Source organism: Pipra filicauda, unplaced genomic scaffold (genome assembly GCF_003945595.2).
Source record: "Pipra filicauda isolate LSUMZ 115617 unplaced genomic scaffold, ASM394559v2 scaffold54_size4384275_pilon, whole genome shotgun sequence".
Taxonomy (NCBI): domain Eukaryota; kingdom Metazoa; phylum Chordata; class Aves; order Passeriformes; family Pipridae; genus Pipra; species Pipra filicauda.
Genome location: NW_024104698.1, coordinates 194,031 through 266,119, shown reverse-complemented (window position 1 = coordinate 266,119; position 72,089 = coordinate 194,031). Strand labels below are relative to the sequence as shown.

Genomic DNA, 72,089 nt, shown 5'->3' with positions numbered 1-72,089 from the left:
CTAACCAAACTTTTCGCAGTTTTTTCCTCAGTTGTATAAGAAAACTCCATTGGATTCTATGCAGTTACTCAATTTACATGAGATGAGAATTTAAGCAATAATTTCCACATTAGTATAAAACCAGAAATTTCTCTCTTTAAGGGTATTTTGAGACACTATTAGATAAATGTCTGTCTTTTAACATTAACGTGGACAACAGTCAGATAAATGTCAGTGTATTAACTGTCTAACCAGTGCCATTTCTTCAGAGTGGTTCATCTATCATTTCAGATACCTGCATTGACCACCAGTGTCTAGTCTGTGGTTAACATTAACGAAAATATGCAAATTTAACTCACTGCTAATTTTGTTGACTTGGAGGTAGAAGTTTTCGAGGTTCTCACTGACAGTTGGAATGCTCTTCAGCTGATTGAAGGAGAGATCCAACTCAACCAATGATGTGATATTGAAGACATTTCCAGGTATTCCAGAATCTGTTAATTTATTGTGGGATAAACGTAAATATTGCAGGGTTTTGAAACCTTGGAAGTACTCATCAGGAACATTGGAAATCTGGTTATTATCAAAATACAGCATGAGTAAGGAGTGAGGCAGTCCTGTCGGTAGCTTTGTAAGTTGATTGAAGCTTAAGTCAAGATACAAAAGTGAATTCAGGCCTTTAAAAGCCCCAGAAATGGAATCTGCTTTCAGCTGGTTGTTCTGGAGGTGAATGACAGTCAGATTCATCAGCCCCTCAAGTGCACCAGGATTGACTTTTGTGATCTTGTTGTGACTTAACTGCAGGTCATCTAGAGTTTTGGGGAGTGGTCCAACAGCTTCAGTCAAATTGTTGTAGTTAATGTGAAGTTTCTTCAGATTCTTTAGTTTAGAGAAGACTCTTCCCTTAATTTTTGAATTTTCCAAATGGTTGTGATCTAGGATCAGCCACTGTAGGTCTGTTACATTATCAAACGCATTCTCTTCAATTCCCTCAATCATATTGTTTCGAAGATAAAGATATTTTATTCCACTTGGTACAATCGGAATGGTTTTCAGCTTAAGATTGTCACAATACATGGCAGTAGGGTAGCTTAAAGGACAGTTACATTCTGGGGCACAGACTGCTGCGGATGGCCCAAAAGGATCATAACCGTAATCATCTCCAGGACCATAGTCATACTGGCAAAAAATGCCACTGATCAGTAACAGCAAGACAGGTAGGGAGTCTAAAGTCATCTTTCTAATATGTCTTGTCCCTGTATGGTGAAAGGGAATAAAAAAGTTATAACTTTAATTTTTTGTCTCTTTTGGCAATATGCAAAAGTTTACCGCACAAATTATAATTTTAATATTATAATTAAAATATAATTATATTTAAAATTATTATAATTAAAAACTAATTATAATTTTAAAATAATTAGGCTTCCTGTTTAAAGTTATTAATTAAGGAAAAAATAGTGGTTTGTTAGTGTTACATTGTTGCTACTATAAACTTACTGCCCATCTTGTTATAATCTGCCTTTGTAATGCAAAACTACAGGCCATTCTGTTGTTGTAAATTCTTTATATCTTTCTGCATTCATTAAGTCTCAAGAAAGTTGATAAAGCCCAAGGTTTTTAAACTTGACAAAGAAGAATTTTCAGTTTTGCTGAAGGCTGTGCTCTGAGTCACTTCCGCCATTCAAATTCTTTTGAGCATCCTAATGTACTGAATTGCCTCATATCTAAACATGTGGTTATTTGACTTAAGTTTGAAAGAGGCAGGGAAGTTACAAACTGACAGTAATGATCTGCTGCATTGTGTGTTTTTAAGACATGTATAGCTTGAAATATCTTTTTCTCATGGATCATGTGCAGTAAAGCATGGTCCACTAAGTTTCATATTCACCTAGAGGACAAACTAATAGAAATAAATAGCATAATATCTTGGACATGCCAAACAACCCATATTACATATGTGTGCAGAAGGATACTCTATCAAATATGAATCTACAGTGGATCTGAAACAACTGATTTTCAGATAGTGAAAATGTCCTTAAAAATTCTCTGTATAACAAATGTGTTGATTACATTGTGTGTCCATTCTAAATCAATCAAACAATGAAACACTGGCTTCACAGAGATTTCCAGTTCACACAGAGCAAAGTATGTGAAAAAATTCAATGTCCTTGGGGATATTTTGCTGAGATTCAATATGAGTGGTCTCACCTTACTTTTTAAAAGCATATATTTCTCATCAAATACTCCACAAGTTGCTGATTAATCTGTGCAGATTAGTATCTTGCTTATATTTCTTACTACTCTAGATATTTTGCTGGTAAAGTAGGTCTAGCATCAGTAAAGTCAGTGAGCTTGCTTTGATTGTCACCAGTAAAAGATAAGGTTCCAGGTACTCAGCTGCTGTTCAGAGAGTGAGAGGATTAAGAAAATCCTTAAAACTTTTTGTTCCCAAGTAATTTCAGAAAGTATGTGAAGCCTACAAACAAACCACTAGATACTGACTTCAGATCTGGGCAATCTTCCACAGAGTAAGTTAGTCCCTGAATAAGGAATATGATTGCATATTTTTTCCATGGTATTGGTCCCATCACATTTAACCAATAACAAATCCTAGGATAATCACTGAAATATTAGTTATCAGTGTAACTTCCTTTGTCTGTTCTTCATTACTGCATAAGAACATGCAAACTCAACCTTCAGTCCCCTGTTGGTATAAACAAGTACAGCTGGTATGAAAGCAAATAATGCAGTAACACAATTCAGCTCATAATTTGGTCCTATTCTGGTACTAAACATTAAGGAAGGGACACCAAGGGCTTCTGTATTCAAAGTATAAAAGAGAGTATAGTGAACCCCTAGGACTACATTCTTTGGGTGGTATTTTTTACACATCTATGTAATTTTATAGCCTTAAAGATAAAATAACAGACATTATTAATTCAAATTCTATTGCTTTTCTAGTTTCAAATTTTATTTGTAGTGTTAAGTCTCATTATTAATATCATAGACTGACAGTCCTTTAAATAGTGTACAAAGTTTAACTTCTCTGAAGATCCCTGGAAGTAATTAAAATAACAAGTGTTTTGAATTAATTTATCAACAACATTTTAGAATGTATGTTACAATTCTGTGGTTCAAGGACATATGGGCATGCATGTGGTATAAAATAACAAAGTACATATATAGTGTTTTTAATTTGTTTTATTAATGAATTTCTCATTCAGGTATCTAAAAATCTGTCTCTCAGAAGTGTAAAAGGTTAATAGATTATGTACATATGCTTGTTTGTTGCACTGAATTACATGAATCCAAAAGATAAAATCAGAATACATTCTTAGACAGTTATCTTACAACATAAGTGTGTTTGAAATAATTGCCTGTGTTTGCTCTAAGCAGTTATATTGTAAAATACCTGTGAAAATATTTGTGAAGTAGCTCAGGAAACTTGTCAAATCATACTAAATGTAAATCCATGATTCTGGAAAAATGTTCACTAAATTGGAGTAGACATCCTATTCAAACTATTTTTGATCTTTTCTATACTACCTTAATTGTAAAGTTGTTGTGGAAAAAAAAGAAATATAAAATTATAAGTAAATCAACCTTAATTCTGTAGCACAACTTCTTACACAGTTTGAAAAAGATTATATTTTTAAAAGTTTCAACAGTAAAGTTAAAATGTACCTTAAAATTAACTAAAAAATTCAAAATATCTATAGTTTTCCTCTCATTGTTTATGTGACTAATTATTTAAATATCAGGATACCTTGCTTCTTTGTAGAATGAAGCAGAATGATTTAACAAATGGAGTTTATGGAGCTCTTACTAACAGATTATGAATGAAAAAATACACAATGAGTACTCTTACAAATTTCTTTGTACTGTATATCAACTCTTGTTCTGAAATAGAATGAAACAGACTGTAAAAAGATGCAACATTGATCTACAAAATATGTGAAGCTGTTTTAAGGAAACTGAGAAAGCAAATCCACTAAGCAACTGCTGATTTGTGCTCAGTTTACAAATTGGCAAACTTATCCTGTCATGTTTTCATGTTCCCACTGCAGCTACATTTAAATAGCTGAACATTACAGTAAAAACATGCAGCAGCACTTACCTTACTGCCTTGAAGCTGCTTTCCTTAATTCCCAGAGCAGATGCAATAAGAGACTGTATCGACCAATATATGCTCTTAACAGTGTCAGGAGATAAAAGTCTGCCAGATCCTCTGTGTTACAAGAGGGGAAAAGAAAAAAAAAGCCCTAGTCACGCTGTTCTCTGAAGCTGCTATGTCATCATGGTGATCTTGTGGTGTCGCATGTACAAAAATGCAGCTCTCTAATGAAGTGCAGGTGGATACCATATTTCATACAAGGACAACCCATCTGTTATTCCTGTAGGATGACCGAATGATATTTCACAAACCTGAGAAAATTTATAAACCATAGGCTTGTACAGTAATTTTTGTATTTTAGAGGGAAAACATTTTAGATTGTAAAACAAATTGCGAACAGGCTTTTGTTTTCCAACTTATTTTATACTGCTAGACATGAGCTAACACATAGCACTCAGACCTCAATGCTGCTGGGCTTCTTCAGCCAAGTGACTCATTCATTTTTCTGCCTTTTTCTTTAACTATCTTATGACCACAGTAAAATATCCTTAATAGAAGCTTTAGTTTAAGGATCAGATCCAAAAGATTCAGCATTGTCTTCCAATCATAACCTTTTCCACTTTACATACTGAATTCAAAGATTCTTCTGCAAATCATTGGAATTGATTTGGTCTGGAGATTTTCGTTGGTGGTTGAATGTGTGTTTGTTTAATAAAAACACATCCCAGGAATGGTTTTTCAGCAGTTACTGTAAACTCCCTTCATACATTTGTTCATTTTTGCACTTACAGCTTTCTCCTGCTTTTCAGAATCTGGAACTACTCAGCTTTATGTTGTCTGTTTCTTATTCCATGGATGTAGTTCAAGAATTCCTCTTAAGGCTTGGATATGTTATTTTCACGAGGCAGTGTCGAAAAATAATGCATTAAGACAGCAACTATTTAAAGTGGGCTTAAAAACTTCCATAAGAACATTCCCGTATCTCTAAAAGGTGTACATCTTCCCTTTTAGTGGGAGGCATCTTTTCTAAAAAAACATTGGATGGGGGCAAATGTCAAACATGCATATGTTTGCACACGTTTGTGCGTGTTTAAAATGCACAAGCCATTTTAAAGTGACTTGCATGTTTAATTGCATTTGATTGTAATTGTTGGGTGTAGAAGTTAGGGGGGTTTCGTCCATTATCAACCCACAATCTTTATGAAAATTTATGGTACAGAATGTGGCTGGGCTGAGAACTCTAGCAGCTTTCTGAAGAAGAGGAACCTTGGCGTGGGCGTCCCCCAAAATCTGCCGTTGATGCATTTCACTCTCCACACCAGTGAAGGTTTCTGGGAGCAGAGAAAGGCCAGTGCCTTTCCCTGAGAACAGGAAAGACACCAAACAATTACAGACCTCTGTACTTCTGCAATACTGCAATTAGCAAACAAATTTGCTCAAGACAGAGTGCCAAGTACCAGTGCAGCTTACAGGGAGTGAATGTGGTGCTTTTGGTGTTCTGACATAATGCCTGTCTCCCTGGTGTGGGAGAACCATTTACACATTGGGAAACATGTTGGTGACAGATCATAACTACAGTACTATTTGAATGGTGCAAATAAGTGAATGTGAAGAAGTGGTATTACAACAGTGAATTAATCTAAGTAAGTGAAAATTTGTGCATGGTATCAGAACTAGAAATGTAGAATTGGACAAAGCTGCTGTTGTTCTGTGTGTGGACAAACAGAGACCAGATGGAGTTTCTCACGCACAGAACAATATTTATTTGAACAGTACTCCATTAGTTTTAGTTGACCAAGGAAAACCTAAACTGTAGACTGGACTGAAAATTTGGCAACAAGCAGAAGCATTCAGCAAAAGATCAGCTGGAATAAGGAAAATAATTTTAACACAGAAAGAGACCTTTCAAGGCAATACTGAAGTTTTCTCTGTGAAAGAAAGTACATCAAGCTGAGCAATGAATGGAGCATAATATTTGTAAAGAGAATTTTTAAAATCACGGGAAAGGCACTAGTTGAGTTTTTTACATTTATGGATTTGTTTTGAAGGAAAAGCTCAATATTATGATAAATTAATGCATATTTTGAACTTTCAGTAATAGATGTAATTTTGCATTCGCAGTACAAATAGAATTGTACATTGTCTGCAAGTACAGGATAGTCTAGGCTTAATATGTTTTTGACACAGCTGTATTTATGCACCAGTTTTTTGTTACATTGATTTCTGTACATCCAGTATATATCCTTCTTCTCATTCTATTAACAGAAACACAAAACATGCATATCTTTGTAACTTGTATAAAAAATCTTCTTAAGCAAATGTGATGGTATTTTGCAATTAACATATGATAAAAGCTTGAGTCACATAAAGTTCAGCTGAGACATATTCATTCATATAGCTCCTGTCTTACTGACTGTTTTAAATTAGCTATAGAAATTGCAGTCAAGATGAATAATCACATGCCTCCCAAGGTTAAGATATAAACCAATAGATTTTCCCTTTTCTTTAAAAAAAATTTTACCATCTCTCCACTGTTATTTAATACTTTCCATTCAGCATAATTTTTATGCTTTTCTAATCTTATTGTTCTGATTCATGATGCTCTCTCCTCATAAACCTCTTTTCAGGAGAACAGGTAGGTATGAAAGCCCAGCAAATGGAGGTAGGGCTTCTTCTGCAACAAAGGGGTAGAGTGTGGGTGGGTGATTTCTTTTTTTCTGTCTCTGTTTTCTGTTTTGGGTTACAATTTTTTTGATAACTCTCAGAAGTCATGTGACAGTCTGTGAACATAGTCTAGCTAATTTTCAAGGAATACGCAAAATAATGCGTAAATTCATCTATGACATCCAAGTTGCAAACTGGTTATGAATACACTTCACACCTGATCATGTCAGGACATATTGATATTTCCCCTTTACAAATCCTTTGCTGTAGTTTGTTTTCTTTGAAATTAATTTTCTTCTTATTCCTCATTTATTCATTTTTCTTTGGTAGGACATATGATCAAGACGTATTCTCCTCTGATTTTCTTTGGCTTGTGATACCTGAACAGAAATATTTCTTTTCTGTGATACAAAGCTCCTTTTTATAATTCATAGTTTTGTGTCTGGAGATGGTCAAGAAGTCTAGTAGGTTGTAGCAAAAGAATCTGAAAGGAAAACTCACTGCAAGTGTATTAATTTGCAGTGGGCAAGATCTATCCTTCAAATATTGTCAGGTTACAGTGTCACTGTTTTGTCTCTTTGCTCATCAGTGATATGCTCTCCACCTTTTCTCTCTTGTAAAACTGTCTTCTTTATAACTTCTGTGTACTTCTGCCTACTTCTGCATAAATGGAAGTGCCTCCCAATCTATTTGCTTTTAATCCCCTTTTTCCCAAAAAACTGAAGTTAGCAAAACCTAATAGATATTTCGTTACCAAAACCTAATAGATATTATCTAATCCAACTGCTTTGTTTTCATCTTAAACCTGTGCACACATCTGGTACTCAGAACCAAGAGATTCGTGTGCCGAACATTAAGAGTAGGGTCATATAGCCCCAGAAAAATCCTTGTGGAAGTTCTCACATTGCCACATAAAAAAAGTAGTGAGGTTTTTCCACTGATCTCTCAAAATTTAAATTAGATGTTCCTCTCAAGATGAAATGAAGGTTAGTTCATTTACCTGTAGAAGAAGGTAAAGAATAGGCTGTTCCATGGACACCACGCAGTAAGACACTTAATTATGAAGAGGTAGCATATAAACAAAAATATGATGTTGACTCAAATCTCCAGTAACAATTAGTTAAATGTTTTTGTAAAGTTCTGTAGCATTTTGAAAATATTACTGAAGGCTGACTCACATCAAATGAGTTCCACTAAAAACAATTCAGTTCCAGATTCTGGAGCCTGTAGGTGCTTATTTTTTCATCTGAAAACTTCCTTTCCTGCTAATTGAAATTTTATTTTTTCAGGCTCTACACTGCACTTTCATGTCAAATGGAAAGTGTCAGACCACATACTATAAGCATTACAAAATTTGTGGCAATCTAAATCCTTCTTTCCTTTCTCCTAAAAAGGAAATACCAGCTCTCAAAATTTACAGAAATGGTAATAGTATTACAACTTACTAGCAGACCGCAACAGATATTTTAGTTGAGCATGAATGCTTGTTTTTCTCCTTCTGAAAAACTGCTCACTGTTTTGTTTCAAACTTGACTGTGTCTATACTCTAGTTCTGTTATACTCCTCTCCATTTCTTTTCAGACTGTTTTGGTACTACACGGTACTTAATTTGATTCAAATCGTCAACAGCAAAATTCCTTTGAGTTAATTCAAAGGTTGATCAAAGCTTTTTTATGATAAGGACTACGCAGATGAAGGCGAGAGTCTGTTTTTAAAACAAATTCCTTTATATATACTGTATGTTTTGACATAGCATTCAAAATTTGCTAATCCATGCATAAAAGAAAATCAGGTGGCCCTGGAGCATGAAACAATTCAAATGATTCCATAAAGAATCCAAGAGGATCGCAAGAAGTTGTTGAATTTGTGAGAAAGTTGTGGTTATAGGTAAAAATTATAACATCTCTGTATTTTAAACAGTACAGATAATTTATAGGAAAAGAAAGAGTTGGACTTGGCAAACCTGGCTCTAGTTCACTGCTTGTGGTTTGTATATACTAATGCTGTATCAATATAGACCTCCTTTGAAAATCACTGGGTTCTTAACACCTTCCCCTAATCTAAGCACTAGCAATGTTTGTCTGCATTCACATCACACTAGAAGACATTTTACATCATCTATATTCTGCTGTATGAGCAGAATGTAGTATTTGACCTTGTGTTAATTGATGTGACCCTGTATTAAAACAGATCCACTTGGTGATAAATTGTCTTTGCCATGGAAATGGGAGACTTTGGGAGGCACTTAATGTGCAGCTTTTAAAAATACTGCTCAAATCTGGACAAATCTACTCCTACTATGGAAGTCACTGCTATCTACCGAGTTTATAACCTCACAAGCAAATAAAGGTTCCTAGATAATATTTATTATATCATTGACCATCTATTAATATCTATTCTGACACTAGTTGTCACTTAATTCATTACCAACTGAATGCTGTATGAGATTTTCTCGCTACTCTCCCTGGGACTGGTGGCATGTCAATATGCTTGAGGTGTTGCTTCTACCTACTTGTCCATGAACAGTAACAACACACTGGTGTTCTGGTATTCTCAGACTCATGACAATGGGCTGCAAATGAACCAAGGAACTCTTAGGTGGCTTCCTAAGACATTTAAGTACAAATTATTATGACAACCAAATTTAGAAGTATTTATCACTAACAAATATTATTTTCCCCTTTAGAAAGAACATGGTAGTCTTCATATGATAAAAGTATATCAGTCTGAAGAAAGTACATCTTCTACTCCTCTCCAGATGCAGAGAAACAGTGTTTATTGATTTTTTTTCTTATTTAATTTCCAGCCATTGTCTTGTCTGTTTAGTTGTGCTGGAATTTAATTTCCTCATCATAAACTTCATCTTACAACTATCTTCAGCCATGCTATCTCTGAATCTGTCACTGATATCTTCAGTGCAACTGTTTTATTTTTGCCTAATATGGACAGACACACTATTATACATACTAAAAATTTCTTCTTTCTTCATGTCTCATGCTTTTTTTTCACTTTTAATAACATTTTACTTTTCCACTGAAACAAAGTTATGGCTCAAATTGACCTTTTTGGGTGTAATATCAAGAGGGAAGAGGTATTTGAGGACAATCTCCTAAATTCTTCTAAAGTATTCTTATTTTTTCCTACAACTTTTTCCTCCCAGACAAATTTGCTCATTCATCCTTTTCCTGTTTGGAGACATTGAGCTCCTCTGCAAGACTGGCTGGAAATATGCTTTTGGTCATATTAAATGTCCAGCTTTGGTAACCACAGATTCCAATCCAGTGATTAAATTGTCTTTGTTCTTTATAAAGAGGTCCAGAATGGATTAAACTCATGTTGTAAGCAATACCTTTTGTCTTAGGAATTGTGAAGTGTTGAGAAACTCAATGCTTTAGTATAGGCACTGTAGTACACTTTAGTACTTGGCACTACTAACATGTCAAAAAATCAAATTTCCCATTAGAAAAGCTACTTGTTTCTTAAGTTACTCCACCTTATACCTCACTAAGATTGCCTCCACTTCTCTGTGAGATGCAGACCATCTATTATTATAAATGGTCTCAGGTGCTGTATCTCACATTTTGGTCCTGAGAGACAGCAAACATATGTGTCTACATGTGTTCTAGGAGTTCAAGCACTCCTTAAGGTCAATGGGATGTAGTAAACAATTATGGAATCTAGGGTATGATTCAGTTCTCAAAAACAGACATCATAACAGTATTCAGTTGCCTAGGTAGACATCTAATAATATCTGAAAGGCTCTAAGTTATCCAGTTCATCTGTATAGATTATGAGAAAGGACTTTAACACTTGTGCCCTTTTCAAATGGTAGCTGATGACAAAGCAAAGAACTCCACAGTGCTTAATAACAAGGCATCTGCATTCAGGCAATTGCCTGTTGTCAAGGGTTTCAGTCAGGTAATACAAGGGCATCTAACTGCTGTCTGACATATCCAGGGCTGTATAGCACATCCAAGTGGGTCTGGCTACTGTGACTCAGGATTCTAAGATATATCCTATCCTGAAGTAGTAGCAGGAGGCCAGGCACATATAAGCAACCTGGAATGACATTAGACACTTTTCTTTTGGAACCTTAATTGTGCCCTTGGAGCTCCTGTCCAGGAGACAGCCAGTTTCCTAAGTAATATCCTCACTTTGTGTAAACTGTCTGAACAGTATTTTCACCAACAATTTTCTCTACAAGCTTCTCTTAGCTGAGTATTCATCAGAATGTCTGCAAAGAAATGCCACAGAAATTCATCCAAGCAAAATGAGATGTACAAGCCTGGAGACAGTCAAGACTATCCCCCCCCAGGTATTTTCCATTTTCCTACCACCTCTAAAAAAATAATAATAAAAAAGGCAAAACTGGGAATTTTTTGAAAGGTCGAATAAAAATTCAGAAGACAGTTCCCCGATTCTTTTAGACCGTTTCCTGAGGCCTCAAAAAAACTGAACAGGGTTTTTTTCTTCAGTTGAGGAAAGCTTTTCAATTGATTTCAAATATAATTGTATAAGTTATATACATGAGAAGGACAGAAACTATTTAAGACATTTTCTGTCACAAGCACTCATAAGCTTTTTTTTGAATGGATGCAAAAGTGCTCAAGGTCTAATTTGATATGCATCCAAGCCAAGAATAGGCCAGCTGCACCAACATTTCCCTCATCCTGGAATGTCTTAAGGAGAATACACTACTTCCCAATTAAATTTGTTAACTGCCAATAGATTTTACACCTCTGTCTACTTAACCTCTTTTTATTTTATCTCTTTTTATATTTTTTGAACTTCAGTAAGCACCTAGCAATTGTATTTGGATAATTCTGAATCTGTATATTTATACATAGGTGTATCTGTTTGTTAAATGGTAATCTAGTTTGGACCAAAAACTGGAATGAAAATCTATCCCTTTAGCTTCCCAATAGACTTTTTAATGTTTTCGTAATATTTTAAATTACCTTTCTTATATAGATACATTATGCTATGCAACAGAATATCATTTTGAAAGATGCTGTACCTTTTTGGAATAGTAATATGAAACTAACTCAGAGGGAATGTCTTCCCTTCTCTCTTCAAACACTGGGTTGTAATGTCTTTTGGATTGTGGGTATGGAAGGTAAAGCATTGCAATCAAATGCTGTGACTCTTCCAAACTCTCAGTTGGATCAGAACTCCATAGTATCAGCTGTTCAAAGATTAAAAAAAAAAAACAACAGAAAACTCAGAGATAAACTTTACTGTGAAGGGCTGAAGAAAACATTAGAATTGACTGAGAAGAAAACATAAGGAAAACACTCAGATAGCAAGCAGGTTAACCACATTTTCAATATTTGGGTAGATCAATGTAAAATATTAATGTTACAAGACAAAATTATCTTATAAAAGCAAATTGATGACTTACCTCCCCTTTAGGCTTTACCTACACCAGTAAACCTCATAATGTCTCTGACACTGTCAGGTTATTCTTTATAGTATTAATTTATTAGAATGGGCTTTTGTGTGATTATAGCCTGAACTGAACGATTCCTAGCCAGGATTTGAGACTTACCACTCTCAACAGAGAGTTTAAATGAAGCCACCCTGTTTCATTGGGTAAGAAAACCTTACAACAGAGATGGGACTAAATCATGTTCCAGAGGTGGAAAATGGCATGATTTCACTTAATAGTACAAATGCAGCTTCAGATCCTGGAGTATAAACTAATCCATCAATAAGCAAGTAGACACTGAGGTCGTAAGGTCTGCTGACATGCCCTGATGCATGATTGTATTATTATCAAAATATAATTTCACGGTTTTCACCATTATCCAAAATTTATGTGTTTCCATGTATATGTGTGCGCATATATCACTCTTGCTTTACACTGAAGTTTTGAAGATGGTACATGGATTATTTTTACTTTTCAATAGAGAAACAGATATATTCCAGAAAAAACATCTGATTCCAAGATTTAGCAGAGTAATAATATTTAAGTGGAAAAACTGGTTTCACATTGGACTGCTGACACAAACTTAGCTACAGCAGTACCGGTGAACAACACTATAATTTAAGTAATTTTCTTATCCCATAGATAACTTCAATAATATGGGTAGCCAGCTGTGGTATAGAAAATCCATTGCTGCTGTTCAATCTCACAAAAATAGAATAAGACCCTGTTTCCAGAGCTGAGGATCACACATTTCTAATAATATTGCTCATGAAGGGAAGGGTTTTGCACTGTGTTTTAGCTGTTAAATCTCTGCAATTATTATGGAACTTTTAGCACAACAATAATTGAATAACCCTGAGACACATCAGATTTGTTTTGTCTCAGATCAGTGACTTTTCTAGGGAACCCACGTGAAGGTTATTCTTTCAGGCAGGTGGGGAATAGATGTGCAGGTGATAGCCCACATTTTCATTCAAACCTCAGTGAAGGGAAGAAGGTGTTTGCTTTATCAATTAGCACAAAATCCTTTTTCTGAAAGTCACCACTAATGACTTGTCACATATTCATGTAAAATATTTTTGAAATGTGTCTCTTAAGGTCTTGGAAAACAATGTTTGGGGTCCTAATTAACTCAGGTGATAATGAACATTTTACTCCATGCTTACCCATTGGCCAGCAGCTGTATTCAAAATGAACCCCAGTCCAAGTTGTAGGTAAACTGTGCCTAGCTTTGTACCTGGCATTATATTACTCACATGATATCTGAGTTTGACCCTAAACCCGCCTCCTCAGCGGAAATCTGTTGCTGGATGGTTGAGCAGACTTAGTTACAGTCACCAAACCAGCTTTGCTCCGCTTCAGTAGGTGCTGTGGGATCGTGCATCTTACTCTGAGGCATCTTGCTACCCTGCCTTGTGTAACTGCTGGCTCCTAGCTTGCCTTCACTTGCACAGCTGTCCTCTCTTGCTGAACCCCAGCAATAAGCTCAGGGAAAGGACAAGGAATTGAGCTTAAACGTAGCTCCTGGACAATGAGCTGTAGATGTCTAGGTGGACAAAGGTTCTGTAAGATGGTCATGGCAGCAAGAGCCTACCAGTGTACTCAGGGACCTGATACTGCATATGGAATCACAGAATGGTTTGAGTTGGAAGGGACACTTAAAGATCGTCTAGTTCAAGCTCCCTTCAATAAGCAGGGACACCTTCCATGAGACCAGGTTGCTCAAAGCCTGGTCCTACCTAGTTTTGAACACTTCCAGTGATGAGACATCCACAGTTTCTCTGGGCAACCTGTTCCAGTGTATCACCACCCTTTATTTAAAGAATATCTTCCTTCTATCCAACCTAATTCTACACTCTTTCAGATTAAAACCATTGTGCCTTGTCCTGTCACTACAGACCACAGTAAGAAGACTCTGCCTTTCTTATAAGCCTTCTTTATATAATGAAAGACTGCAATAATATCTCTCTGTTACCTTCTTTTCTCCAGAACAATTTCAATTCTCTTAGCCTGTGTTTGCAGGAGGTGTCCCAGCCCTCTGACCATTCTTATGGTTCTCCTCTAGACTCACTCTAACAGCTCTTTCTTCTGCTGGGGACCCCAGCACTGTGTAAACAACTGCTGATGGGTGTTTCATGAAAGTGGAGTAGAGGAACAAAATCACTCCCCTTGGCCTGCAGGTCATGCTGCTTTTGATGCAGCCCAGGATACATTTGACTTTCTAGGCTACAAGTGCACATTGCTTTTTCATATCCAATTTTTCATCCACCAGTATCCCAAAGCCCTTTTCTGCAGGACTGATCTCAATCTATTTATAACTGAGTATGTACTGATATTGAGATTACCTCAATCTTCATGAGGTTCACATATGTTCATATACTACCTCATACACTCTCATACTAGCTCAGAAACTGTCCATGAGCTAACCAAGAGGCTAGAATACTCTTTTATATTCTCTTTCTCACTTGAATTGTGAGGGAGGATAGAGAGGGACTGGAGGCATCCTTGGCTTCATCTGCTGTAGGTCAGAGCTCTTCTCCAGTTCTTATTCCTGCTATTTCTTTCTCAGTTCTGCAGAATAATCTAAAATCATTGTGCATTTGCATTGTTTTTCATAGTATGAGCACACTCCCTCTGTCTAAGATATAGGGAACAAAACAATCCTGTATGTCAGAATTCTAACAAGGAAGTTCAAAGGGAATATTACCACTTCACTGTAATTTAGTCCTTTGACAGGAGTAAAGAGCCTATCTATTTAACTTTTTCCATAACAATCCAATTATCTGTATCTGTTAAAGAGAATTTCGTACAGTCTTCTTTATCTCCTGTAATCTACACATGCATTGCCTCCTCTCTATATAAAAAAAAATGCTTTATTTCAAGACTTCATTGCAATGTATCCACTTTTTCCTTCAAGGTTAGAATGATGTGTAGGGACAAACCTCTGAGGTTTATTCTCAGAAGTGAGTAAGCCTTTTGAAACATTTCAGTTGTCTAGAATTTCTAGCATAGTCAAGCAATGTTTAGAATTACTCCGTCTTTCATGTCAAGATTATTTTATGCATTTTGAAATTTCTTTTATTTTTTTCTACTCTCTGGAATTTGGTTTATTCTTCATAAGCTTTTGATTCCTGCAAAAATTCAATACCTTAAAATTATAAGATTAAAGGATTCAGCAGCAGAATAATTCATGATTAGCTTTAATTGTTTCTAAGTTTTTCTGTTGAAAGGGCTTTCTCACATCCATTTAGTAGCAGACATATGGTCCCTGTTTTCCATGCCTTTATATTGGGATTTGAACACTTTCAAAAATTACTCTGTAGAGGAGAACTAGCCTAATTTATCTCAATTAAAGTCTTCATCTGGAAACAATAATGTAACTTGTACAAGCCCAAAGTTTGCAAAAAAAGAAGCCAAATCCTTAAGGTTTTTTTAATCAAATATAATATGTACTTTAATATATTAGTTGAAAATGAATAAGAAGTGTAAGTAGGATTTATCATAAATTATATACTTCAATCCTATTGAGACAATAACATAAAGAGTTGAAAAAATTTTACTCGATTTTACATTAGATATGAATATAGAACATTTAGCAGATTATAACCATTTGTACGGAATCACAGAATCGTTTGGGTTGGAAGGGGCCTCTGGAGATCATCTAGGCCAACACCCCTGCCAAAGTAACTTAGAGCAGGTTACACAGGAACGCATCCAAGTGAGTTTTGAATGTCTGCAGACAGGGAAACTCCACAATCTCCCTGGGCAGCCTGTTCCAGGGCTCAATGTAAAAAAATCCTTCCTCATGATGAGGTGGAACTTCTTGTGTTTTAGTTTATGGCCATTGTTCCTCATCCTGTCTCTGGACACCACTGAAAAGAGTCCAAACCATCTTTTTGACACCCGCCTTTGAGATATTTGTACACATTCATGAGATCCCCTCTGACCCTTCTCTTCTCCAGACTAAACAGGCCAAACTCCCTCAGTCTCTCCTCATAAGATAGATGCTCCAGACCCCTAATCATTTTTGTGACCCTTCACTGGACCCTCTCTTGGTTTTGTTGTACTGAGAAGCCTAGAATGGGACACAGTGCTCCAGATGTGACCTCTCTAGGTCAAGTAGAGGGGTAGGATCACCTCCCTCAGGTTGCTGGTCACGTTCTTCCTGATGCACCCGAGGATACCATTGGCCCTCCTGGCTGCAAGGGCATACTGCTGCCTCATGGTCAACGTGTCATCCACCAAAACTCCCAGGTTCTTCTCTGCAAAGCTGCTCTCTAGTAGGCCAGACCCCAACCTCTACTGGTACTTGAGGTTATTCCTCCCCAAGTACAGGATTCTACACTTGTTGAACCTCATTAGGTTTCTCTCATCCAGCTCTCCAGCCAAGCAAAGTCCCACTGAATGTCAGCACAGCCTTCAGGTGATTCAGCCACCCCCTCCAGTTGTATCATCAGCAAACTTGCTGATGGTACATTCTAACCCTTCATCCAGGAAGTATACAGAGTAAAGCATATACATTCTACTGTCTGTTCTGCCATGTTAGGAGCAACACAACCTACCAATTAATATTTGTACATCTAAACAAAATATTATGACATTTACCACCAGAAATCATAATTTTCAGTATTCGTCTTCTCTCCATCCAAAAACAGTACCTGGGACAATTCTTTGGATGAAAATTTTCTGGAGGGATGTGATTTAGGCAGTTTTTTGTTTGTTTGTTTAAAAACAGATTTTTGTATTTAGACAATGGATGGCATCTTTTGTTTAATTTCCCTTCAAAACTGAGTGACGACCTGTAGCTTTCAATTCCTCTGACTGAAAATATTGGAATTATTTGTGTGGGTAAATTTTGAAAAATTTTGTTTTTCAAAAGCTTCTTCACTATGTTGCTTACTGCAGACATACATGTGGATATAAAAATACGACATCACTCTTTCTCATGACACTGCTATAATTTTACTATTAGTTCCCTGCTATCATATAAAAGGATGAGTGAATATATATATTATTAAGACAATACCATTTTTCATAGTTTTGTCCATTCTTTCCCTCACAGATTTATGTCCCAGTTCAAGCAGGCAGTAGAAGAGTATTAACGTTCTTCTGGTCTGCTGATTTAAGACACCCACATGGAGGTAGTCTCCAAAGCTTTCAAGCAGCATAATGTACACACTGAGTAAGGGAATTACCTGACAAAGCAGTTTTGAAGAAACCACATCTTTATATCTCAGAAAGAAAAGTGTGGAGTTTAACAGATAAGGTAAACGGCTTTCTGTTGTGCCTGTATCCAGACTGATCCTCAAGCACTTATGGCAGACTAACAGCCCTGAACTTCCAGAGCAGGAAGTAGAGCAGGAGGCCAAAGGCTTGTTTATGTCACTTAAAATGTAACCATTGAATTATCCTAGCTGTTTGAGTGTTTGTGTTGAGTGTAATGCAAACAGCTAAACAGTTTTTGTTGCTTGTCAGGTCATCCACAGATCCTTTATTCTTTTGCAGATGGAGCTGTTGGAGCGTTGTTAAGGTACTGTTTTATGCTAAAATTTATCAACTCTTTTTAGTTGCACTATTTCAGTTTGAAGATGATGCACTTAATATTGAACATGTATCTCACAGCCCATGTTTCTCCTTCAGTGCTGTGCAACTTGTCACTAACATGCTCTTTAATTTATTTTTCTTTTTATTGAATGAACTACTTTCAACTAAATTAGGCCACCTCTTTTGAGAAAAAAAATTTGACAGATGTAGACCAGTCTCTGAAGCAAAACTGATTTCAGAGCGATGTGTGCATTCAAAGAGGATAAGCGAAAATCCATTCTTGTTCAAAGAAAGAGTATTTAACTGAGGATATACAAAAGGGCTATTGATTTCACAGCTATGCACACCTGACTTAATATAAATATAAAACCGAAACAGTAGAGTATGTGAATTTGTGTACCTTCTTTTTCATAAAACCTCATAAACTTCTTTCCCCCTGGTTTTCACTAGAGAACAGTAACTTTGTTATTGTCTCTCAGTGACACTAGATGGCACTTCAGAGTAGTGGTGGGATCAGAAAGTCTGTAATCTCTAGTTATTTTGCATATGACATTAGAGACGCATTAAATTAATGTTTGCTCCAAATAAAAATAATTTCTCAGCTTTCTCTTTTTTTTTTTTACATATGACTATGGGGTAGAAAATTATATCTGTTTTTAGAAAAATAGCAAACATAAGCATAAATAGATTAAAACAGAGCAGTTCTATAGCAGCTCAAGAAACCCAACAACCAAGTTATGGGCCAAAGTTCTGTTTCCAGACCTTGGGCTTAGAGCATTTGAGTTTGTGGAGGCAACTGAAAGAAACCTATAGTCCTGGAAATTAGAGCAACACATTCATGTCAAGGATTTAAGGGGTGACTCTATCCTGGAAATGATATTAAATTTAATGTCACTTATACATCGGCAATCAAAAATACGATGATTGTCCGTAACCTGATGCACTATAGGAGAAATCAGCCCAAAATGGTCACAGCTTTGCCTTCAGTAAGGGACAAGATGCTTTTGGGCTTCACTAGGAAACAAGGGTATTATTCCTTATGTATTTGAGTCCTACAGTTGTGACCATTTACCTTTTTCATATTTTACAGAGAAATAGAGAATGCACTGTTGGGCCCAAAGGCTTTCTACTTCAGTTCTCTTATTTCTTTCCTCCCAACTGTTTTTAGATTTTGTTTGTTCTTTTTTTCTTTCTTTTATGTTTTTTCCTTTCCTTATTTTTTTTTTTTAAGTGGGAGAGCATCTGTTCTATATTTATATGAAAAGCAGTTTTAAAAGTATTTGGCTTCCCGCTTCTTTGAAGTCTCTGCAGATGCTGTGTGTGGATAGGATCCCATCAGTCGAACAATATTAGTGTGGCTGCACAATTTATGGAAAACCAACAGCGTGTTTACCTTTTGAATTTTTCAGAATCTTGCTTAGGTCTCTAGTTATAGGATGTGCTTATTCTGTTTCATTGAGCAAGACTGGGAATGAGGAAAGCCCTGCTATCTTTGCAGCCCTTGGTTATTAGCAGGGAATGTATTTTATGGGAGGGGAAAACTTGTGCTTTAGCAGCAAGCAGGGGTAAAGAACATATCATGGGTACTACGGACGACTAGACTCGGATATTTTCTTCTGGACTTAAAGTTCCTTCTAATTTGAAAGCAGAGCCTTACTATGGGAGATTTTAAAACTACAGATGGAGAAATGGAAAGCTTGTGAATATGTTTATATGAAGCTTTAAGTAACATGTAATTGTTTTTATTTATTGTGTGAATCTCTTCTGTAAATTGTATCTGTATCTGCTAATTTGAACCAGGTACATGCAAACCCTGTACTTACAATACCTTTGTTCTCTCTTGGAATACCAGTGTGCAGTTTTCTGCATGAAGTCTCTGTCTTCACAATAGCAAATATCCAACCAAGAACCAAAAGGGAAAAAACTCTAACAGATGACTTTCTGGAGGGTTTTCCTTTCAGTGACAGAAAGATATTATGTACCGTTTATTATATTTAAAAATAACACTCTGAAAATGTGAAACCCAGAAGAAAAAAACAGAGGCAAGTGGGAGAAATCATTGGCTATTATATGCAGAAGATAGCTAGCAAGAGTGCAAATATACTTTTTGAGTGTAATGGCTTTAGTGAGTCATAATTGTTTCCAATTATTTACTACTGAATAAATGACAGCTATAAAAAGGCTATATTTGTTTTCTACAAAAAAAAAAATAAATATGAGGTTTACACATGGAAAAAGTTCCTTGAGGCAAAAGATTTTCACACAACTTGCTTTTACTTTAGCTATCACCATGCTGAAGATGTTCAGTTTTCAAGACTTAATTTAGGTTCTGACACACCGTGTTATGCTATCAAAACAAAATGAAAGACAAACACTTTGGAGTTTGCCTGTATTACATTATTCTTTAATATAAATGACATAGAAGTTTTACAAATTAAAGAGATTGACTTTGGAGTATTAAGAGACTGCAGAAGATTCTTTCCAGGTGATGTTTTTGTTGAGTATAGGTTTAGCTTTGTAGATTGACAGTAGGAATGTGCAGCCTACCTTTGATGTGCTTGCTACTCATTGATATGGCTTGAAGAATCCCAATTTAAAGAGGGCTCAAAATCACTCTAAATAGATACTTCTACAAATGATGTCCCAGCAATGTCCATATTTGCACTTATTTCACTTCATATATTTCTATACTTATGATTTTGCTTACAATCTAAATTCCATGAATTCGTCAGATGGAGGATCCTGTGTATGTCTACTTAACAATTAAAAACTTTGTTTAAACAACAAAACCAGTAAAGGATGCTGAAAAATGTACAATGCAGAACAAGTGAACAGTGAATTGCTATTTTTTTTTTTTTGTTGTAGATACATACATGGATTGATATCATTTACTAAACCCTTATACCATACTCTGCAAGGCAGTAAAGTCATTAAAACCGCTCTTGTGACTAAGGTGAGAGGGATTTGCACTACAGAAATTTAGTCATCGAGCTCCAGGTATAGATTACACATTTTTTACTGCAGACTACTCAATACTTTGTTCAATAGGACGATGTTAGGCTAATTTTGAATAGGAAAATGGCAACCTTTAAAGAATTATGTATACAATAAGAATTTTTTTATTTTTCCGAAAATAATGATATCAGCAACCACTTTATTTGCCTCTGCTAAATAGATACATTCAGAATTATCTTAGAGTTATAGTGGATATTTTTAAACCTCCAGGGCTTGAAATAAATTTAAAGGAGGTAACTCTCACCTTCTCAAGTCTCAAGATGATTTGAGAGTTTTTTTTCCTCTACTATTTGTGTGTGTGTGTGTGGCTATAAAAACAACCTCACTCACTAATTTTTGTCTATATCATAGCTTAACAAATATTTACTCCAAATCTCATATACAGTGGAATCTGAAAACCTGCAGCATTCAGTGAACTGAAAAATGCCACAGAAAGCATGCTGGAAAAGAAGGTTGAAATAAGTCAGTTTAAAGCACAGTTGACAATTCTCTTTGATGTTATGCTTGCTCTTGTACATCTGTAATGTTTCATTTATTCTACATCAATGAATCATCTCCACTTTAAAGTGAAGTTTCTGGTATTTGGCGTTAATTGTTAGCAACGATTTTTTGAACAGGCCTGTAACAAGAGATACTTCAGCTGAAACACAACCGAACCCCATCTTTAGACACCTATTTGTAATTTCCGATCTGTACTGCAGAGCGTTCATGGATACATCGGAAAGCAGAGGGCTGGATTTCCCAGTACTGCACAGGATTGCTGAAAAGACTCACACCAGAATAGCTAGCCTTTTTGGTGTTGTAGCCAAGGGGGCAAAAGTCGTTGATACCAATGGAAGCAATTTTGTTGTTATGAAGATAGACCACCTGAAAAGCATGGAAGTACAGAAGTGAGAAATAGAGCTATCGTACAAATAAGATAAATTATTTAATATCATTTATCAAAATATATTATTTGATATCATTTATTAAATGCTTGCTATGTTTTTTGCAACATTATACAGAATAACAGCATATCTTTTCTCCCAAACACATCCTTGATTCAGCTTACATTTTGAAATACCTGCAGTACACTCAATACAATAATTTCTACAAAAAGTGCAGAAACTGTGCAAGGCAATCTAATAACATTACCGTCATTTGGTAATGGTAACCAAATAGGGAGTCAAAGATGTGTAATTATTAATAAAGTGCTGTGGCTCAGAAGCATGTGCTGTATATAGAGAATGCATTTGATGCTGATTAGTTTCTCTCCAGCTGTAATGCTTTCACACTCATGAGAGCAACAGTACAGGACTCAAGGCCAAAGTAGTCACTAACTAATGATTTAAAATAGGTGATGAATATTAGTTTGCTCCTGAGTCATAATTTCTAATTAATTTTCCCAAGCTACACACAAGGGGTGATTTACATTTGGGAGTCTTCATTCTTTGGGAGGTTTCTTTCCTGTAAAATCTTAGTCCAGGTGAAGATTTTAGTTGCTTCCAAGAGGCCATATTTCTAGATATCCAACCACAAGGACCCTAAAAATACTGCTGAAGTGAAATGCCTATTGTATCTCTTTGCCCTCCTGAAGGCACAGCTTTGTGAGATAACAAAGGAAAGGTTTTTGGGAAAGGTTGCAAAATGTCACTGAGTAGAAATGAAAAAAAAAATCAGCAAAAGAAATGTTCTTTGAAAGTATTTTTTGAGTAAAGAGGAAATCAAAGCACACAAAATAGCTCATATTTGTTGTGGTCCCTAAGACACACAGAGACAACAAGTGTACACCTCCAGATCTATATACCTCCATAGCCACTTCCACAAAAATCATAATAAGAGTTTTCCTGTTGTATGAAACCTTTCCACAACAATTCAAGAGTTTATGAAACTTGCATCAAGTTACCTTTTGCACAAATACTGTGTATGTTTCTGTTCAATACTGAATAAACACACAAACACCATTTGGAATCTTTCAACTATTGCTCTCTGAGGCAATATGATAAACTTTACCTGGATATATTTGTGATCACCCAGTCCACCGGGTACTCTGACAAGTTCATTGTTGTTCAAATGGAGCTCTCTCAGATGAGGTACATTGTTAAGAGAGCCATTCTCAACTGAAGAAATACTGTTGAAACTGAGACCCAATCTAGAAAATAAAAACAAACAAAAACAATAAAACAAAACAAACAAACAACCCTCCCCCACAACAAACCAACAATAAAAACATATTAAACTTGCCCTCATAACCACCTTCCTTGAGTTGATTTCTTCTCTACATTACTGTTGTAGAAGAGACCAGACTAATTTTCAGAATTATATCTGAGCTAGAGTCACCATGGAGTTTAAAGAAATATATTCAAATAAGCTTGGCATCTGATGTGAGCAATCATAATTATCATTATATCATTCAACTTTTGCTTATGGTACTGCATACTCTCTGAAAGGTCTTTGAAAGACTCGAGTAATTTTACAAGGAAAATGAACAAACAAAAAGGACAAACATTAGCCTCCTACTAGAACTCGAGAACTCAAAAGAGAATGAGCAGTAGACCTACACCAAGCTCTTTCATGGAACATTTTACAGTTTAAAATACTTTAACACAGTCAGAAAAAATGTCCTGTTTCTCAAAGTTTAACTGTGCTTTAGGGTGCCTATTAGACTGTTGAGCTTGAGTTGACATGATCCAGGTTATCTGATCCTGTCCTAATATCTCTAAAGACTTAGATGTGTAAATTAAGGCTGTTTTTGGTAGCTTGTTTCTGTGGCACAATGGGCATGCTGCCCTTAGATCATCCCATATGGTCTCCTGGAGCTCTCCCGTAGCTCCCTCCTTTGTTCATCTGTCTTCTCTGTTACATCCAATCCTTGTTGCTCCTTGTTCACCAATCTGTATTCTGCCTTACCTCTCAACTTTACAAAAGAGAACTTCTGATTGTGCTCGGGTTACTTGCTTAAGAACAGAGCAGAGAGTGGTTTATGACTTGGTGCCTGCTCTGAGCAGCTCCACATATCTACACCATGATCAACAGAATATCTTGTTTCTCCTTACAGAACAGCCACAATAGAAGCAGCCCAAGGTTAGACATTTTTATATTGGCACTTGCTGTTATCATACTGGTTTGGTTTTGGAAGTTTTCTTTATAATTTCTCTGAAGAATGTTACATTCTATACTAAACCTCTGTTATAAACAATAAGTGCCTCATAGTCCTCTATCCCATAATTATGGTATTTTTATTTTTTTCATTAAAATAAAGGAACAGACATTTTTTGAGCAGAGATAAGTCTGTGATCAAATATGAAGATAAAACTAAAATGAAATATCTTATTTTATAAGCTCTAGCAAATTGCTCTAAGCTTTATCATTTGGAATTGTCAGATCCAAAATATGTGTTACTGTATACTTCATTGCATTAAATTGCTGTCCAAGCCACTATAAACAGTGGTAAACTTAACTCCTATATCTAAAAAATCTCTGTTTGATTTCTAGTTTTCGTCTTCATTTTGACAAGTAGAATGGTTAAGACGAAGATCCATGAATTAGATCCAGTAATTTGACTAACGGTCTGATTAATAGTCTTCTTGATCAAATAAATTGTTTTTATACTAAAGTTTTAAAGTATTATATCATCAAAATAAGTTGTAATAAAGGTCCTTTTTACTCTGTTAGCATATTTTGTGATGTGAACAAATTCACAAATAATTCCATATAACTGCTCTTTGGGAATTCTCCTTACATTTTCCTACAGTTAGAGAAACTAATTCAACAACATATGCACAGATTAGCAGATTAAAATCAATCTTACAGTGACACTTTTATATTTTTTTTTTTTAATCATGTTTCTGGACCCATTGGAGACTTGCCTTTCTTGAGAAGCAAAGTAACCACTATTGAAAGCAGTTTTGGTTCACATGTGCTTTTTTTCATCAGTTTCCAGGGCAAATTGTATGACCAAGAAAACTGCATAAACCAAAGATGGACATAAAATTAAAGAAATATGATATAATCTAAAAAAAAAAAAATCTAATTTTTCCCTTTATCTCTTTTCTTTTTTTGGGGGGTTTGTGTTTGTTTGTTTGTTTGTTGTTGTTGGTTTTGTTTGTTTTGTTTTGTTTGTTTGTTTTTTAATAAATCAAATAAACAGTTGTCTTGGACATACATCACTCATAGTTGAAAACAGATGGAAAGTTAGAAAAAAAAGTTGTTTTTTTTTTTTTAAATCAGTACACAAATCCTTAGAAGCTTTTCCTGCATCATTGATGATAATGCTCATGAAGCCCAGACTGACGTTCTCTAATTGTGAGTGTATGACAATTACAATTTCAACTAATATTTTATGTGAACAGATGAAACTAATTCATACTTTGCCAAGTTGGTGAGTCCAGACAGACTTTCAGCATCAATTTTGCTGATTTTGTTGCCATCAAGATGAAGTTCAGTAAGGGATGGGGGAAGGCCTGAAAACGAGAACATCATCAAATTGCTTTTGATTATACTGGATTATTATCATTTAAAAAAAGACTTGCATTTTTAACTTTTACAGTTAAAAAAAGACTTTTAATAACATGTTCAAGAACAATTCACTGAATGAAACAAAGAACTTTCACAATCAGGAAAAATTAAAACAGCTAGTAGCAATTTATTTAGCATGAAATAAGACCAAGCTCCTAAGGTCATTACAGAACAGTTAACTCTTAAAAAATACCTCTTGAAATTCTTCCCAGATATGATTTCTAGCCTTCATGATTGTGTAAATGGGACATGCATAACAGTGCAAGAGAAAGAATTTTCATTTTAGCCAGAGTATCCACATACATAAATGTACTAACATTTAGCACCTAGGTATTTAACAAGTAACAGCAGTAGAAAATGCAATTGTAAGGATGATGTAAAATAATTTTAATTTTTTTTTTTTTTTTAGTTAGGGTACATACTAGTTTACAGATTCTGTTTATCAGGGAAAAAAAAGGAAACATATTTTACCTATCCAAGGACCCTCAAAGGAACATCCAAAACAGATGTGGGAAGAAAAAAATAACAACCAGTTTAAACTTTCAAAAAGTTTTCAGCCATTCTAAAATGATCAGTTGGCTGAAATTTGTTCTGGATTGCACCATTCTGGTTTGTTTGTTTTATTTTTAATAAATCACAATGAAGTTGTTTGTGTCATAGCAATTTGCAATTAAGCACTTTTAGAAATAGCAAAGGTTGCTATTTTGTATAGGGAAAGTATTTTTGGCTTCAAACCCACAGACTTGTGGAGGGCTGATTTTATGCTTTTAGAATTTCGGGTAATTCTACATGAGTTCATATCTGCTTAATGTTAATCAGGCTCAACAACCAGGGTTGGAGGTTAAAAACATTCTTCCACTTTATATTTCAGCTATGGGACAAGAAAAGCCAAATAACATAAAATGGCTTACTTTTTACAGTACAGCTCTCGTGGAGCTTCTCATAACAGAGAGACAAAATTTTCCAAACTACTAAGTAGAGTCAACTGATCAAAAAACATAGTCAAGTAATAAATACTGTAAGGACTGGCTCAAAAAGCTTCTACAACATTTTTTTCCCCAACTGACTGGAAGTCACTATATTATACCTATGCAAATCTCTGAAATATTAATTGAATTTCTTACCTTTTGGGATGCTAGTAATGTTGGTGTCCGCAATACGGATGTAGGAGAGCCTCTTCATCCCCTGAAAAGCTCCGTTTTCAATGCCTGAACTCTTGATCGGATTGGTGCCTAGTTCTGCCAACAAAACATGGTCATGAGCTGTGATGCAGTGTAGGTACCTATATTCTTCCAGTCAAAACTAATTTGGAGGCACTATTTATTAGAGTGTCTCTTGGCTTTCTACATGAAATCACTGATTGAACTAAAAACAACATTGAAAAATACCGAGTTGCTTTTGTTATAATTTCTCATGGTCATACCTAAGACAATCACTTGATTCAGTCCGTTAAAGACAGTTTTCCTCAACTTGGAGATCTCATTCTCATGAGCTCGTATCTCCTGAAGAGACTTCGGCATATTTTCCGGGAGTTCCTTCAGGTTGTTCTTAGACAGGTATAGTCTTTCCAGTTTCTTCAGAGGAGCAAAAGCTAATGGGCTTATTTTGCTGATTTTGTTGTTAACAAGGATCAATGCCTGTGGAGGAATAATGAAGGAGATCTCAGATGATCACAAGGGAAATTACTTTAGGAATGAAGCATTTAAAAATTCATATTATTTTCTAGAGCCTTTTGGCCAATTTAGTGAGCTGAAGAAAATGCAATGCAGTATTAAAGAAAAGAGATTATAATCTTTTGAAACAGTGAAAGATAAAAAGTCCTACAGAACAAACACAAGTGTTGTTTCATTGCTGAGACCATATGCAGCTTCTGTTAGCATCCATAATTTATGCCCGCGAATAAGTACAACCTTTCCATTTGAAATCTGTAATGAACAAGACAGTCACAAAAGATCCAAATATTATCATTTTTGTTTGGTTTTTTTTCTCATTTTATTTATTCTGAGGGTATTTTTATGCCTTGCCCATCATCACACAACCATTCTAACCAGCTTCTCCTGAATAAGAAATTCTATGACTCAATGCAGTGAAGGCACAGCCCAGCTTAATAAAAATATACATAGCATCACCTCTTTCCTCTCAGTCTTATGACTGTGCTTAATAGATTTCTATCTGATAACAGCCTCATTTTTTGCAGAGATATATAACCTTTTTTTTTTTTTGTTAGAGTAACTTTGTATGGAAGGGGAAAAATCTGAGGCATCATACTCCAAGTCCTGCAGCTAGGGATTATGGACCATACCCACTTTGCCTTCCATGTAGGTGCCTGATCTAGTTCTCACCACTGTGATATCCAGACTCCAGGTAACTCCAAGCAAATGAGCTCTCTATACAGCTGAGGGACAAAGGCCTCCATGAAAGCTCTGTTACTTGTAATAGGTGGCTCCATATGCCTCTGAAATTTTACATTATTGCTGAGTCTCTTATTGATTAATCAACCATGACACAAAAAGGGAGGAGAAAGTCCCATTACTGTCAGAACATAACACACATAATGGAAAGTATTTGATATGATACATACTTGAATGAAACTTATCATTTCATCTGTTTGCTATCTACGTTTGCTATCTTACAGTGCTGCATGTTAGTTGCAGTGAATTAGGTAGAATGGGCCATGTAAACATAGATATAATATCTGCCTTTATTTATTACTAGAGAATAGATACAGAGCATCTTTTTTCACTTCCTCCATTATGCTAATTTCAGATACAGAAGAAAAAAGTTGCTGTGTATACTATAGTTAACATTCAGAGCATTTTAATACACTTTCAATATTTTCAGAATTACAATTTAGTCTGTTTCTTGGAGGAAAATGGAGCATTCAACTCATTCTACAGTCAGTTAATTATTAAAACAGTGGCAAGGCTGTCAGCATCTGTGACAGTACCTCTCTCTCATGTAACTGAAAGAGAAGTGAGAAGATAGTTTTTAATGGTGCCTGATGTGTAGTTTTCCCCTAATGTACTCCTCTTGCAGATCATCCTGAGCAAAGCAAGCAGTGTGTTCTGTACATGGTTTCACTGAGTACACGTAAAACTGAACATATCTCATTTTAATTTTATATGTTAGCTAGAAATAACACATATGCAAGAGGAGGTAGAAGAGGTCACTCATAGCTCAGTAGAGTATTTCCCTAACAATAAGCCTCTCCCAAAATAAGTATGTTGGTCAGTGGAAGCCATGGCCCTTACTCTCTTTTATTTGAGACTGAGCTATAAGAACTGACATGAGAACATACAGGGTACTCATCAGGTGTGGTTTCTTGATTCATCATTGCCAGAATTGTGATACAGATGTAGATTCTACCCACAATGAAATGCAGCTACCTGTACAGTATTAGGACATGGCAAACATCCCAGTTATTGAAAAGTGGTACAGTTTGAATTATACAGATTAATCTCTTACATTGTTTTTATTGCAATAATTGAATGTTCTACTGCTAATTACATTCTTCTTTATTTTTCTTAATTTCATAATGGATTTCTTTTACATAGATCTTTAAGTCTACGTTTAATGAGTTTGGACTCATCTGATGAGCACTTGAAATTTTTATCCTGCATCTTGCTTGGTACTGCTTCGTAATTTATTTCAGATAAAAGCTGCTTTATCTTTCTTCTTTCTTTTTTCTTTGATTTAACTTTGTTATCTTTTAGATAAAAATCTTTGGGCTGTGATTATCACAACAGATAATCTAGTGTGAAATATTTCTTGATGGAAACAGGTGGGTATACATTCAGCTAGGCACTGCAATGTAAATATTCTCTTGAGTAGTTATGTTAAGAGGATGTTATATCTTTTCAGAGCAGAACTCATAGCCTTGACCAAACCCAGAAGTTATCTAGGTACCTAGGATCAATCTGTTCTGCTTTGCCAATTCTTTCTCCCAAATATGTTAATGGTATCTTGGGGAAACACACAGAACTGTTGTTTTATTCAAACACTCAGAAAGTCTCTCAGAAATGATGGTGCCTATCAAAAGCACGTTTAAAAATACTAATTTCTCAGTGGGAACATGTGTATGGTAGTATAAGGTGGAAGGTATCATAAGTCAAAGTTTTCAACTTTTTTGTACCAGAATATCATTTCCCACTTAGACCCTCCTCTGCAAATCCTTGCTCCCAGTATTTTAAACCTGCATTATTTTTCCACATTGTTGTGCAGCTGCAAAGAAATAAAAATAAACCACACTAGAGTTTACAAGAAAAGTTTTACTATCTCCCAGAGCAACAACAAATGATGAAGACAACACACCAGTATAGCACCTGGCAAGTCATAGCCCTGGATTCCCTTCCCACTTCACAATAACTCTATTATATGCAAGACTTAAAGAACTAAGTTATTAGGCTTGGAGAAATGCTGTTTACTTTCCTCAGAATGTGTCCCGTATGGTTTGCATGCAACAAAAGCTAAACCAAATCAAAATAAAATAAAATTAAAAACTCAGGGGATTTTAGAGGTCAATGAAAACAGGAACTAGGGGAGGAAAAACCTAGGGAAAACATCTGCAGGCGGTGTTCCTGAGCAATGGATCTTAGGCAAAAACAGGTCATGTGGACTAGCTATCCTGAATAAGGACCAGATGGCATGATGGGACATTCTATGCATCCTGTCAAAGAACATAACAAAAATTTTGTACACAGCAAGGAGTAATTGGAGAGGAAAATAAGGGTAAACCTGAAAGTGCTCAAAATACTGGACCCCTTGGTCCCAGACATCACTTGCAATGCAGCTGGTATGAAATGATTTGGCAGAAATCTGACAGCCTAGAACAGAGTCACAAAAAATGACACTTTTATGTGAAAATCTACCTTCTTCCACACTTCTGCTTTTAGTGGAGGAAAAAAATATTTAATTTAAAATAAATGTACTAAAAAAAAAAAAGAAGCACATCAACAATTCACAATAAAAAACGTTGAGCATACCAAAGTACAGCTTTCAACATGACCTGATACGGATGCAAAGATACATAGCCATGGGTAAAAAAAAGAGACAAGAAACAAAGAGAAAATAAAAAAGGTATAAATACATCAAGTATTAATATATCACTTAGCCAGGCTTAGAAGGTTCAGAGCAATTCCCCATGGATAAGAAAAAACTTAACTTCCATCTTCATTTTCCTGAGATAAAGCCTTTTTCCTTTGTCATAACATCGGATGTAAACATTGTGCAGTAAACACTAACATTTTTATAATATTGCACCACGTTAGCATAACCTGCAGTTAAAGTGGTGTTCAGAGAGGAAAAAGATCCAAGCTTTGCTCTGAAGATGACTTTCTTTTTAGTGAAACACCTCTGGTAGTTCTGTAGTCAGGAAAAAAAGAAAAATCACTGTGTGACAGGAATAGATGCTGGCTATGTTGAAGTCAGTGGGAGTCTGGCCGTTTAGCTGCCTCTGACATGATTTCTACCTCAAATATTTATTTCCAAAACAAAAAGGGGGATTCACAGTTCAGGAAAATTTTGGAACCCTTATTGGTATACTTTTGTCAAAATATACCCTGACAAACTGCAGAGGGAGCATGCGGCAGTCATGTAGGAAGTAGCATAGGGTTTTTCTTCTCGAGGTTACTAAAACTTACAATTTTTGACCTGTCTAGGAGTGGAGAGCAGGGGATTTAATTTTTTTTTTTTTTTTGGTGTGTAATTTCATAATATTAGAATCTCAGGAGATTGTTCTGAGGGGTTTTAATCCCCCTTCATCTTAATTTAGAATAGTTTGAAGTGAGAGCCTTGCAGACATCAGAATTAAACTGTACAATTAGCAGCAAACTCTTATCAGCCGTACGATATAGTGAAACACCTGTTTTGCCAGCTGGGGACGGTACTCTTACCTAACCTATCAGTTTTTTAATGATGCATGCATCCTTGAGGGTTTAAACTGAAAACTCAATCCACTTACTCAATGGAATGTCTTTAATTTCCTGGGTTATGTGTTACATTTTTTCCTGGTTTTTATTACAGTTCTGCTAGGAACAGTTATGTCTTAAGAACTTTAAGCCCAGGAGCTAGGCATCTACATAAAAACAATAATAAAATTCATCCCTTTTGTTTGCCTTATGTTTTCAGTTTTTAAGTCATACTCATAACCTGGACATATAGTCAAGGTTTTCTGCCAAATTATTAGGGGCGCATGTACACTTAGGGAAAAAACAAACAACTAAATAACACAAACAAAAACAAACAAAAATAACCCAGCACTTGACATTCTTCTCTAATTGTCCAAACCCAGGATCAAGAGGACAAAGCTAAGAAAGACAAGGAAAAAGGGATGACATAGAAGCAATAGGGAAGAGATGAATGAACTGTGAAGAAAGAAGATGACAAGGCCCTGAAACAACAACCTGACAGTACAGAAGCCTGTGCAAAGTAGTTTGATCACATACACAGTAACTTGTTGAATAATCTCACAAAGCCAATGAGCCTGCTGCAGATCTAGTTTGCCCGGCCTTTGAGCTCTCACTGGTAACTCTCGTGCAACATGACTTGCACAGATGATGACGGAGCAGCTGGTTCTACATTTCCCTTTTCCTTTCAACCCCATCCTTGTCTACTATGACAAGTATTTTTGTAATTAATTAAATTTATCACAATTGACTTGATTACTTTATTGTTGTATTCTATAAAAAAATTAATTTTTTTTCATAAGCTTGGTATGCTGACTCTTCCAGAATTTTAAGGGCCTAAAAGATCTTCTGTCCTGTTTTTTTCGTAACATGAAAAATGTTACAGGAAATGCACAGGAAAAATGTTTTGTGTGCATGTGGTATGTTGCATGCTTGTTTCAGTGGAAAATCTCATCGTGTGTTAAGGATAATGCAAAGGAGAGTCTGAGGAAATGCAAACTCTCTAAGGGAGTACTGTATTTCAGAAAGATTAACTTTTTTTTCCCCTCAGAATATTTTTTAGAAACCTACAGCTGCAGTAACTGGGAGGGAAAAAAAGTAAACTTTAAATGTATATCTGTCAGTCCTGCTAAGAATGTCTGCCATCAATAATAGGAGGAGCTGAGTTCAGAGGTAGAACCTGGACAGAGATATCTGTCCTTGTGTTTTTCACGGTATGACAGTAATTAATGATTCTTCATTCTGTGATTTACTGAGTATTGTGTTTACCTAACTTCTCTTTATACCTGGGAAAAGGGAACTGAACCTGTAATTATTCATCAGAAGACTGGATTATTCCATTTTTTTTTTTTTATCTGTTAGGAACTTTTCTATATCCCTGGAAGATGTCCTTAGACTTTTCTTCAGTTAAATAGTTTATTTATTTATTTATTTATTTATTTATCTATTTAAAGAAAAGTTTAAAGTTCAAAAAGTTTAAAGTTTTTTTTTAAGAAAAAGATGTCATGAAACTTTTCTAATACGATACATTATTTTTCCACTTGTTATTACTACAAAGAATGTTTCATTTTCTTTGCCCATATGTTTAGTGCTGATAATCCTTCAGTGTGGATATGGCTGCAACCTTAAGTTCCAAGCTTAAATCTTTGGTCTTTTCCTTCAGTTTAAATAAAACTGGTTTTAGCACTGTTGTATGTTCCACCATGGCTTTGCATACTTCTGCAAGCTTCAATTAAGTAATGCTCTATTTGATTTCAGGCCAATAATACATTGATCTTCTTTCACTATACTAACACTGTGCCATTGAAAAATTCCTGTTGGAAAAGCATGCAGTCACTATTCTGTTGTTTGTGCTCTTCTTATAGTGATCTAATACGCAGTAGTTTCTTTTACCTCCTTTTCCAAGTGCCAGGCATTATGCTGGTTTGCTTTGCTTTTGCCACACAGCAGACAACTCCATGTGTTGTTTGTGTAGACTCCTCCTCTACTCTGCATGAGGGCTTACTCATGTAGTATTTTGGATTCTTTACTGTGTCCATGGGGTCAAAGTACTGAACTTTATCCAGAAATGTCAGCCTGCCTGGAAAATTCCGACAGTTTCATAGAAATAGAAGACTTTTTTCCTGGCTTTTCCAATAGCGTCTGTTTGATTTTTTGCCACAGGTCTAAGTTATAAGCAAGTTTTTTACATAACATAAGTCAGCTCTCTGAAACCACAAAACTCAGTCCTCCACCCTTAAAAAAGACTCAAGTCCCCTGGTTAAAAAAAAAATAAAATCTCGTCTGTCAATTTTAAACTGAGTAAAGTCTCACTGAGTTTTTTTAGTAAAACATTAATAATTTAGCCACTTTTTCCTGGATAATTTAAAACTATAAAAATATGAAGCATAACTCTTAACTCTGGTGTTTCCTGGCAGGAATCCATTATTTGCAGGTAAATATTCCCTTAGTTGTATCCTTTTCTAATTGCTTGTCTTATTTCCACAGCTGCAAATTTTAGCTGCTCTTTTATCTACTTAGGAAAATTTTCAATACAAAGAATATTTTTGTAGGTTCTAATTTCTCTTTCATCTCATTGCTGTGTACCCTACAGAGCAGAAGCAGCTACAATTGTGCTGAAAGAGAATCCTTGGGCAAGTTATAGGCAAATCCTTTCTTTTCTTGTTAATTATTCTGGGGTTTAGTACTAGTTGAATCTTAGGTTCAACCCAACTTGCTCATGATAATCTCTTCTAAAACTATTACAGCTGTGGTTTTTGATATCTATAGGTATTAGGAAGATATTTAAAAGGATTATTCAAAAGGAATAAACTGTGTATACTGTCCATTTTGGAGTTTAAAGAATTGTTCACTTAAGTGATCACTTCATGAAAAAGGTTAACTTCAGTTTCTGGGTTTAGATTTTGGAACAATAATACCGACAATTTTTGCAAATCTTCCTGTTTTAGTAGAATACAAGAAGGTTGAATAATATCTAAGAAATATTTGAATTTTTGAACATCATAAACACATCAAGTGTGACATTAACCCAAGCTATGTTTATCAGAAAATACAATTAAAAAGAATATACATCTTAGATAGATAGGTAGATAGATAGATAGATAATGACACACACATATCTCCTTAAAACAAAAGTTGCAATGGAGCTCTGCCAACAACGTTTTTGAGTTTTATTTCCTAAAAGCAACATTTCCCTTTCACTATCACTCTGAAGAATATTTAAGTTAAAGTTGAGGAATGGGAATTGTTCCCAGCTATTGCACAGGAATTTTCCTCCTGAGAGCAAAGATGGTGCCTAGTTACATAAATGTACCACATGACTAAATTATTTTGGGGAGGAGATCATAGAGGCACAGAATCATAGAATCATAGAAAGGTTTTGGTTGAAGGGAGATCTTGAGAAAATCATTATTCGTTCTTGAGTAAATTCAGGAAAATTGCAGTTTTGAAGGTTATTTGTCAAAAATTTTGTTAAAGCTGTCACTTTTCTGTATGATTTCCAGTCATCCCTAAGCATGTACTGGGTACCTTTAGGAGTAAGCCAAACAAATAATGAAGAGTTACCTATTTAATTCATTATTAAATTTTATCTGTTGCAATAAAAAGGAAAGAAAGAAAGAAAAAAAAAGCAAAGAAAAAAGAAAAAAAGAAAAGAAAGAAAAGAAAGGAAGGAAAGGAAGAAAGAAAGAAAGAAAGAAAAAAGAAAGAAAGAAAGAAAAAAAGAAAGAAAGAAAGAAAGAAACAAACAAACAAACAAACAAACAAAGAAAGAAAAAGAAAGAAAATCCCTTAGAGTTAGCTTCAATGAGATAAAATAGTTCACAATGGCTTAACTCATGGCGGGATGTGTAACAAACTTGAGCTTAATGCCAAGTAGGTAGGAGTCAAAATCACTGGAAGCATTGATTTTCACCTGCAATACCATGCTCTGACTAATTCAATGCAGTGTCTGAGGAAGGATTGCTAAAAGATTTATTTCTCTGATAAGACTTTTGTCTTTTTTAGCACCTTGTAGATAATCTTCACTGAAAACATAGGACTTCTTTCCAAGGTGGAAGAAAACAAAAAAAAAATGGGAAGGAATTAAGGTGTCAAATCTGCTCAGTAGCTAAGGAGAGAAATTGAAAAAAATCTGGGAAAAAGTCGTCTCATTCTCAAACCTAGCCTAATGGAATGTGATGTAGAAGTAAGTGTTTTGTTGACTTTAGGGGTTATCTATGTAACTAGATCAAGTATAGACACCCATGCTAAAATTAGATGACATGAATGCCATCATGATTGAGTCGTGCAGATCCCTTCTCTATGGACAGACTGGCACTGTGCCTATTCCTAGAAATTTTTTAAAAATTATCTTCTTGATGTTGAATTGAAACAAAAATTTAAGAGGAACGTCGGAAGAAATTAAAAAGGTGAATGTTTGTAGGATTTTTTTTTCCCAAGTATGAGTGGCTGAATGCAGATTCTGGTTGGAAACATTGCTTATTTGGTTGATGGTATTGGCACAAGCAATGGATAAAAAGTGGGAATTAGCTTCCTGTTTGTGAAAGAATAGCATAGCATAGCATAGCATAGAATAGAATAGACTAGAATAGAATAGAATAGAATAAAAAGAGGCCGTGAAGAGCCAGGAAAGCAAAGCCAAATAATTTATTGTTTATAATAATAAATGATCAAATAGAGTAATACACAGAATAAGCAGTTGTTGAAATTCTGGAAAAATAATATTTTCAGACATATTCCTGAGTTAGGGTATTACTTTCAGAGACAGAGAAGTAACAGCCATTTTCTGATCTGTAAAGAAAAATATTTCAACAAAACTGAAGCAAGAGTATGAGGTATAAATTGTAAGATGTTGATAAAAACTACAGACAGGGAGGAGGACCTCAGACAGAGCAAAAGAAATTTAGAAAGAGAGGAAGGTAGTTTTCTGATGGAAACTTGGAAAAGAGGTGAACCAGAAAAAATGAAGCAGTCACAGAACCCAGGAAGGAAAATATTTCAGCAAAGGGCAAATCAGACAGCAGTGATGGAAGAGACTGGCAGGTAAAGGAGGATGAGAATGGAGCTTTGCTATGAGAATGCTGTTGCAAATAAACTATTTTACTGTAGTGATTTGGAAAAATTCTTGAGCTAAAATTAGTATGGGAAATCTGCTGACAAACACGGCACATACAAATCTCTGTGAGCTCAAAGGTGGGAGAGGAAGGAATAGAGTAATAAGAGAGGGAGTTGGCAGGGTTGAGATTGAAATAACCAAGTCACTGTCCCAAAGAGACTGAAAACACAAATAAATAGGTGAGAGAAATGATGATGGAGATCAGGAGATTGAATGGACACAAGATAGGTATGATGAGCTGAAGAAAGATGAAAAACTTCTGTTGTATGAAAAGAGAATTTGCAGGAGAGGAATGGGAAAGCAACTAAAAAGGCTGGGCTGGTGGAGGAAGATCACAGAGTATTTCATCAGTTGTCCATTAAAATCACAGTACCAGGCCAAAACCACATTTTCTCCTCATTTTTGTTGACAAATGTCAGTTCATTTATAGACTTACGTGAAGATTCTTCAGGTTCTTGAAATCTCCTTCTCTAATTTCAGTGATTTTGTTGTTCTGTAAGTCCAGTAGAGTTGTGTCTGGAGGAAGGTCTTTTGGCACTTTTTCCAGACCTAATGACAGTGAAAAGAACAGACAACTGACTTTGAAAGAAACTTTAAATAAGGGACAGTATTTTTCTTTGTAGCATTTTCCTTTCAGTAAACACCATTTCTAGAACTCATTTCCTGGAGAAGTTTATGAAGACTTATCTGAAAGTGTTTCTGTCTCCAGCCAGTCAAAGAGAGTTTTATTTTGCTAAGTTAACCAAAATTTATTTATTCACATTTCCATTATGCCTTTTCTGAGAATATATCTGAATTTTAGCTTGAAGAAAAAGATTTAGTTTGGGAAAATTATTTTTAAATAATTTAATTCCACTGAATTGTGTAAACAAAAATTGCTTTTGGAAACAGATATGGTATTTATCAATTTCACTGTGCATTTTTGTGGACAGAGAATGTTTCCTGCTATTTAAGAGGTACTAGGCTTTTTGAAAGAGGTACAATAGTTAATTGTAATCATTTCCAGAAAAAATACTATTTGTTTGACAGTGAGTAAATTGTAGTACAGTCCGCCTTAAAAAAAAAAACAATCTACCTCCTCCCTTTTCTTTGAACTGAAACTATGTCCAAGTTTTCTGGAGAACAAATCGTTTGGTTTCACTACAACTGCCAAAAGAACATCAGACAGTTTGAATTAAAGACTCTCTTTGGGACTATTTTCTGAATAGCTGATATGTAAGTCTGATGAAGTCATGGAAATGAAATTATTTAGTGTTAAATAACACTTGCTTTACCCAGCTTTCCTTTCATACTGTGACTTGGAATAAAGCAAATCTTTTATATTCATTCTGATTTACCACAAAATTAAAATGTTCTTTCCTAACTAGCCTTTTCTTTATATAACAGAATGTGAAATGATAAATGAATACTTGGTAGGAAAAATTTATAGACACTAATAAAGTCTCTATATGGGCATCTGGCCTTCTCTGGGTAAAACAGACTTTCTACAAGTAAAGGTTTTAACTAGTGTTCTTGAAACTGTATTTGAACTCTTCTGGGAAAGATCTCTCTGCAAGTATTGCCAGTATCTACCCAGTATGATGGTGGACTGCATGATATTCTTCTCAGATGAAAGATCTATGCCTATATATATTATCTTTTTAAACCAGTATATTTTAATCTCAAACATGGAATTGCAAACACAGGGAGATAGGCTTCCCACAGATAAGATATATTTTGCCCACAATGACTGTGCAGACTCCATCCATGGGCATACTCTAAAGTTGTCTAGACACAGCCCTAAGTAACCCTCCTAAGCAGGGGGTGGACTAGATGATCTCAAGAGTTGACATGTAAACTCGGAAATTCTGTCATTTTGTGATACTTCACATTCATCAAAAATGTGTTTTGACGCATAGAATGTAGGTTTCTCTGTCAAAGTCCTGTATTAAGCAAAACACCTTCTCTTTCAATCCTTTTTTAGAATATATCTGTATATACGGTTGGCTCTTATTTGGAAGGATTAAGGTAAACCATGAAAAGAAGGAAATGTTTGGTACTGTATTCAATTTTTTCAATTTACATAAGGAGCACTATTCTGTATAGTTACTACTATAAAACTCTACCATAAACTGTAGAGAGGCACAATGATGTGTACTGAAGCTTTTTACTACAATTAATGATGTGCTAAGAATTCATTATAGATTTGGCCATATTCTTAAAAATATCTGAATGCAGATGAGGCCTCCAATTTGTCTTTTGACACCTTGTTGGAATCTTCCAAAGTGCTGAACATGTCAGAGATCCCATTGTGTCTGCTAATGTTATTTTTTGCTTAGTAAATTATGGAAAAAATGATGCTTTTTTAGTTGTCTATATATGGATGCAGGAGACCCAAACTTTTGAAAAGTGTTTCCTTCTTTTAATCTTACTTTTGAGTTGATAATATTAATCTGTACAGAACATATTCCATTGCCCATTATGAACCACTACAAAAGTTTGGTGTCTGAATTTAAAAAAACATCATCCCAAACACCCTTCAAATTTATTTTCCCACCCATAAGTTCTCTAACATTAGATAAAAACATTAAAATATTTGGATCAGATTTTTATTAAAATTCAGTGCAATATAAATTAACCTATCTGAGCTTTAATCACACCAGAATTCAAGAGTTTTTAAAAGCAAAATCATCCAGCCTTGGATGAATTAGTAAAAGCTTCATAAACTGACAAGAGCCAAAACTCACATCTCATCCTGTTTACTTTACTGATATTTAGTGCATAAATATTTGATCCGGATTAACATTCTTCATATTACTAAAATAACCTTTCCTTATTCAGGCATGGACTTCATTTTCACTGCAGTAGTTGCAAAACCCTCATTACCTTCAGAATTTTAGTACTAGAGTTCCAAATATATAAAAATGTGATACTGTGTAATTTGTATGTTGGTTGTCTTTGGACAGTTTCTGTCTTCAGTGAACAGGAATGATGTCAGCAACTAAAAATTCATACCAAAAAAGCACTACTTTTTCAAGACCATAATGCTGTTATAAGTTCTTACAGTCTAGCAACTCCTATAGCATTTTTCACATATAAACACAAAAGTCTAAGGGTTTAATTATTTGTATTCAAAGTAATGTTAGTATATTCTGGTTGTCAGTACATTTATATTAGTAGACTGATATCTCTAAGTGTTTATGGCAGACAGTGGGGCACAAGAGCTCTACAGCTGTACTTTATGTAATGCTCTTGGAACATATTTTGTAAGAACACTTGGAGAATGTCTGGATTGCCACTGAAGGGATAATTTGCCAGAGACTAAACTTCAAACTAAACTTTACTTTTCAGAGTTCACATTTCAGCTCCTAAAAACTTGTGTTATCCATGAATACTAGAATCAATAATTTCTGAAAGCAATGAAGTTGGACTTTAAATGTTTCAGATAAAGATAAGACAAATTTAATAATCAGGTATCCATTAGAGAAAATTATTTATAACATTTTCCTATCTTGTACTAGGAACTAGACAGATATACAGTACAATAATTGCCTCTGCCTGCAGAGTATATTTACCACCACTTGAAGTGTTAAATTTATTTTATTACCTACCTCATGTCTAACTCTGTTATGAATTTCCTAAATCTGTTTTTTAAAATATTTTCAAAACCAGCTATAGACATTATATTTGATTTTTCTTTTCATGACATATGCGAGTTTTGAAGAGCAAAGCATAGAGTATCTGGTGCACATCAGCTGCTGGAGAGACCTTGCGTTATCAGTAAGCAATTTAGTACATCCTCCAGCTTCAGCTACATCAATAGGAGCTCTCCAAGAGAAGAAGAGCTTATAAATGGGTGAATCTGGACACAGCCTTGCAAAATCAGCATCTAAATAATTCAGAACTAAACCACATTTTGAGGTGTGGACTGGATCCACAGCTACGTTAGCTTGTGATTCATCTTGCAGGGCCGATTCTTTATATGATGTACCTCCGGACAGAGAATGTGTTGGAGTAGCATTGATGTAGTACAAACTAGCCCCTGTGCAGAAGAGTCCCTCCTTGGAGAACAATCCCTCAAACTTTTCTGGTCAGGACAGATCAACAGACAGCCAAGTCAGATGAATGAGGGAACCTGAACTGACATGACAGTGTGACAGAATTTAAATCGAATGGAGAAAATTGTAATCCTACTAGAAGCTCAAAAGACTTCTGGCTCTTGGTTTAGAATTATTATTTCCCAAAAGGATTTTTTAATTCTTCTGTCTGGGAGACAGAAATTTAGAGGGAACTGTGGGCTGTTGTTACTACTCATTTCCAAGAAACTCAAGTGATGCCCGTGCACTTCTGAAGCCATGTTGTACAGTAAGACCACATGTCCACCTACAAATGCCTTCCAGTGAAATTTATGTAATACCGACCAAATGAGGAACTGGTGTTGGAAAATGTCAGTTGAGCCACATCTCAAATTTTTAAGAACAGTATACACTGATATTCCAGCTCTTGGCTATGTTTTTTTCATACATTATAGCTTGCTTCTTAAAAAGCCATATGAAAATCTCTCATAGCAATCCGAGTTTTTATGTTAATAATCAGTGTTACATAGTTTGGTATTCAGTTACCTTGAAATATTTCAGGCCTCTGGCTCCTAAGATTAACTTATAACTGATTAAAAATTTAGATTCCATTGCCTTTCCCACTTACATTAAATTGAAAATACATATGTCTTTTTTATTTTGGTGGAATAAAACTAAGTCAGTTAGAATTTAAGTTGGTAAATAAATTTTTAAAAAATCTATTCACAAATAAGTAGAAAAGGTATAGCTCCACCCTTCCAACATCCTTGTTTACATTGAGTTTAAGAGCTTAAATATTCTGGAAATAGAAAAGACTTCATTAACCAGTTTATGTATCTTAGTCAAAATACAATTTTAATTTGCACTAAAATATTTCTTTGGGAGAAATCATGACTTCCTTATAGAAGCTGAACAGCCATCAGTTTCTGTAGCACAGGTCAAAACTGTATTATCTTACGTGGATTTTTAGAAATAGAAATTTCCTACTGTTTTACTTTATCAACCTGTAGCAAACAACTATTCCCACCAGCGTACATGTATATGTCTAAAAATGCATGCATATTAAAACACATAAAGAACAGAATATGCCATAGAACTACAAAATGGAAGGAACAAGGTGTGTAAGTAAGCTTGGACATTTCCTTGTGTTAGTCAGGATAAGCTGAACTTTTATTATCCCTGGCAGAAATGTTCCTAACTTTTCTTACACGTAGTCACCACACCACAGATTTTTGAAATAACAAACACAATCAAAATATATTCAATAAACTCCAGCATAGGTGGATAATTTCTTTTATGCAGGCAAGGCTCATACAGAGTCACTTTTGTTGAGGAGAGGTTACAAGGCTCAGAAATCCCTCCTTAGTGGAAGATGGAGAAGGTAACTGCAGAAATCAACCTTGTCTCTGTGGGATCGCATCCTTTTGGAGCGTAGCTTTTTCTTATAATTTCTTAAGCAAATTGCAGTGTCTGGCTCTTTAGCTGTGATTGCTTCACCTCCTGGAGAGGACAGAAGACTGATGGGTCTGGAGATTTTATGAGACCAGAAATTAGGCAGAGAAGAGCCAAGACTGGTATAATTCATCCGTTATCTGGTCCCTGAGAGAGAATCAATCAGTGGTTAGCCATCTCCTGTGTAGCACTGCACCAGCCCAACTAGCACATGCTGCTGTTTAGCTGGACAAACAGGTATAGGAGATGTAGAAAGGATCTGGAAACAGTGTGAGGACTAAGGGAGGTTATGGGGTTTGCTATACACAACAGGCTTTATTACTTCAGCAGCTGAGGGAGTAACCTACTTAGTTACAGGAGCTGCGATCAAATGGCTGTGGAATTGTTTAACCCATAAAGGAAAAGGATGTATTTTGAAATCTCCTCTCTATGAAGAGGTTTCAGTCCACTGCTCCAGTTGCTCAGCAGTGAGAGTCACAAGCTAGTCTGCATCTGGCATGGAGCCACATTTCTGCTGAAGCCATACGACTATGCAGAAAAGGAATGCAAGATTTATAGGGCCAGTGAGGGAGACTAAGCAAATGGAAGTCTGAGCCCGTATTCCAGAGATGAGGACAGTTTCCTGAGAATTTCATCCTTGTCACAATGAGACCACCACAACAAAATAACAAATATGTGAACAGTGCCAATTATGCAACAGGGTTTGTGGTTTGATTTCTGTGTGTGTTTGGGGTATTTTGGGAGATTTTTCCTCCGTCTATCCATTTACAAGCAGCAGAGATGGAGCTTATTCCTCTGAATAACCTTTCTCTTCCCCATCTGGAGAGGAGGGGCCAAAAGGTAGAGAGAAATTTGAATGCTGTAGCTCAGATATGTGTGTTACTACATAGCAACGCTTATGATTATTTTGACAGAGGCCATAAAATGGGGCTCTCCTAAAGACTCCCTCAGTTTCCACAAGCAGCTGCTGCCAGCTCAGGAATTTGGACTGAACTACATGTATTTCCCATCTGTGATCATCAGCGACTACACTCCCAGTGGAGGCAGCCTCTCCAGCAGCTGCCTGAGCTGCCCTGTGCATGCTCCAAGCCCAGCTCTGCTGCATCCCACTGACAGGCAGCAATCCTCCCAGGGGTGAATGACCTTAGCAATGCCCTGAGTGGACTCTGGGGCAAATGAGGCGAATGGCAAGTTTACAGGGTCAAGAATCTTAGTCACAGAAAAATAACAAGATCCAAGGACTGCTTTCTGGAAGGATGGCAAGGAACTGCTTTGAATGCTTTGACTTAGAAAAGTTTGCTGACACTTTCCCAGGCTATGTGTTACACCATTTACTGGAAATTTGTTCTCTATTGTGTGGAATTTGCAAATAGGAATAATTTCATTATTTCCATCCTACCATCCATAAAATAAGAAATCATTGTCTTTTTCTACAGAGGAGTATCCATAGCCTCCTTCTCTGTCTCACTTTCAAATTAAAAGTTTGTTCTCCACCTTCTCCTGTGTTGCTATGAAATCAGTAGTAATATTTTTTCTAGGAGATGTAAAAATCCATTACTGAATGCATAAGACTTTTAAAATACATCTTAAAGGTGATTTACTATCACTTTTTTCCTGTTCAGCAGTCTTTAAGACTCATATTCCATTAAGATCCATTTTGTACTTATTTTTATTACAGACTAATATTTTTGTATATGTCTGACCCTTTCCATGGGAAAGAACAAGAAAACAAACTTCATTCCCTGCTGAGGTAGCCTCTCACAATGGTAGACCTACTGACCTCTTACTATGCCGGGTTTTTTTTCCCAAACATTACAACATTGCTTCCCAGAATAGACTGAGGAACACAAAAAAATAAAAACGTATTCACACATTACAATCAAATGTATTATTCTGCATTATGATAGTACTAATAATTATAAATGGTCTAGTAAATGTTTTCAAATGAATGTGTTGCTTTAATTGCTCTTTTCCGTTTCAACCCACTCTGTGTAGTGAACACATATTTCAAAGTATAACAGATATCGCATGCCACAGATGTTATGAATTATTTTTCAGTCCTAGTTACATTTTTGGTACAGATAGATTTAGCATCCTGGCTCCAAAAGTAACACTAAGAGTAATGATACATTCTTAAAGCTAAAATTCAAGCAACTTCTACTTCTGTGTTCTTTCTAACTGACTTTTAATTTCGATTATCTCAAAGGGATATGCCTCCTCAAGAATCACTGGAGCATTCTAGAAAGACAGAAAAATAATCTGAAATAATATTGAGACTTCGGGGATTAAGACATTAGGTAAAATTAAAATAAAATATCATGAGTTCTCTGAACTCCTAGAATAATCAGCTTTACATTTCCTATTGTCATCGTTACAGACATAAAACATCCCGTCAGACAACAGCAACTGACCTGTGTGATTCATGCAATCTGCCAACACCATGTGCATAATGGCTTTACTCAAAGTGGATGCAACATAGATGTGCTTACTATCTGTGACTACTGATGCATTAGGTGAAACATTTATTTTTTACAAGTGTTTTACAGTTGTCATAAGAAAGATTCAGTGACTCAGAAAAGTGAGCATTATCTAAAAAATTATATTTTGAATGACCCTTTGCAGTAATATAATTTCATGTTTACCTGTTTTGCAGTTTAAATAAGCAACAGGCAGCAGATGACAATTTGAGGATAGCTTCCTCAGTCTTTACTTTGGGACTTACCAGAATTACTATAAAGTGTCATTTGGGGGAGATCTTCTCTGGTTTCAAATAAACTTTCCCCTTCCTGTTCTGACCACATGGTCATTACACAGCCCTAGTTTTATTATAACCTGAGGACAGAGATATGTTCATGGTTATTTCAGGTACTTCTAAACATAACATGGCCATTTTTCATAAAAGTTGTAGGATTGTTGTCAACTTACTCTCATGCAAGCAAACAAAAGAGCTGCTGTGATCATGTTGGGACATAGTGAATAACATTTAAATGAATTTGGGGAGGCTATTTCCTGACTGAACCAGGAAGTCTGCAAACTTGCTAGTTCCCTCTTTCTACCACGTGATGTTGTATGTATCCTTTTAGCTCTTAGAAATTTTTGCTTTGTATCTCCTTTTATTTTCTTAACCATTTAGTGATAGATCTTCACCAGGTCAACTACAGCTGTATCAGTCATCTCCAGCCCACAGAACGTAAACTCTCTGCCACAGAGTGAAAGAAAAAAAAGAGAATGTACATTTTGCCCCTCAACCCTAAAAAACAGTAAGATTTTAATTCAATTCTTTGCCTTTGCTCCTATATCTCTGACGTAGAGATACTCAGCAATGAGTTTGATTATTGCACCACTGCAAGCATTCTTCTATGTCACCCTCAAATAAGAATTCATCGAGAACCTTTTTATTTTCTGAGGCCCACTCTGGAGCAGTAGAAGGGAAAACATGTACTCCAGCATAGAAACTGAAATTTTCCTAGGCTTTCACATTTTAGGTAGTAGAGGAGGTGCAAGCAGAAACTGGTTCTGGGATGCACTATTGCACATTTCAATTGTGTTAATGTTGTATTACAGGACCAGACTGTTGCCCCATTTACACTTGCAAATGTTTTAAAAGCTGTAGCATTTCTATAAATAATCTGTCCCTTTGGAGTTTTTGCCATTAAATCCCTAAGGCTGCCATGAAATCAGATGGGCAGAAATGTTTCTTGTTTTCACTGCTTTTTAAAGATATATTTATTGCATTCCTTTTCTCATTTAAATTAAAACTGCAACCATCCTTTCTTCAACAGATTTTTGTAGCAACTAAAACCACTTCAAACAGATCCCAGGAAACAAACACAAAGATAGTATGGAATGCTCTCCTGGGTGCCCTCTCACTTGAGCATGCATGCAGAGAGCACAAAAATTTGTAAATACTGTTTTTCACCATTTTTATTCCCATTGACTACATAAGAGGTTTGCAGTAGAGTTGCCCATATAGCAAATGTAACCGCACTAAAATCAGGTTCATTTGCACAGAACTGTTTGAGTCTCATAATTGATGCCATAAGTTGAAAACTATGACCCAAACTCCCCCTCCCTCAAAAAAAACCCATGCAGGCATGCTCCTTGTCTTAAGGCCCCTGTGTGCTTGTGTTCACTGTTTCTCCCTCTTTCCTTGTAGAGAAGCCGATAAGCAAGTTCTACTCTTCTGTTCATACTGGAGAAGAGGAAACTAAGAAGACACCTCATCACAGTCTGCATCTTCCTCGTGAGGGGAAGAGAAGGGGCAAGCATTGATCTCTTCTCTGTGGTGACCAGTGACAGAACTGGAGGGAATGTCCTGAAGTTGTGTCAGGGAAGGTTTAGGTTGGATATTAGAAAAAGAGTCTTCATCCAGAGTGTGGTTGGGCACTGGAACAGGCTCCCCAGGGAAGTGGTCACAGCATGAAGCCTGATGGTGTTCAAGTGTTTGACAGCATTCATAAGCTCATGGTGTGATTCTTGGGGTTGTCATGTGCAGGTCCAGGAGTTGGACTTTGATGATCCTGATGAGTCCCTTTCAACTCAGAATATTCTATGGTTCTGTGATGCTCCATCTATCTTCTTTTCTTTTATAGTAAAAATACAGTCTATACTATAAATATAGTATAGACAATAATGCTCTGTGTGAATATATTAAATAAAATACAGCTGAAGAGACCTAGCCTTCTGCAATTGTCAATATTTTTTTGTCAGGCGTGTAAAGCAGGAAGAATAAGTTTTTAAAAATGGCAATGTATTTTGAAGAATATATTCTTTGATTTGAACCTTAGGAAATTCTAAAAGTATATTCAGAAAAATATTTTTTTTTTTTTTTGTAATCTGATTTTGGACCAGTTCCTTTTAATCCTATGACAGATCCAGGACATGTGTAAAGCAAGATATAGACCAGTGAGTCCAAAGTCGATAAGGAGGGGACACACTCAAATCTGGGTTTGAGACGAGCGTTTTGAAAATGTTCTTAAAACCAGAATATTTTCAAAATACCATGGTAACTGGACCTTGTGAACAGAGTTTTCCTGAGGAGCTGGAGGCTGATACCAGAAGTTTCTTGCTGTTATCATTGTTGGCTTCACATAGGACCTAAATTCCTAGATTTCTACCCTGTTGGTAATGAGTTCTCAGTGAAGTTTGCGAAGGAGCTTTTGGGCTCTTTAGCTCTTCCTAAGACTTGGCTGGGAAGATTCCACAGTTGAATAGCACAGGTTTTTGTTGTGAAAACACAGATATTTTTCAATAGTTTTATGTCTTACCAAGTAATATACCCCTCAAAGGTGTTAGGACCATAATACATATACTAGTCCACCGTATAAGTCACACCTACTAGTCCATAACACTAGTTGGTGTGAGGAGTGATTATTTAGCATGTTTTAAGCATTGTAGTCACCTGCTATGACTTATAACTGACTCATATTTTACTAGCTATCTATTAGCAATTTATTTGTACACTTGGAGATTTTAGAAATGAATGTTCGTCACAGAGCAAGACAGAAAACCATCACTTCTTGTATCATTTGGACTTGGCAGCCCTTATTTCCATTCCTGCCACTAGGCTTACTTAAATGGTATTTCCTAGTCTGAAGCAAGCAAACAAATCTAAAAAAAATACAAGAAAAAAAGAAGAAAACATATAGAGCATGTCACTGATACCTTGGAGTAAGCAGTCAATAAGAAAGGGATATATTTAGAGTAGATTAATTTTCATCTAGAATCCTATTTATCATCTGGACCTGGAACATCAGTAATTCTGGTGGGAATGCAAAAAGGCGTGTCTTTTACTGTTACACTGGCTAAGGGAAATGGCTTTTTGTTAATATAAAGCAGACTACATACAGGCCTATTTTTTTTTCTTGGTAATTTTTCAAGTGTTTTCCAATTATTGGGTTCTTGATTTAATAATTTTTCAGAATGTACTGAATACAGGGCTTTAATCATGCTTTTTTAACTTCCAGGCTATCCCCAAAATTGTATTGAAGCAGAATATATAAAAAAATTTTAATAATCCATGGAAAATTTATCACAAAACAATGCTGATAACATGAGTTTATTTTTCCATGCCTCAATTTTATCACACATAACTTTGTTCATCTGAAAGTAAGTTGCATAGCCTTGACTGGTCTTTGCTCTGTTTTGGCAGTTTGATTCTCCAAGAGTGATGTAGCCTTTCTGTCACTGACATCCACCTTAGACAGGGTGAACTACTGCGTGGGCAGCTGCCTACCTCACTCCACAGCTGTGAAAGGAACTCAGATGACTCTTTGACTCCTAACATCACCTGAGATAGCTCCTATATTGAAGAAAATAGCTGTAATATTTCATATAGATCCTCCAGTCTGACCGCCAATATGTTAAGAGCATTGAAATTTACCCATGTGTAAAGCCCAATGAATTGTGCTTGATGATGGCCTAAGTTATGGTCAGCTAAAGAATGTTGTCCAAAAAGGCATTTAGTCTTCAGTTTTAAGGCCAGAGTATCACGATGTAGAGGCTATTCTCAGTATAAGTGACAGTATAGGTTCACAGATTTCCTGGCTCCATTTTTAATAATAATAATTTTGTTAAATAAACTAGTTTAATGAAGCCAGGGAATCATGAGATTCTCAGCTTCTAATAAACATAAAAGGAGTAAGTCTCTAATCCTTATTGTTAGAAGAAAAAAAAAATGCATAAAATATGAAAGAACTTGTCCTAAAGGCTCATCAATTGCAATGTAAATTAACTAAAACTTTTTTCTTTAGAAATTACATTTGTTAATGTCTGACCATTTAAGAATCCATTCTTTCTCTTATTGCAGGTTTAGAAACACAGAAGATTTTGAGCCAAACATTTAGCTTTAAAGATTCTGTTTTTGAAAGGCTGGTTAGCTTTCAAACAGTGGCAGGGATTCTAAAGCTATGTACAGAATGAAAAGTAAGTCTATCTGTTTTGTTGAACCAATAAAATGACTGAGACTGATCACCACAGAATCACCGAATATTCTGAGCTGGAAGGGACCCACGAGGATGAAGTCCCACTCTTTAGTGAATGGCCCATGCGAGGATTGAACCCATCACCTTGGCACTATTAGCACTCCACTCTAACCAACTGAGTTAACCTCAGGGCTAACCAATGAGGTATGTAATATTTTTCTTTAAAAAGATTTTATGTTGAGTAGTTCAAATCCAGGTATATCACAAAGGAGGTAATTTACTTTAAAATGAGAGGTGAGGTTCTCACATGGAGTCATGATCTGAAAATGCATGTTCAGATATTTCTGGAAGATTATATACAATGAGATAAATAATCTTCAGTCAACAAATAAATTGTCATGTTACCATGGTTCAGTTATGAAGAACCACCAGTTAATATATTGAGACACTCTGTGTATTAAGATAAACTGCCTCATGTTATCAGATCCCTGGGATAATGCTTTACATATCTGTGAGTTTTTCACTTACTGATCTCAAAGTGCTGTTCAAACACACACTCCAACACCCATGCTGAGGTCTGTTCTTTACAGCTGGAAAAACCTCACATTTCTGAGCTATGAGTAAAATTCGGATTTTAGTTGTATTACTACTTGGACTTTGATTATTGACGTCTATCTCTTGCACACCTTCCAGAGACCACAATTCCTCCATGGATGCTCACCGCAAGAGGGATGGAGGGACAGCCTTACATCCTGTAAAGTCTCCAAGGAAGGCAATCTCGATGCCTATACAGAGACACTGCTTGCTTAGTAAGAGGCTGCCAGACTTATCTGAAGGTGAAGCTCTGGCCACCACCCCTGAATGTGCTCATGATGCATTCTGCATCTGCTGCAGGGCTGAGTAATCACATATGCGTCCTGCTGCCTACCAGGGCACTCTGGGATGAACTTTAATTGAGACTCCCTTTGGGAGGATGAGACTTTAAATGAAACTATTAATCCTTGCTAGAGTTTTTATGAGGCATATTTGCCTGGCCAACTGCACATCTTCCCTCTACTTATTATTTTTAAACAGGAAGAGTGGGCTCTGACCAGCTATATCAGCTACTCCCTACCTGTAGTGTGTACTAATAAGGAGTATGTTTGTGATTTCTATGGAAAGTCTGGCTACAGAATAGTAATGCCTCATACTGAGTTGTGATTAAAAAGTCAGCCTATTGCTCCCTTTTAGCAACAGGGGTTAGATTCAGAAAAGGCAACACTTTTATAAGGATACCACAATGGCCTTCCTTGGTGAGATACTTGAGCCTGTTAACAGAGATAATGCACCTCATGAAAGGTGGCTCTGCTCTTGATCCATCAGTAACCACAGTTCAGAAAGAATTCTTCTTCAGGATATGAGAAGGCAGAGTTCTCCTTCCTGCCAGCTCAGCTCTTGGCTTGGAGACAAAATAAATTAATTTGTAGGTGTGTGCTTAGGAGGATGTGACTGAAGCTTAAAAGTATAGAATGCAAAAATTTAGCTGACAAGAGTGTAATTGGACCACTGGGCATTTTTTTTTCACTGTTTTTATTGAACTTGGATTTTATTTTTTTGTTATTCCCATCCAGTGCTCATGAGTAAAAGCGCGAACTTGATCTCTGGACTCTGGATCCGGTAGTTCTCCTGTGGTTTACTCACATAACCTTGTGTCAGATAGTTGTTTTATCCTTATGAAGCAAGAGTTTACAAACAGTAAATGCCCCTTTGAGCACAAAAAGAAAGAGGCTGAGGAAGAGGAGCCCTCTGCAAATGTTGCCCACACTAGGGTCCTCCAGATGCATCTCTCTGACATGCCCTCTGCACCCATGGGCTCATGGTTGAAAAGAGCCCTCCCATACCAGAGAGAGAATAGAAGAAAGCATCTTGATTCAGATTTCAACTTTTCTTTGTGGGACTTTATTTAGTAAGGTCTTAATATGTCCCTGGGAGGAGTCTTATTGCGGCCTGCAGTTTTTCTTTTATTAGTGCTCATGGGACTAGACGATTTGATAATTTAGTGGAAGGGAGGTAGCTAATTTAGTTGGGTCGGAAGTGCCCAGAGCTGAAGGGAGAGCCAGGCCAAGAGCAGTGGTTAATAGAGGGGTGGAACTGTCACTGCTGCTTTCATGGCTCCTGCATGTAAATTGCCCTCCTGATGGCTGCACCTCAAGCACTCTTCATCTCACAGCTCGGGAGCATGCTAGGTCATGTCCACAGCTTACAGCAAAAGTTTGATCTCTCAGGGCCAGCAACTGGCTTTCCTCAAGTCAGTAGGTAAATATGATTTTGTCTGGGTCTGAGTCACACAGAAGTGGATTCAAGGCCAGAAGAGAGAAGAGCGGAAGGCAGGTTTGCCTGTGAGCTGGCAGCACACACAGCTGTCCTGTCCCTGTTGCAGGGTGGTCATCAGACCCGTGTTGTCATGGGCCTCTCACTTGGGCCACGACCCAGGATGGGTGAAACCTAATGCCAAGGCTGACATTGAATGGTTATTACTTCCTTGAGCTCTACCAGGAAAACATTATTTATTTATTTTTCAGGGCTGCATATTTTGAGCCCAGGGAGATCTCTTTTCCTTCGTGTCCAAAGGCTGGACATTATCAGCCCAGTTGTTTCAAAAGCACAATTTTTTCACTGGACATTATACAGCATGTGGGTTTAAACCAAGTTCAAAATGTAACTCTTTCTTTTCACTCCACTTGAAATTATCTGGGAAACACAGACCTGGGGCCCTAATTGTGGTATTTCTGAGTCTCTTGGTCAATATGGGACTCTATTAACCCAAAGTATCTGTATGCAGTGAACTGTAGTGCAACCCTTTGTAAATCACATGTGTGTGAAGGAGAACTGAACAACCATGGGAGCAAGTACAGCAGCAAAGGGTCTCTGTGTGAATATTTCTACTTTTTTACCAAGTGAAAGCTCCTTACGTTCTGCAGAATTGAAGCAGACTGGGAACAAGTTCCCAAAATAACTCAAATTCCATCAGCATTACCAAGTGTAACAATAATAAAACCTAAGACTTTCATGACGTGTGGGGCAATGTCCTCCCCCTTACCCACTCCATGTTTGCTACTCTCTGGCATATAAATGGTAAAAAAAGAAAATATCTTTCAACAGGGACAGTACTGTGAAAACTTTATGAATGCATGGCTAGGTTAGCCTGCACTCATTTGTGCAACTTGGCTTGCGTTGTTCACTGGGTCTTTGCCAAACATATCTGTTGCGTAATTATGTGGCTTGCTTTAATAAAGTCACAGAAGTTTCTAGGGGTGTAACCAAAGTTTCCCCCTCCTTCCTGTAATTATACAACACCCACCACAACGAGATACAGCTCCTAATTGGAAGATTTGTGCCATGATTTACAGTAATAATCAAAGCCAATGCTACAACATAGGAAAATAGAAACACCCAACTATACATTTAAAGAACTGAGGGAAGACTTAAAAAAAAACAACAAACAGCCTCTTTAAAATCATGAGAAGTTATTTGTCTGTCCATTGAATAAATTCTCTAATTCCTTGTGAGTAAAACCAACTTTAATTGATTTTCTGCACTGCGCACTGACTCAATCTGAATAATACTGGTTTAAAACAAATTCAGCCTCACTGAAGTCAGTTTCATTACTTGAGACTTCTGCATGGAAAAGTCAAGTACAGTGATGGCAGACAAGGCTTCACATCCTGCTTCTCTGACTGTGCAGACAAGCCCTTGTACATGAGGCAATAAGGGGAGTTTGTGAAAAAGGTTCTCATGGTTTCAGCTTGTATAGTGTCTAATAAAGATATTTAATAAAGAACTCCAAAATGCGTTCATTGTTTTGGAGTGTTTCCAAGCTCTTTCCTCCAAAGAGCTGGTTGCAGGATGTATGATTCAGTTAGTTATTCCACGCTCATGTACTCCAATGGAAATGGGATGATTTCTATATTGAGGTACTAGACAGAATGATTAAGGGTGCTGGAGCTTGGACCACGCAATTTAGAACCTTTTAAAATGTTTCCATCCCCACATCTGACCTCACTGAATTAATTTAAGATGTATTTGAAGGAACAATTTTGAAAAGTTATTTTCTCTGCAAAAGAAATCTGTGGTCTTTCAAAGAACAAATGAAATTTATATATAAAAAATTCATATTAAAAAAATCAAACATTCTTCATGATCACAACAAATGTCTATCTTCTCAGGGGTTTACGACCTACTTTGTATGGTAAATTCTAGTTAACTGTAGCTGTAACATATTTCTTTGAAAACAAAACCAGTTACAGGGTGGCAGTGCATAGCAGCTTCACCATCTCAGCAGCAAACTCAGTGACTAGAAAGTAAGTGTATAACCTGTGAAGATACTCTTTGGCTTACCTAGGTCAGAGCATTGCACCACACGAAGATGGCACTGGCAACGGAAGGGGCACACTGGTCCAAATCCAGATATGACGGGATCATCCGTTGGAGGCATGTCGGCTGACCCTTCATCTTCCAGCATAAAGTCAAAGAGGCCCTGCTGGTGGAATGGCTTGGCCAAGCATGCCGGCAGTAGTAGGACGAAGAGGAGAGCCAGCCTCTTCATGGCTTAGTTCATCGACTCCCAGCAGAACCTAGGATTCAAAGCAGCAGATTAACAACAAAAGTAGCAGTTTCCCATAGCTGCAGAGTTCCTGCTAAAGGAGGTCCAGTGCATCCACCAATTACATAACTGTTCCTTTCAATAAAAGAAACCTGAATTGTGAAAATAGGACAGTTATGTGATAGGACTCTGGTAACTTCTTGTCAATAGATTTTTTTTTTTTTTTACAGAGCAGTTTGAAGGCAACTGTAAACACATCTGTTTGCATATTTAGAGCAATATTTATTAAGAACAGGCAGCACTGTCAACTTTGTTATGCAAAACAGTCAAAGCAATAAGCCACATTTTCCATGTGCCTGTTTTCAGCCAACGTAACAGTCTATTTGATTTCATTAGCATTTATTTCATAGCAATGGGTTTGTCCCCTGGGGACAATTCTGAGGTTCCCAAACTCACTGTAATTCAGTATTTCATGTCTTGAGAAATATTTTTTTTAAGTGCCAGTTTGGTGTGTGTTTTAAATTATAGCCTAGTAAAACTGACTGAGAAAGTGTAGGATCTAGTGATGGGGTGGAGGGAGAGGGGAAGATCTTTAGCTGTTTAAATGCACTATACTTCTTTCCCAGTTTAAACAGCATAATAAATGTAATACAATGTTGCATTATATCAAATATCCTTGGCTTTCTTTCCAAATTTTTTACATGCACCCTGAAAATCCTCTGCTTTGCACTGCATAAGCATTCAAATTGTTGCTTGTAGTGTTGTGTGCATGCTTTCTAATGGGACTTCAGAATTTAATTCTGCAGACTTTCATACTCCAGAGCAACACTACACAAGAAAAACTGCTTCTACATGTTCTCAGGACCTAGGCCTAAATGCATTACAACATACTGTACATTGTGCTACCTGTGTTGTTTTGCACTAAGGTGAAATTGCAAAATTGTTTGCAGGTTTTGTATCAAGGCTGTATAGATCCGCTAATTTTCTGAAAATTATTTTCTTTTTACTGTTTATTTTGTCTAAATTAGCTTATATTTTACAAACCTTCATTGATCTAAAAGAACCCATAAAAAAGTAAAATTAAGAAATTTGTCTTCCAGTTGCCAAGTGACAGAAAGGCTAACTTGTCATTTATATAGGAGCCTTTCCTTAAAATGGATGGCATAGTCCTGAATACAGATGTTGCTCTGTGTAATGAAAAATGTCCACTTGCTTCTTTGGGTCCATGTCTTTTGAAATGCCCTGTCTGGATGCTAGCTGAGATTACTTCTTTTTCTAGCAGAAATAATCTGACAGTTACGGGCGTGGTATAGCATTTTACACTGGTGGAAAGATAAAAAAAACTGTGGGAGAGGCAGAAGAGGAGGACTGTCTCCCTCCCTACATTGCCATATGGAACCTATCAGGTAGATGACTAACAAGAATAGGTAATGTTAGGCAAGAGTGGTTTACTGAAGCCTGCCTCTAAAATACTACAACCAGCTACTCTAACAGGAGTGGTTAGTGTAAAAACAATTAAAAAAAAGCTAAATAAATAAATAAATAAAACCCCACAGGACTGGAATTAGGTACAATTTATATTCTGTAGTCCTGCAGAAACCTTTAGGTCTGTTTCTTGAGAGTATGATAAGGTTACATTATGAGAGAGGCTAGTGGTTTAAGATCACAGCCTACATTTCTGTGATCTACCTGACTGGAAGACAGGTATCCCAAAGACTCCCAAGTAACATCACATGGAGTAAACCACTATTTATGTTGTCTCTTTAAGAGACATAGTTGTTTCATTAGTTGGACACGAAAGTATTTCTATTCCTGGAACAGACTTACTGCAGGCACTGAGGGGTTTCACAGACCCCAACATCAACTAGAGAGTCAGAGTTTTTAGCATGTCCTGTCGTCCAAGCTCAGTGCTGTGTAAACTTGTGACATGTAGCTGACATGGAGCAGGCTGTGTTCCTGTGTGGACCATCCCCCTGTGCTTCCTACTGTCCTGGCCTCCCCACTGACACTGGGTCTGTGGTCTGTGTCCCTTCCCCAACAACACTTCCACAGTGCAGGCAGAGTACACGTGGACAAGTCAGCTTTCCCAGCAAAATGCTGTTAACGCATAGTGGTGAGATGTTCCCAGGATTTAATCTAAAACAAGATTTTTTAAAATAATAATTATTATCTACAAATTATTGTAAATTAACAATGCAATTTATTAGTAGTCTGAAAGGAGAAAACAAATTTGCTAAATTATCACCATTCATTGCAATAAACTGCCTTGTGAAAATAATCAATAAAACTTTACCCCAGTAGAAATTATTTTTCAGAATGTACATTAACATCAATAAACTTTTGGAATGCTACATGCTAATCCCGGAATGCCAGTTGCAGTCAGTACTTTTTAAAGACCTTCTTCAGCATTTTTTTAATGTATTAATATGATTCTAAATTATTTTTAAATATTTAAAACTTCTTGTATTCCTTCTCAGGGTCACTGATAAGTACCATCCATCCTAAGAATGCACTATCAGGATTCTATCCTGGAACTAAATTGCTACCACCCAAAAAAGCCCCAAAAAAATGCAAAGGCACTTTGAAAGTCTTCACACTTTGTTTCTTATTCACATTAATATTGATGACTTCATATATCTCAGTTAAACCCTGTAGTAGGCCTTTTCCTTTGGTCCCTGTTTTTTAAAAACTGCAATAAAATCAGAAAGAATTGGCTATAAAGTAAAACTTTAGGACAACAAAGGATACCGAGTATATAATCTGAGGACACAGAAGAGAAAATAGCAAACACAAGCTACATATTAAAAAGGATATAGAAATATAAATGGGTCTGCATGTCTTCAGTCAAATACGTATTCATCCTGCAAGACACATGTATCTGTGCCTATTGTTTGCATGTGTAAGTGAACACAAACAAAGAAAAAGATATATACAAAACTGTACTTTCAAGAAATGTTTACATTTCACTTACAAAAAAAAAAATAAAGAGGGCAAAATCTAAATTCTTAAAGTTCTGTGACACAATATTTATGTCTGCAGGACATAACTGTTTAAATTTGCTTTAGTTATCTGTTTACAATGAGAAAAACTTTTCCACAAACAGAGGAAGCTATACCATAGGCCTGGCCACATTTCAGTTTAAAATACCCCTGGAAGTGTGCTTCATGAGTTCACGTCACCACTGTATTGGTGGTCTTCATGTCAGTTTACCTTAATATTAAGGTTTAAATTAGTTCCCCTATTGTCAGAAGTCTCTCAAAATTCCACAAAAGACAAGTTAAACAATATGTGCATTTTCAAAAAAATCCCCTCAATTTTATGTTTTACCCATTTTGTGCAATCAAGTCTAGATATGGAAACATAGGAGTTGGAACTCTTAAAGAGATTAAAATTCTGCTAACAGGAGTTTCAACTCCAGGAATTTTTTTCCTACTATTTCATTCATAAGAACCTTCTTTAAATGTGTTTCCCTTGTTTGTACCCTGTAACGTAGCACTTTCTAACATTTTAAAGGCATACAGTGAGCCTGTTTAACTAACTACTACATATTTTCTTTCTCTGAAATTGAAATTATATTCATCAGTGTCTGGAATATATATGAAGAAACCGAAATGAAAAAGAAATCACAGAGTGCAGTTTAAAACAGAAATGTAAGCACACACGTATTTTTTACACTCTCTACATCACCGATTCTAAACACTGGATTGCAGAGAGAGAATATACTGCTGCAAAAGTTTACAGTAAAGAAAAAGAAAGGGCTATAACAGTGCCTATACAAATCAAAACAAGAGACAGAATAGTCAAATAAACAGTATGAAATCTGCACAGTCCTTGAGAATGCATTCTTGTGTTTTCAAGAAACAAAAGTACTGGATAGAAAACTTAACATTACTAAACATTTAGTAGGATTTTTAGCTTGCTTATCTTAAAATTCAAGTAGTTCTTGCCGTAAACTTGCCTGAAGTTTTATTAGTGCAGCATAGTTCAGGAGAATTACTAAAAACCATACCTTTTAATCCAGGGATTTGCAACAGGAGCTCTCAAAGCTGAGATGTAATTAAACTAAATATTCAACCCAGGAAAAAGCTTTGCAGGTGTGGAAAGGAGGAGGGGGTAAATTCAGCTCAGTGACTGTCACTTGGTGGAAAACCCTCCTGCTTCTATTCCATAGCACAGTTAAAAAATAAGGTTTCTCTCAATGAACACAGTCCAGGCTGACACCCACATTAGATCATATGGTAATGATATGTCTCCTGTATTGTAGCCAGAAACTTTATCAGCTCTTTTGCTTTCTTTTCCTTCTTTTCTTTTTCATTCCCTTTATTTCTCTCTCAACTGTTTACAGTCCCAAATTACTTGTACATTATAAGACAGATTCTTAGCTGTAATTCATCTTACTTAGTTAAGTCCCTACAACATATATGTAGGAAATTCTTGGTTTTAACTATGGGGTTTTTTATGACTCATTAATGAAAAAAATGTTTGGCTGTTCCTCTTGTTTATAGTATTTTTAAGTCAAAGAAACTATATAAAATTAATCTTAGAGTTAGGTAAAGTGGAGATTAATATCAGGAAAAAAAGAGTTACTTTTAAGTAAAACTACTTAAACAGACATCAACCCTCCTTTGCTTATGCTATAATCACTGTCAAACCAAGTAGTATATAGTTTAATTCACTATTATCTTGTTTAATAATAGAGTTTGTATGTATTTTTTCAAAATACAGCATGTTTTTGAGATATATGAAAATCATGTTTTCATTAGTAAAACGATTCTAACATTTGTGGTTAGAACTGCTTTATATAAACTTTGCTTCTTTTTTTTTTTTTTCTTCTTGACTGCCTTCTCACCAGGACAGCAAAGCAGAGAGGAAATTAGCTTTAACTGTTTGGGTTTGGGTGGGGTTTTTTTGTTAGTTTTTTTTTTTGTTTGGTTGGGGTTTTTTTGGGGGGGGGGGTTGTGGGGTTTTTTGAGTAATTATTTGGGGGTTTTAAGAAACAGAAGAGTTTTTTTTTAAAGCATGAAAGGAAAAATATATCTGACTCATTGTTCAGATTTATATTTTATTTTAGTAATTTCTGGTTTTATGCAAATGTCAGTGGAAGCTAAAATGCAGTTTCTTTATTCCTGCACAATTTTAAAAATCTAGCAAACTGAAAGAAGAGCAAATCCAATAATTACTATTTATTTAGTAACCCAAACACATTGTGAACACGTGTAGCTTCCCTGTGCTGTTGGCTGTCCTATCTAAATACTGAAGGCTTGTGTCTCTGTGTTTTGACTTGTATCCTTTTATTTCTGCCCCTAGGCTAAGACCAGGTGCAAATCTGAAATTACAGCCCGTAAATGTGAAATGATGTTTAAAAGAAGTCAAAATTTTTAGACACAACAGACTCTTGAAATTTTAGCTGTCCTCTTCATTTAAGAGCTTTTTAATTGTTCTCCTTTGGTGGAAAAAAAACATGGTAGAATAATTGACTGTTAGTTTTGGTCTGTGTAGAACAAAGGTGTAATCAGACACCTTACATTACAGTTTCTTTATGTAGCTCACTCTAAAAGTTAAGAATTGTTTATTCAACCCTAGTCCTTAAGCTAATGTCTTTTCCCTGTTCTTCACTGGATTCAAACTGCTAATGGGTTTTGTTGTGACATTTTTCTACATATGATTAGTGGTGTTCCAAGCTTTCATGCCTACAACAAAGCCTTATCTTTGTCCAGAAGTGTCGCCATGAGGCTTGATGAAATCTTGGCTGTATCTTAGTAATGTCAGTTATTTGAACCTTGGTCACCAGCTGCATCTGGTGTTTAAAAACATTTCAAAGCAAGATTTTGATGAGGAACAGGTCAGGGTAAACTCGTTGTCAGTTTGCTTCACAAAACCCATTCATATCCTTTCCCAGCAAAATTTAATACATTTGCTCTGATATCTGTTACAGGATTGAAAGGCGTTGTAATTTAAATAACTTAGTCATTTCTTTGGAGGCAAAGGAGGATTGGACAGCCATCTCTCCTTCTTTTTGTCTTATGCTTTAGGGAGAGTTAAACCAAAATGTGAAGATAAAGGTGGAGCACAGGGAGCCTGCTGAGTGGACTGGGGGTCCATTCCAAGAAGCTTAGAGGGGAAAAGATGTTACTCCATTTAGGAATTATGAAAACAACTATGCTACCTGTAGATACCCAGAGGTAGAAGGGGTATGTTTTAGGTGTCCAAACCCTCCTGAAATGGCAGGTGGAGTATGTGGAGGACAGAGCAACTGAGTGGGAGAAGACTTAGAAGATTGAATATTGGTGCAGTGCCCTATTAATTGTTTTAAGTTAAGGAATCACAGAATTGTTTAGGTTGGAGAAGACCTTGAAGACCATTGAGTCCAACCTCTGATCGATCACCCCTTTATCAATTAGACCATGGCACTAAGGGCCACGTCCAGTCTTTTCTTGAAAACCTCCAGGAATGGTGACTCCACCAACTCCTCGGACAATCTGTTCCAACACTTAACAACCCCTTCCATGAAGAAATGCCTCCTGATGTCCAACCTTAACCTCCCCTGATGCAGCTTGAGGCTATGTACTCTCCTGTCACTAGTTGCTTGAGAAAAGAGGCCAACTCCCACCCTGCTGCAACCTCCTTTCAGGTACTTGTAGTGAGTGTTAAGGTCTTCCCTGAGCCTCCTTTTCTCCAGGCTAAACACCACCAGCTCCCTCAGTTGCTCTTCACAGGACTTACTCTCTAGACTCTTCACCAGCTTTGCCCTTATCTGGATACACAATATTTGTGTGCCTTTATGGGAATGTGGGATCATTTCTGATACAAGTATTCTTTTAACCTCACTCTTTTCCCCTTGCTATGTCACTCAAAAGATAAACAACCTTAAAAAAGCCAAACAACCAAAGAACAATATTAAGTCATTATATAATTTTATGGCCCATGACCATACAGATGGCCTAGCATCAATAAGCCATCCTTCCCAGTCTGACCTACTTTGACTACTGCTTAGTCAGTATAAAAAATCATTATTAGAACAGTCTTGGTTTCTATGTGATTTTATTACTCCAGTTTAACAAACTTTTAGGGCTACATGCTGCTCCGAATACTGATTCCCAGAAAGTCACAGGCAACTGCATGTAAATGTTATTTATATAACAATCTTTTTATTAAATTTTGATGGATAGCATCTGCTTCATTTGCTCTTAGATTACTTTGTGGGTCTTTCAAAGGGAAGTGATGGGAAAGAAGGCAGGAAGCCTACTTGCTGGTGGCTGCTCCACCTGGGTCCAGTGGAGGTCTTTTCAGGAAAGAGACGAACACTGCCCTGTAAGGAGCAAACATACCCTGGGGAAATTGCTCCCAGAGCATGGGGCGGGGCTGGGCTGGGAGAGAGGCACATCCAACAGGCACCCAGTGCTGCCAGAACAGGTTGCAGACTCCTCAGAAGAACTGACACAATCTGTCCCTGGGGGTGGAAAGAAGGGCTTTTATTTAGGTAGTCTGGGAAAAAAAATGGGTAGCATTTATTGCAATGCAGAGAACTACTGGAATAAAACCAAAGAAGGAGGACAGGATCTGCTCTGCAGGAACATGGTGTCCCAGAGATTCAAGTTCTTTCTCATTCTAAGTTTTCACTACAGAAAAAGGCACTTTTCTTGGGCTGCCTTTTAATAGATCCCAGCTTTGATGATCAAAAACTTCTTAACATTGTTGTGATTGTTGTGGTAAAGAAGGGTAGGCAAGTCTGCCTCAAAGTCCTTGTGAGCCAACTAGGTAAGTGCCAATCCTGTCAGGAAGGAATGAAACCAGATCCCCTGCTTGGCTGCCTCTCAGGGATCCTCTCCACATCCTCAGTATCTCATACCCGGGCTTTACCAGCTCCCTAACATGGCATCCTCCACATTCTCTAGATACTGTTGCCTGTCTCTTCTTTCTACATTGGGCATAATAATTTCTTCCAATTAACTGTAGTAAACAGTTCTTTACCACAGCAATGGAGTTTCTCTACTAAAAATGTGAGTAAATATTCACCCCAGCTTAGTAAACATTGATTCAGGTAAATATTGACCCAGACACAGCCTGACAAGGTAGTTAAAGAGACAGAAATGTAATTTCTGGTTATTCTGAGTATGAAAGTTTCCTTCGGTGCTCTGTGACCTCAGAAATTATCATCCTGAACTTCTTCACATTTCTACAGATCAAAAGGACCAACGTGTCAGATTTTTGAATGTGTGCTACAAGTACCATTTCTTTAATGCAGCTGCAAAAAGCAGTTCCTGTGTAACAGTTTGAACAAAATACAGACAAACTTCAAAAGAGAGAGCTCTCTCTTTGGAGGAATAGTTTCTTTCATTACTGTCTATCTTCCCATCTCTGCCTTTCCCACTCTGCAAGAGTTTACCCCTCATGATCATCTCTCTGCTCTCTCCTGAAGGCAGTCTGTGGCATCTGCAGATCACTCTAGGAAATAAATTCAAATTTTCCCCAGCTGAAGTATCTGACATGTTCATAATCTTTACTTCAGTCTCTTTTCTTTGGAAAGCCAATCTGTTCCTGTACCTGACACCTGCTTTCCTTTCCACTGGCATTTCTTTTCTCTCTCGAATCAAATCATATTGTCCAGGTGTATCTAGCAGCTGCAGGAGTTAACCACATATCCATGTAGCCTTACTACTCACTATGACTTCAAATGCTCTGAACTTAACTTCCACGCTTGAGGAGGAAGCCTTTCCTAACTATTCCTCATGTCTTTGTAGTGTAAATGTACGTTTTGAGATCACTGTTACCTCTCTTCCTCAAATATGCAGCAAATAGGTAAAATAGACTTTGTATGAATCATTCCAGCTCCTAGCCCTCCTAAAAAAAAAGAATGAGAGGAAAGTAAAGGCAATTGTGGACCAAAGACCCGAGAATCTCACTTTAACTTTACCACTTCACCTTTAATTAATGGTGAAGAAAACATAGGCAAAAACTTTTGCTATCACACACCTTTGTATCAGTACTCGGGTGCTCCATTTGCTGTTCTTCAGTAATAGACAGCATAAAATTTTGCTCCTCCCTGGCTTCTGTGCGAGTGTCAGCAGCCTCCTGTCCTCCAGAAATCTCTTATAGGAAGGAGAGCATATGCTGGTAGACACCCCTCAGAAAAGGTTCCAGGAGGCTACAGGTCACCATGGAAAACACTTTCCCAGGAAAGAGTGTCACTCTGGGAGCATGGGCTGTGAAAGAGGGAGTGATGACTGGGGAGGATAGAGGATTAATTTAGGTAAGAGGAGATTAATCTTCTTCAAGTGAGCAGCTGTTTTATCAGATTTTGGCTTTTCTCTGTATTTCACAGTATCTTGAGTTGGAGTCAACTACTTTCAAGGTTTGAATGAAAAATCTAAACCTTAATTCTCATTTCAATGGCCCCTAGATCATGCTCTGGACAAGCCTCATCATCCCAGCTGAATTACACAATGCCCTAGAAAAGGATGATGGTAATTCATGCAAATGTTGGAACTGTATTCCTTGCACATCCTCTTTTAATCATGGGTTATGAACCAGCATTCAAAATGAGACACATCCTGTGAAGCTCTGAACAGCCTATTCCCAGATTATGAAAAACATGTGAACAGCCGAGTCATCCTGGATTTCCCATTTAGTCATCACAGAGAATAAATTTGTTCAGGGGGAGCTGGTGACGGTGTCACAAGGAAAGTCCTGAAAACAGGAGTGAAATAGGAAAAAAGGACATTTACATAAGGTTTTGTGTCTTTTTCTCTGTATCAAAGTGCTCATTTTTGTATGTTGGCAGTCTGCTGAGGAAATAAAAATTTCTAACTTCAGCTAAATATACAAAATTATGACTTTGAAGACACAAGCAATAACAGAGTTTTTATAAACTCTGTGTCCTCACTATAGAGGAAAGAAGGGTGAAATGGAAGTTTATAAAAAAGGGCAGTCAAAGCTTTTAAAGTGATTTTCACACTATAACGGTTAAAAAAAAAAAAAAGTATTGGATTCTTTGGAAACAGTCTCCAAAACATCCATTGGATTTCATTAAGCAATTGAAGAATCATTCACTTTAACTTACCATTAACCAAATAAGAGTTTTTCTTTGACTACTATTTAAAGTACTTATATTCTACTTTTATTCTTATAAATAAGCTTTTCAAAAGATTGCTCTGACCAAATAATTTCACTGATGTTCCTCAACAGAAATTTTCCATAGTCAATCTGGATAAAACATAGTGAGATTTTCTAAACAAAATAGAGTTTAATTCTACATGTAAAAACTTTTAACGTGATGGCAATTCCTTCAGCTACCAAAATACAGTGAAATGTTTATTGACAGTCAGAAAACAATTAAGGCTATTCTCTTTTGACATTATTCATTGTTTTATTTCCTTCTTTGTAATTTGTTTCTCAGTTACTTTCTGAAACATTGTTTTCCAAAAAGACTAGTTACATTTTAATTTAGAGGATAACATATATTCATTGTGTTTCATCTGAATAGAAGTTAAACTACTGTTTGTATTCTTGATATTCTTGGGTGGTACTTATTTATCTCACTTTTGGGTTTTTGGTTGGGTTTTTTTTCAGATCTGTGTATGTAATAGATGACTTTATGAGCATGCAGGGACACAACTCCAGAAGACATAAGTCATACCATCTTATTGAAATTGCAGTATCCTGTGATTTATGCCATTTTTGAACTTAGTCACTGATTTTATTTACGCATATTCATCTATCAGAATATATGAGGAACCCAAACCCTTAGAAATCTAAGATTTGTAAAAGTGACTAATGGCTTTCCAAAATATCTTGGATAGATTTGATTTTCAAAGAGACTTCTAAAGAGCAATTTTTGAAAATCTGTGTCCACTGGAGAATGGACACAGAAAACAGACAGGAAACTGCACTATCTAAGAGCTTTTGGGAAGATCAGTTTATTGTAGCAGTTGGAAACTACAACTAAATTTAAGGATTGACTTATTCTGGTTTACATGTAAAAGTTAAATAGGATTCTTCAAAATGAATGTATCAGCTTTTTATAGCAAGATAGAAAGCTTGCCTCTGAAGAAGCCATACATGTGCCTGCAAGTAGAAATCTTTTCAGAGACTGTTCTTCACTTATAAAACCAAACACGCTCCAAATTGGTTCTTAAGACTTGGAGGGGTTAGAACAGCTGGTTCTCATCATGTTGTTAAGGGCCTTCCTCTGTGTTCCTGCACACTGTGTCTCCAAACAGTTTAAATCAGCTTCACAAGAGGAATTACCTATATTTGAGTCACAATTAGAAAATTCATCTCTCTGAGGAGTTTACACTCTATCTAACCCATTCACAGCCTGCAGTGCCATTTTAGTGTCAATTTAAAATGTGAAACAGTTGATTATAAAAAATAATAGTATTAGGTTACAAAAAATAAAAAAAATATTATTCAAATTATTGGATAGAAGAGAGAAAAACTTGTTTTAAAATACATCCAAGAAAATGCTAGAAACTTGTAAACTCTGTAGAACATTTCAGGCCTCACAAAATCCTTACTTTTGTGGCTTTATCTTGTTTGGTTCTTTTTGGGTTTGGGGATTTTTTTTCACATATCCCACTAATTTAGCTTATATTTTAGCCTAAAGGACACCTACTATTTAGTGTGAAATGCCTATCTAAGTTGTCAAGTGCACGTGCAGGATGAAAGCATATATGGTTTAGAAAGAGTACATTTTGCAACCTCTCTTCTTTTCCCATGTCCCCAAGTATGTTGCATTCTCCTACTCTAACAGAATAAACCTTTGAGTTATGGACTACAGCAGGCTTGCAGGGACAAGCTAGGGTTCCTTAGGGTTGGGATTACTTTAATATATTTTTATTTTGTTTTGTGACCTTGAAGTGCTAAACCTGAAGTCATCTGAAGTTTACTATAATCATTACCAGGACATGTAAGAGGAGATGGCATTGCTGGACTGAGAGGCTCAATGACCTGACCAGTCTGAAGAGCTCAAATAGTCACCCATAATGACAACAAAACATGTTTTTCTGTGTGTAGATCTCTATTCACCTCTTGTCAGCACTTTTCATAGCTTCATTTCTGTGTATGTTCTCACCCTTGTCCATAAACATTATCGGTCAGCCATTTTATATTCATTTAGTACAAAGTTATGGACCTGCCACCATCTACCGAAATTCTCCCTTTCTTTCCTGCAAGTGTCCCCATGACCTCTCAGTTTTTTTGTTTATTGAGACAGTTTGGCGCTATTCTCCAAAGCAAGTAGCTTCTTTGTATAGTTTCTCTTTCAAATAGTGAATTGATCACTTAGTACAGTATGTTTCAGATTAAAAGAGAACAATATTGGTGATGCTAAAAAAATGTGAAATGTAATTGCCAAAAACGCTGGAGATGGCAAAATGGGTTTTGTAGTTCTTAAAAGTATTCTTTGAATCTCAAAAGAAGGTTTGGCTTGTGAGATTATTAATTTTTATGGATTTTCTTACATATATATACCTTGGTATAATTTTTTTTTAAGAAAAACCATAATATGGCCTTCCTTTTATAATAAAAGATGGGTGGCTGTAGAAGATGAAATTTTATATTGTCGTATTACAGGTCTGAAGTTAAAAAAAAATGATCAGATGTCTTTCATCAAGGAAAAACAGAGTCAAATTACAGCTTTATAATAAAAGTTTGCACAATATCTACCAGTCTGAGAATTCCTGGGCCTATTCAGGAAAATGTGGATTTTACCTTTACATACTCCAGTTTTTCACCAAAACATGTATAAATATATATTTTCATCCTGGCTGGTGAAGAACCACTTAGTCCATCTTCCTTCTGTGAGGTGGTATCAAGTAGAACACCTCTCAGATACACTGACTCTACCCCAAGGCTGTAACTGTTCCCTGAGCTCAGGTAGATGCAAGAGGTCTCTGCTCCCCAGCACTGGATCCAGTTACTCAGTTTGAGTGATAGTTATTAAACCTTTCTCAATATCAAACACGAGTCTCTGTTGCAAATTAAGCCAATTACACTTTGTTCTACTTCTTGTGAGACAACTGATGACAGTCTTCATAGCAACCTTTTGTATGCTTGAAGTGCCATCATTTCCTTCCTGTTCTCCAAACTATTAATCCTCTATTTTGCTTGTTACCCTTTTTATTCAAATACTCTGATGATTCATTTATTAATTTATTTATGACCTTTAAGGCCCCTTCCAATCCAAACCATTAATGATTCTCCAACAGATTCTCTTAATCAAATCCTAAAATGAGTTCCCTAACTCTTTATATGAATTTCATCAGAGCATAAAAGAGTGGAGCAATCATCCTCTATGCCTTGCCTTCTACTCTAGAAAGTCTTGTGCTTTTATCTCTGTGGAGATATTTCTTGACAGTAAAGAATTTTCAGAAGCATTGACTCTTGCTCTAATTACATTTTCCTTGAAAGTAATTAAATTTCTTCTTAGCCTTAAAAAATTTAAATGAAAACCTTGTTTTGGAGAAAAAGACACTTTTTTTCTGAATGAATCTTTGTCACTGTGTCATGTTCTTTTACATGTCTTCAAAACATAGAGAATCATGGAATTAGGATTTGGATTGGAAGGGACATTGAAGAACATCTGGTTCCACCCCCCTGCCATGGACAGGGGTGCCCTCCACTACATCAGGTTGCTCAATTCCCCATCTAACCTGGCCTCGAATATTTCTAAGGATGGGGCATCCACAGCTTCTCTGCGCGACGTGGTCCAGTGTCTCACCACCCTCACAATCAAGAATTTCTTCCTTATATCTAACCCAAACCTACTCTCTTTCAGCTTAAAGCCTTGTACTATCACTACATGCTGTTGTGAAAAGCCCCTCTCCAGCTCTTTTGTAACTTCCCTTCAGGTACTGGAACACGGCTCTAAAGTCTTCCCAGAGCCTTCTCTTCTCCAGACTGAACAACCTCAAATCTCAGCCTGCTTTCATAGGAGAGGTGTTCTAACCCTGTGATCATCTTTATGTCCCTCCTCTGGACTGACTCCAACAGATCCATGTCCTTCTTATGCTGGTGGCCCAAAAGCTAGATACAGTACTCCAGGTGGGGTCTCATGAAAGCAGAGCAGAAGGAGAGAATCACCTTCCTTGACCTGCCGGCCATGCTCCTTTTGATGCAGCCCAGGACACAATTGGCTTTCTGGACTCTGAGTGCATGTTGCCAGGTCATGCTGAGACTCTCATTCACCAACACCCCCAAGTCCTTCTCCTCAGGGTTACTCTCAATCCATTCTCTGCCCAGTCTGTATCTAAGCTTGAAATGCGCCAACTCACATGCAGGACATTGACCATGGCCTTGTTGAACATCCTGAGGTTCACAGGAGCTGCCTCTCAAGCCTCTCTGGGTCCCTCTGGATAGCATCCCTTCTTTCCAGCATGTTGACTATAGCACATTGGTTTTATCAGCAAACTTGCTGGGGGTGCCTTCAATCCCACTGTCCCTGTCACCAACAAAGATGTTAAGCAGCACTGGTTCCAATATCAACCCCTGAGGAACATCACTCGTCACTGGTCTCCAATTGAGCATGGAGCTGCTGACCACAACTCTTTGAGTGCCACCATCCAGCCAATTTCTTATTCACAAAGTGGTCCACCCATCAGATCCATGTCTCTCCAGTTTAGAGGCAAGGATGTGGGACAATGCCAAGTGCTTTGCACAACTCCAGGTAAATAATATCAGGAATTGTTCCCTTATCTACCAACACTGTTACCCCATTGTAGAAGGTCACCATATTTGTCAGGCATGATTTACCCTTACTGAAGCCATGTTAGCTGTCACCAATCACATCTTTATTTCCCATGTGCCTTAGCAGAGTTCACAGGAGGATCAGTTCCATCATCTTGCCTGGCTCCAGGGTAAGAATAACCAACCTGTAGTTCCACGTCTTCCTTATTAACTTTTTTTTAAAATGAGGTATATATTTCCTTTTCAAAAAGTCAGTGATGACTTCATCAGATAGCCACAACTTCTCAAATATGATGGATAGTGGCTTAGACATTGCCAGTTCCTTCAAGACCTGTGGATGTATTTCATCAGGTCTTATGGACTTGTGCACCTTTGTGTTCCCTGTATGTTCTCAAAACTGATCATCTCCTAAAGGTCTTCATTTTCTCAGTCCCCACCTTTGACTTTTGCAGCTTGCATAGTATGGCTGGAGCATTTGATAGTAAAGACAGGCAAAAAAATATAACTGAGTACCTCAGCCTTCTCCATGTCCTGGGTAACCAGGTCTTCCATTTCCTTCTGGAGAGGGCTCACATTTTCCCTAGTCTCCTTTTATCACTGATGCACCTATAGAAATAATTCTTGTCACCCCTGACATCCCTGAAAAAGAGCAAATCTCCACCTTTTTATCCAATACAAAGGCAACATACTCTGTAAAAATTACAAATATCTGAGATGACTTTATCACATCATGCAGATTGTTTTCCCCCTTTTGTGGAAAACGGTGGCACTGACTTTTCAGGAAAAGTTTTCTTGAACTTGCCAGGAATTTCTGCATCTTGTTGGCATTATTATCACATTTAAAAGAATTTTGAGACTATTTTAATGCCTGGCCCTCCTTCACAACCTTTAACTCCCTGACTTACAGTACTGAAACAAGATCTACATCCAGTAGACAATTCTCTCATGTCAGAATCCAACAAAACAGGTCTCAGACAAATGGCTTCTCTAAAAACAAAGTTGACTACATATTCTGAAACAAGAAGGAAGAGTTGGCACATCACCCTCTGGTAAAACATTGTAAAAAGTGACCATCTTGAATTCTTGGTTTTTCTGTAGACTTCAGAATTGGCTGTATCAACAGATGTGGGTTCAGTCACTGAAAGGCTAATGTCTAAATACCTTCTTTAGGTTTGATAGTGCCAAAGCTCTGACAATTTTTTTAAAACTAGAGGTAGTAACATTATATTTCAGTTGCCACTGTCTGGTTTTGTGTGCTGATTGTGTGGGCACATCAATAATCACAAGTAGAACCCAGCAAATCAGCTCTGATCAGGTTGGAGCCAAACTACATTGCATGTGTCTTGAAGGCAGAATAAGAGACCAGCAACAAAAATGTACTTATGATGTGGATGTTATTTCTGAACACTATTTTGCATTTAAGAGAGAATGAATGACAGTGGACAGACATATACTTCAAATGTCTGGAGTAGCAGATTTTTCTGAGACTTCACAGAAATTAAGTCATGCACAAAGATTACTGTGTTCCTTGAGGGATTGCAGGCCTGGAGTTCTTCAGTTTGTCTGGTGCAAATACTGTAGATTGAAATGAATATAAGACTATGTCCAACCTACTATAACTGGGTTTACAGAGTCATTTAAATTGGACTGATTTAGTTCTTTCTACCCTTGCAGAGATTAGTTGTAAATATTTCATGGGAAGCACATATTATTTCAGAGAAATTTTTTGGTTTGTTTAATTTGGTCCAAAAAAAAAATTCCTATCTTTTAGTGTGTCTGAAATAAGAAATTATGGAGTAAAATAGCAATGTCATTGAGCCTGGGTTATCCTCTTCACTTGTACAATGAAAACGTGGATGCGAATTTTATAGCAATCCATTTCACGTGAACCAATTACTGAAGGAACATATTAACACTGACACACAATTATGTGATCTATAGGCGTGAAAGAATAGCCAGGCAACTTTAAAATTGCAACTCAACAGGACTGTAGAGTCATATAGAGACAACACCACTTTTTTCTGGCATTGAAGAAGTTGTTTGCAATCCAGGTATTGAAAGCTGTTCTTGGAGCACGGATATGGAAAAGGCAAAGTACTTATATTCATTATATTTTGTATTAAATGCCACTAACTGTGGGGCAGTACAGTACGCAAAAATATGCATCCCTTGAATATCTGAAAAATTTTTGCTTTAGCACATAGTGCTATAAATAATGATTGGTATGTGGGAGTCAGCATCTCTTTTGAAAAAATACATCACTCTTATAATTGAATGTGAAGAAATTAAAATTAAAGGAGGAAATAAAAAGACAGAAAAATGGGGAAGGAGAATGCTAGATGGAGAAATATCAAAATATAAGCTATATCTATTGCTTGCCAGACTGAACCACTTAAAGTTTTCCTCCCCTAGAACATGTATTTTTCTGACATCCTTTGCCATTATTCACCAATTAGATTTTAAAAATATGTACACTTGAACACTCCCACAGGGTAATACTTCTTTCTACTTACTTTCATGCTGAGAAATTTCTTTAGTCACTTCTAGAAAAAGGAACCTGTATTGTTACAAGGTAAATTCTATGTTTCACGTTTCTTAATTTAAAAAGCAGGCTTTCTAAAAATTTCTAAACAACGGGTAGAGTGGAAAGAACACTGAAACAATGTCATTGAGCACTAGGCTCCTTTCAAGTTTGTATGTTGCACGGAGGCCGCTGAAAGAAATCTGGGTGCTCACTGACTGCTGCTGGACAGGGTTTTGGCTGGACATTTCAGCTGGGTTGCCTCAGTGTAGTTCTAGGGTTACGCAGAGTATGATAAGAACAGAAGAGTAAAGGCTGCCACAGGCAAGTTGGAAAGCTTGTGTAGCTTATCTGGGATGGGCCCTAGGGAAGCACAAGGCTCATGGACATTCAGAAATTAGCAGGCAAATATGTTTACTAGATATGTATTGAATGATTTTTTTCCTTAAGTTTTGTTTCTCAAATATATATTTCCTTTATTTAACAAATTTTTATTTGGACTAAGTTCTTCAAAAAGTGAATTTTTTTCCTCCAAAGTCATTCTGCTTTGCACATAATTTAAAAGAAAACTTTTTTTTTTTCCCAAAGCTGCAGGAAGTTCTAAATGTTTATTTAAAAGAGGGCAATGAACGCTTCCCAGTATGATGTAAAAGTAAAATAAATATCATTCTCAGTCACATATGGTTCTGACAGATACAAAACAGATTATATGAGAGACCGTGAGAAAACTGCCTGCATTAATATGCTGAGAAATGAAAATAATTCAAATAGTATTATTATAATGCATTTGCTCAAGGCTATTTTCTTTATTCTCCAGATAAACTTCTTTTGCCTTATGGCAGAGAACTGAAAAATAAGATTTTTTTTTCTTCCAAATAGTTTGGAAGGAAAATTTTTGCATGATATTCTAAATAAGAAATATTGTAATATATATAGAACTTTGCCACTGTTCTTTATCAACAACAAATTACAGTAGGAAAGACTTAGAAATACATTTTACAAAAATAAATGTCAATGATCAGAAATAAACATTTTCCTCTAAACTCAACTTTTCTACCAATTTCTGCTTTTTGCATTTTAAAAATTCTTTACACAAATGTTTGAATGGGTTCCCTAATGTTTAAGGATGTAGCAAACTCCTTCATCTTAATACACAAAAGGAATTTTTTTCCTTAATTTCAGTGGATGTTGGATAGGACCATAAATAAATAGGTCAATTTTGTGCATCAGTTCAGTTGTGTTTTCTCAGTGAGAGATGTGGGAAAATTCAGTACTTCTAAAAAAACACCACATATCTAGATACAAATTTATATTTTGGGAATGGTATTAGAAAATTTAAGCTACTGTGAAATCATGTATGAATAAAACTAATTTCACTAGTATGGATTTTGTCCAGACGGTACTTTTCTCCACCAATGATAAGAAATCATTTTGGAACTCCCAGTTCCAGTATCTAATACTTTCTCTTTCCTTGGCCTGGGACTGGTCTGACATTCTTCATGTAGGGAATATTTTGGAAACAACATATACCACTCTGTGTTACTTGCTGCTGAGTTTTATTTTATTATGGTACATGCAGAGTATCACAGTAGGCAGAGTTTGAGGTACTTA

At 36.4% G+C, this 72,089-nt stretch overlaps 2 protein-coding genes across 2 annotated transcripts in view; both read right to left on the bottom strand.

The window, feature by feature from the left end:
* Window positions 1–4,505, bottom strand: part of LUM (lumican) — a 9,826-nt gene extending 5,321 nt beyond the window's left edge. Inside the window, exons 1-2 of the mRNA XM_027738196.2 lie at window positions 4,097–4,505; window positions 339–1,235 (exon numbers count right to left, since the gene is read on the bottom strand). Of these exons, the coding sequence (XP_027593997.1) occupies window positions 339–1,215 (877 nt within the window). The 5' untranslated portion in view covers window positions 1,216–1,235; window positions 4,097–4,505. The remainder of the gene's footprint in view (window positions 1–338; window positions 1,236–4,096) is intronic.
* A 15,606-nt stretch (window positions 4,506–20,111) lies between these two features.
* DCN (decorin) lies at window positions 20,112–57,440 on the bottom strand. The gene is made up of 8 exons (XM_027738194.2): window positions 57,282–57,440; window positions 53,068–53,303; window positions 36,697–36,809; window positions 26,665–26,878; window positions 26,366–26,479; window positions 25,093–25,186; window positions 22,737–22,875; window positions 20,112–21,611 (listed from the first exon to the last, which is right to left on the bottom strand). The coding sequence occupies exons 2-8, from the start codon at window positions 53,273–53,275 to the stop codon at window positions 21,417–21,419; spliced, it is 1,077 nt and encodes a 358-aa protein (XP_027593995.1). The 5' UTR covers window positions 53,276–53,303; window positions 57,282–57,440; the 3' UTR covers window positions 20,112–21,416.
* Between the last annotated feature and the right edge of the window lie 14,649 nt (window positions 57,441–72,089).

Coding starts and splice junctions, on each gene's coding strand:
- DCN (XM_027738194.2), bottom strand. CDS start 53,275: ATGAAGAGGCTGGCTCTCCTCTTCGTCCTACTACTGCCGGCATGCTTG. Junction 36,810..53,067: donor GGTGCAATGCTCTGACCTAG/GTAAGCCAAAGA, acceptor CACTGTCATTAG/GTCTGGAAAAAGTGCCAAAA. Junction 25,187..26,365: donor CATTACTAGCATCCCAAAAG/GTAAGAAATTCA, acceptor TCTCGTTTTCAG/GCCTTCCCCCATCCCTTACT.